We start from the raw sequence: 72,089 nt of genomic DNA, 5'->3' as shown, positions 1-72,089 counted from the left end.
CTGGGGTTTTTTTTTTGTTTGTTAAGAACATTTGCTAAAGTTCCCTTTAAGTTATTTCTGAATGTTCTCTGAATGTTTTAAAGCATCCAGTTTTTTAAATGTTTTTTTTCTTGGTTACGCGAATGTTAAGTGAACATTCTGCAATTTGATCATTTTGCAAACATAATTGGAATGTTACTTTTGAATGTTCCTTGAATGTTCTGAAACAAGTAGCAACATTTAAAATGCATCAGATGAATGTCAAACTAAAATGTTCCAAAAAAAAAAAAAAAGTTCCATGAACAATGTATAAATAATGTTTTGAGAATGTTATTAAAGACCAGACAACTTTGAACGAACATTCTGTTAGCATTACTGGATGAACATGAATTTGAGAATCTTGCCAGAACGTGTTTTATAAGCCAAAACCCAGAAATGAGTAGCATCTCTGCACTTTCCGGTTCCATCGTCCTGAAGTCAGTGGGTTTTTGAATGGATTTTTGGTTGAATGCTTCAAAATAATGTCTGTGGTGAACACAAGCTTTAAGATATTTTTTAATTTTATTCTACAACTTTAAATACTTCATTACTACATGTGAATTTTTTAAAGCCTTTATTTGTCTTGATAAAGGCATTTGCTAACAAGTGTTTAAAATGGCACTGCAGAGGTTGTTGAGACATTAAACATCATCACACCGAACAGATAAACTCATCTACTCACTTTATAATCACACTCCTGCAAACTATTCTAACTCAAACTTTCAGGAAAAATGCTTTTAAGTAATGAGGCTTAATGGAGGCGACGTTGAAGTCAAGTGACGGTGATGTAGTTTGTTTGTAGCCTACGTTTAGCTTTTTACTTCTGCTGCTTGTATTTAGGCTTCAGAATTCATAAAAGTGTATGCAGATGATCATGATGAACAAAACGTGTAAGAATCATCACTACAGCGCTCTGACACACATGTTCCACCGCTGTAAAGATTGTCAAGTTCTAATGTTTTTATAAACACTGGCATCATATCTTTTCTATGCACAGGAAACATATGTACCTCAAATTACAAGAGCAGGTTACATTGATGTTACATTAATTGACCTCTCTTAACTTACATATCTACTTATCTTGTAATACTTTTCCATCTTTGCAGAAAAAATTATCCGTCTTCATTTGTTGACATCCATTATATAAACCTGTTTCAGTCTCTGACTCCACTGAACCACATTTGGAGGACCTTCTTCCATCTAATGTACTGCTATTGTTTTATTAGCTATCAATAGCAATATCCGTAGTACATATCTCTTTTCCTCATAATATTTTTTTTTCCAATGCAAAGTTGTATTTTTGGATAAGTTTTGAGGGATGAATGTAATCTAGACATGTCATGATCAGATGAAGCTCTCAGAGAAGCCAAACATCACATTTCCACAGACTGCCCACCTGTTCCTCAACGCTTCGGTTAAAAACACCTCCCCTGATTCCCCGCCGCTGTCAGTCATTTACACAAGTGCTTCTATAACAACCACGAGGGCCGCGGAGCTCCGGATGCTTTCGGGAGACGAGAGAAAGTGTTATTTCACCGCCGACTGGATGCCAGCGTGCAAATGCAGGTAAAACCTGAAAGGGAAGAACTCCAGGAAAGATTTCTTTGGTTGGCATCAAATCATAATTACAGCGGGTAAAATAAATATTGAACACGTCACTATTTTACTCAGTAAATATATTTCTAAAGGTGCTGTTGGCATGAAATGTTCACCAGATGTCGGTAACAACCCAAATAATCCATACATACAAAGACAACAAAACAAATAAATTCAGAAATTAAGTTCTGAGTAATAAAATGGAATGAAACAGGGAACTGAATTACTGAAATGTATTTAATACTTTGTAGAAAAGCGTTTGTTGGTAATGACAGCTTCAAGAAAAGAGAAACTAGTGGCATGCGTTGCTCAGCTGTGATTTTGTCTTCAAATCTTGAAGGTTCTGTGAGCATCTTCTATGAACTCTGACCTTTAGTTTTTATCTTCTGTTGGGTTCAGGTCAAGTGATTGGCTTTATTTTCTTTCTCTGAAACCAGTTGAGAGTTTGCTTGGCTGTGTTTGGGATCATTGTCACCCTTGTTTCATCTTCATCATCCTGGTACTGTAGATGTTGGACTGAAGCTAATATTAATTTCCACTGACGAGGGGCAGGATTGCTTTCTAATTCCTGATAGATTTCTACTGGAGTCTTGGCTTTTCATGCCTTTTTGCACCTCATGTGTTCAATACTTTATCCCTGTGTCATTACATTTTATTTCTCATAACTTAATTTCTGAACTTATTTGTTTTGTTTTCTTTGTATGTATGGATTATTTGGGTTGTTACCGACATCTGGTGAACATTTCATGCCAACAGCACCTTTAGAAATATATTTACTGAGTAAAATAGTGACGTGTTCAATATTTATTTTACCCGCTGTATCAGTCAAAATGAGCCTCTGAGTCCTGACGGGGTTTCACAGCAAAAAGCCTGTCGAAGCGGCTGATGCTCAGACTTATTTGCATGCACTTACTCAGGCGCTCGGCCCACGCTCAGTTCAACACGATAAATGAGATAAACGCAGTGTCAGTCCCTTCTGAATGACTCATCAAGATGCTGCTGCCAGTCGCTTCATCTTTAACGTACAAAACTACGAGTGCTGGAGCCAGAATGGCAGAGTTGCATGTGAAGGACTGAGGAGAGCGGAGGAGCTGAGGATGATGAGGATGATGATGAAGAGCCCAGCAGGAGGTGTGTGTGTGTGGGTGTGCAGGGTTTGTCTGTCCTCAGGCATATGTGCCCTCTCTCCAAACACTACAAACACGTCCAGCCCACGCTGAGTGGGAACACGCTATTCACACGCTTGCGTACTGTGTGCTATTTTTACACCCAATGCATAGGATGAAGGAAGGAAGAGGAGGACGACTGGCTATTTAAGTCAGAATGAGAGGAAAGCAATGGCCATGCAGTGAACCCAGAGGTCTTATGAAACAACTTTATTTTGATTGTTCCCTTTGCATATTCTTTTGACTATATAAGCAACTTTGCAACTATATGCAAACTAGCTGAGTATTAGTAGATTGTTCGATTACGGTTAGGGTTAGAAGAATATGTTGACATGTAGTTGCACAGTACTTAAGTCGCCCTTTAAGTCTCTTTGGATAAAAGCGTCTGCTAAATGAATCGGTGTAAATGCCTTTAAGAAGTTCTTAGGCTATTTCTATCGCACCTGTTCTAGCTTGTTGTTCTGGATGGTGTTTGAAACTCTGGATCAGCACTTCTCATGTTATTGCCTCTTTAAGATCAACTGCTTGTTGTTTCCTCATTTGTAAGTTGCTTTGGATAAAAGCGTCTGCTAAATGAATAATGTAGATGTAATTCAAATACTTCACTTGACTTTTGCTGTATTTGTCTGATTTATTTTGCAGTGCTGTCATATACAATATACCAGAGAGAGAGAGAGAGAGAGAGATTGGTCATCTCGTTTACTCCTTTATCTTCATTTTTTTAATTAGTATGGATAATTAAACCAACACTGAATCTCCAGCCTGTCAATATTTATGACATTCAAAGGTTGTGTTATCACCTCTCTGGCTTGATGTCAATTACAAATTCATGTAAACAATTTTTCGCACCAATACAACAGAGAAGGGGAGTTTTAATATTTAATGCCAATTAGAAAGAGCAGAGCAGAGAGGTAATTAAAGCTGCTGTATATCATTTCATATTTGGACAAACTGGAATATATTTGCAGAGTTAATGATTAGAAACACTTAGCTAACTACTAGACATATACAGGTACATCTAAAAAAATTAGAATATCATGAAAAAGTTCATTTTTTCTTGTAACTTATTTAAAAAAGTGAAACTTTCATATATTTTAGATTCATTACATGTAAAGTACAACATTACAAAAGTTTTTTTTTTTTTTTTTATGATTAGAGCTTACAGCTCATGAAAGTCAAAAATCAGTATCTCAAAATATTAGAATATTTACATTTGAGTTTCATTAATGGCCATCCCTACAGTATAAATTCAGTGTATCTCTTGTTCTTTGAAACCACAATAATGGAGAAGACTGCTGACTTGGCAATGATCCAGAAGATGAACATTGACGTCCTCCACAAAGAGGGTAAGTCACAGAGGGTCATTACTGAAAGCTGTGGCTGTTCACAGAGTGCTGTATCAAAGCATATTAAATACAAAGTTGACTGGAAGGAAGAATTTGGGTAGGAAAAGGTGCACAAGCAACAGGGATGACCGCAAGCTTGAGAATACTGTCAAGCAAAGCTGATTCAAACACTTGTGAGAGCTTCACAAGGAGTGGACTGAAGCTGGAGTCAGTGCATCAAGAGTCTCCACGCTCAGACGTCTTCAGGAAAAGAGCTACCAAGCCACTTCTGAACCAGAGACAACGTCAGAAGCATCTTACCTGGGCTGTGGAGAAAAAGAACTGGACTGTTGCTCAGTGCTCCAAAGTCCTCTTTTCAGATGAAAGTAAATTTTGCATTTCATTTGGAAATCAAGGTCCCAGAGTCTGGAGGAAGAGTGGAGAGGCACAGAATCCATGTTGCTTGAAGTCCAGTGTGAAGTTTCCACAGTCAGTGATGATTTAGGCTGCCATGTCATCTGCTGGTGTTGGTCCACTGTGTTTTCTGAAGTCCACAGTCAACGCAGCCATCTACCAGGAGATTTTAGAGCACTTCATGCTTCCTTCTGCTGACAAGCTTTATGGAGATGCTGATTTCATTTTCCAGCAGGAGCGGAGTGATTATTAAATGCTTGGAGCGTGGAGGGAAATTGTTGATGCTCCGCTCCGCTCACATACTCTGATCGGACACCGCCACACAAATGTGGCTTTTTGTTAATGACTGTCGCAGGATTTTACACGGAGTAACAACTCACTACCAGTTACAAAATACACTGTAACAGTCAGTCACAGGCAATTCTGGTTGCATTTTTCATCAATATCTTAAATTATCCTTTGACTATGTTCTGGCCCGCCATCTAGTGGTGAATTTATTTTGGCCTGATGCCAAACTTACTTGCCGACCCCTAATATATGGGTTTAAAAAAAATATTGATATTCTAATTTTTTTGAGATGTACCTGTAGATAAAAACTACATCAAAGACAAAATAATATAGTATTTTTATGATGCTATATATATATATTAGTGCTGTCAAATGATTAATCATATCTAAAATAAAAGTTTTTGTTTACATAATGTATGTATGTGTACTATGTTGATTCATTATGTGTATAAATACATACATATACAGCATGTATTTTGAAAATATTTACATGTATATGCATTTACAAATTTATATTATTATATTTTATATTATATATGAATATATATTATATATTACATTTGTTTCTTAAATGTATACATGCATGTGTTTGTATTTATATATGCATAATATTTTTCTCTCTTTTTTTTGGATGCGATAAATCACAATTATATATATATATATATTCATTTAGCTGACGCTTTTATCCAAAGCGACTTACAATTGCTATATATGTCAGAGGTCGCACGCCTCTGGAGCAACTAGGGGTTAAGTGTCTTGCTCAGGGACACATTGGTGTCTCACAGTGGATTCGAACCCGGGTCTCTCACACCAAAGGCATGTGTCTTATCCACTGCGCCATCACCACCCCGATATATTATATATATATATATATATATATATAATAAAATCCCAACTTATCAGAATATATAATTATTATAGAATTATTATAGAATTAATTACAATTACTGAATGAAAATGCAATTATACTGCCGGATTCCCGTCCCTATTAAACTGCTCAGTATTATTGTTTTCAAACAGTAGGGTATGTGCTGTTTCAGCTCAGTTTTTAGACATCAACAACTTTTGAACTGGTCAGAATTATTAAAATAAATAAGGGGGGGGGGGCATTAAAAAACAAGTGTACTGCTCTTTTGCAACATCCATGTTCATAAATGTGAATCCACAATAGCAAACCACTTTTTGAGTTGAGTTCAATCTGTTTTTATTGTTTGAGGGTTGGCAGTATTTTATTTATTTATATTTTTGTTTGTGAACTCTCACAGTATAGTTATTTTTAAATATTTAAAAATGCATTTCAAACAGAACTGAGTTTTGGAGCTTTACAGGTTTTGTTTGTCAGTGATGAGGGCAGTAAGTGATGCTCTGCCGTCCTCTTGTGTTTGGATCCAAACGTTCACTCACTGAGAGTCTGTGGAAGAGTCTGAGATGCTGTTTTACCTGGAGTGATGCAAGAGGAAAGACAACTGCTTGATTTGCTGCTTTGCTTAGTTGCTTGTTTAATTTGAGTTAATTTATCAGATGATGAGCGTTTAATATCAAAACTTTATAACAATGAAGATAAAGTTCACATGCTGGAGAAATATGTGATATGTTCATTCCATCTGTTTGAGTCACTGCAGTGGAAACGGGCAAAAAAAAGAACACAGTAAGCTCTGTTACCCAAATTATTACTCCATAACCTAACGTGCATAATCAACCTTTTGTCTACAGATATAATATTACTGCAATTTTTAATACCCACATTCTTCAAGATATCTTATTTTATGCTCAGCCGAAGAAAGAAACTCATACAGGTTTGGAACAACTTGTACACTTAAAGTTAATAAATGTGCATAATGAACAAATTGATATGAGTTAATGTTATAAAGATTTGTTGTCCATTGTTAATGCATTACTGTAAGCTATTGATGAAATGAGTTCTCAGACTGTCCTCAGGTGGTGCATGATGGAAAAACGTTGAATAATTGGGTTTGATCTCATTCTCTGTCTCTTGCTTTTTTGAGCTGTATTATGTGCAGGAACAGGTTCATCATGTGTTCTTGACTGTTATTGGCAGAATCACTGACAGGAACAGAACGCAAGAAAATAAACAAGTGTTTTTGACTAAGTTTGCTGATGTTCGATGACATAAGGATTATTCGTGTTATGAGACCATTTCTACAACAACAACACAAACTCAGTCAAGCACTCGTTTTCAGGTGTATTAGATATATTGTGAGCAATATTCACAGTGTTCAGAATCAGTTAGAGTGAGTTTTCACCACCCGTTCCAATCAGATCAGAATGTCATCGGGATTGAGTTGTTTAGATGGAGGGTTTTTAGTCTGCTTGATCGGTCAGTTCCTGGATTATTAAGCGTGTATCTGCAGGATCTGTTCTGTTCTTCTGTTTCTACCCTTTGCAGTGACCTAAATAGTGTCCCAGTTTAAAATTAGCTCTGTCTCAGGTTAGGAGGCAGTGACATACAAATGAGTCTTCATCCTATTAAAAACACCAGCCTATGTTAATCGTGTGCATCTTCTGATATTGTTTTCCTGCGTTGTAACCGTATGTTTAAATGCTGGATCTTTGAAGACTTTTGCATTGCATTAACCATTTTACACTGGCTCTATTCAGAAGAAAACTGATATAAATGCAACAATTACAACTTTGATGTTAGTATAACCTAATGCATGCTTACTTTAAAACTTACTACAGTACTTTAGCACTTATTTTTACTGTTGTTTTTAACTGGTGTGGGAGCGCAAAGCAATGCTCATCAATCAGGACACAGATGTTTGAGAGGCTGACAGTGAATGAGTGGACCTAATTTATATATTGGAATATATGTTAGTTGAATATATCAAACCAACTTTATCTAAAAGGTGCAGCTTGTCCTGAGTAACTCAAATTGTGACAGATGTTTCATTTTCGAGTGGTCTTTCCCATTATGTCTTAATTGTGGCTGTTATTAGGATATCCAGCACATGAAGCCTCACCGCGGTGCGAGAGTTATTTGCAGAAGCCTGTTCAGAGAGTCACTAGGGGGCCGAACTGAATCGTCTGTATGAGAGCGACTCTGGATTTCATTTCATTTAATAATATCTCACCTACTTCTCACACATTTTGGGATTTCAGAGAACTTCACGTGCACAGACCATTTCTGCTGAACATTAGGAATGTTTTCAAAGTGAAACATGCTAACATCATTTTCTTGCTGTTCGTCAGATCCTCTGCTGAAGTGATTTGATAGGATTCACTCTGATCGTCGATGAGAATCCTGTGGCTGATAAAGAGCATCTTCTTCTCTTCAGTGGCTTAAATCACACAGAGAGAGGAGCATTGAAGACTTTCAGGTTTGAAATGTGTTTTAATGTTGCATTTAATGTTCTGAATGCCTCATCAAAATTTTCAGCAATGTATGTTTAAAGGGGTTCTTTTATATGCAATGCATACAATTGCATGTCATGCTTTTAAGATTTAGGCTACAAGGAAAAGACACAAAGCAAAGCAATGCATGAGCAGACATATGCAATAAGAAACAGCGTAGCTTATAGGAGGACAAACGATCAAGAGTAAGCAAGTTTGGTGTGTAAGTAAGTTTTGTGGTTTATATGAGATGAGTGGAGTCATGAAACATACAGAACATGAAGATTAAAATATGTATGCAAATGACCGCTTACTAAACTGTGTGGAGCCTTAATTTCATAGAATTTGCACGATATAAACATTATGGCAATAATTACAATTAGGCTACTCATGTTCAGTTTCCAAACGTTTTTAATTCAGAATGGTGAATTTTGTCGAGTTGTTGAGTTAAGTGATCACTGGATATTATTCCTGTCAATCATTTAAGGTTTCTGTTGTTAAAGAGTTGTCAGTTAGCGCATGTTTACAGCTATAATATTAATAACCTTCATCTCACCTGAATTCCTGTCTGTTTCTGTGAACAGTGAAGCCCTGCCTTCTTTGTTTGATTGGCGTCATACTGACACTGAAGCAGATCAACCTAAACATTTAACAGCTTGTATTACAGGTGCAAAATTACAAAGTGATATTTCAATATTCTTGGATTTTGCCAATAATCAGATGATATTTTGCTGTTTGTGTTTTTGTGCTGGTATCTTGGCTAGGTTCGTGTGGTGGTCAGTTCACAGCTGTGACCATTAGGGGATATATTTTTCACCTAAATTGATTTCTGGGACATTTTTACCTTTTAATCAGGGCTCTGAACTGCTTCACGGAACAAAAACAAAAACCGGAAACAAACTCAGTTTTGACAGGAACATAACCAGAAACAGAAACCAAATCAAATTTAATAATTCCAAACAGAAACACTGTACTTTTATTATTATTATTATTATTGTTGTTATTAGAGGAAAAATGTTATTAGAATAACGTTATTAACCAGAATGTTTTCTACTGAAACCAGTGGAAAGGTGATAATAAAGAAGGAACGCATGAACAGAAACGTTAAAATACTGATTCAACTCTGGGTGAAACAAAATTTTTTTATTTATTATTTATTTATTTTTAAGCCATGCTTTTAATGACAATTTCTTTCCCTAACTTTTAACTTTTAAAATATGGCACTATAGGCCTGTTATCAATCACATGAAATCCAAATACATCAAATATTTGCACTGTAGAAGCTGCGTCAGGTATGTTTACACACTGTGTAGTGCAGCTCAGAGGTGGCATGGATGCATTTACACTGCATGGAAAATTATTCAGGAAAAAAACAGCACTCTTTCTCGTGTGATATTGCTATACCACATGATATAAACTTAAGTCATTTTCCCCCACATCTTGAATGCTGGGAGCATTTTATTCATTTCGCAAACAGTTGAGTGTGCAAGCCTTTAAATTATACTCCTTTGTCAGTCTATGTGAGACACGCGTTCAGAATCAGCACACGGTCATTGTCTAGTGGGTTTTGTTTTCAAGTGCGCAACTCATGGTTAAGGCTAGAAGGCTACCGTGCCACAGTATGCATTCACCTTGAGAACTTCATCTTTGTTTCCAAATGCAATGATTTCAGTTTTCTCCTTGTTTAACTGAAGAAAGTTCTGGCACATCCAACTGTTAATTTCATCAATGCATTGGCAGAGGGAGTCAATGGGGCTGTAGTCATTTGTAGATAAGGCTAGGTAAATCTGGGTATCATCAGCATAGCTGTGATAGGCAATTTGGTTCTTCCTCATTATCTGACTTAGTGGGAGCATATACAGGCTAAACAAGAGCGGTGCAAGAATTGAGCCTTGTGGGACTCCACATGTCATGGCCGTCCACTTAGACTTATGCTCTCCTATACTCACATAATAACCTCTCCCTTCTAAGTATGATCTGAACCATTTGAGTGCCATCCCAGAAAGCCTGACCCAGTTTTCCAGTCTCTCTAGAAGTATGTTATGATCGACAGTGTCAAACGCAGCACTAAGATCTAGTAGTACCAGCACTGATATTTTGCCAGAATCAGAATTAAAGCGAATGTCATTTATTATCTTAATGAGTGCTGTCTCTGTGCTGTGATGTGCTCGGAAACCAGATTGAAAATTGTCCAAGAATCCATTTGAGTTTAAGTAGTTGTTCAGCTGTTTAAAAACTACCTTTTCAATATCTTGCCTATAAAAGGAAGATTTGATATTGGGTCTATCATTTGAATAAACAGCACATAAACATCAGTAAATCAGCTTATGTTCATATAGTTCCCACTTTAGAATGAGTTTCACAAAGATTTATAATAATGCTTTATCTGCTGTAATGAAATGTTCTAAAAAGTGCATAATACCTGCATTTTGGCAAATAAATTCAACTTTTTATCTTGTATTTACTTGTATTTGTTACCTGCTTACCTTTATGTCTCAACATTATACACACATACACACAAATTCACAACACACATCATATAGTGTAGGCTACTGTATGAACAAGTTAACACTGACAAAGATTGCAGAAGCAATGCAGCACACAGGTATCATTCATTGTTAATTCATGACTAATGTTAGCAAATACAACCATATTACGAAGTGTTTCCGAAGTAATATTGTTAGTAATGTTTGATTTATCTACAATAAGGTTAAAAAATATTTGAGGAGGAGCTTGTTTATCTAATCCTGTCATTCGGGTTCAGTGATATACAGTATATATATATATATCACTGAACCCGAATTGGCCTGTTCATCATCCTGTAGTTCTGAGGACCATTCACCTCGCAAGGAATCTGAGCTCAATCTCAGTCACTCCATCACTCTGTGATCAGGTAAACTCCTGAACAGCTGTGTATGGCCAGAATACAGGAGTGCGGAGTGACAGCAGAGATGAATGGACTACATGAGAAAAGAGTGCAGAAGATCTGCTGCACAGCTCCAATTAGAAACGCTTTATTTGGAAGCGCTCCACTGTGTCTCGTCCTACATTCTGAAACCTTTAGCAGAAACTGCACGGGTTGCCAGATCTGCGTAACAAAGCCAGGCCTTCGGCCAACCAAATCTAGCCCAATGACCAGTTCAACTAGCCCAAAAACCAAAACACAAAACATTTCACTCCCATCACTAAAATATTGTAAAATAACAGCCTGTGTTTATGATTACTGATATACAGCTATTTTTGTATGTGTGTGTAGACCTAATGCATAACAGTGAATATATAGTAATCATAATGAGTCTTTTACATACATTAAATCAACTGACCTTGAGCTTGACAGCTGGTGTACTGAATCTTTGGTGGGGGTGATTATATATTTGAACTATTTGAAAATGAACTATTTACAGTTTACAATCTAATATGTGTCCCTGCAGCACAAAAGCAGTCATCAGTAGCACAGGTATATCTGTAGCAATAGACAACAATACATTGTATGGATCAAAATTATACATTTCTCTTTTATGACAAAAATCATTAGGATATTAAGATCATGTTCCATGAAGATATTTAGTAAATCTCCTACTGTAAATATATTAAAACTTCATTTTTGATTAGTAATATGCATTGCTAAGAACTTCATTTGAACAACTTTAAAGGAGATTTTCTCAATATTTAGATTTTTTTGCTCCCTCAGATTCCAGATTTTCAAATAGTTGTATCTTGGTCAAATATTGTACCCTAGCCCTATCCTAACAAACCATACATCAATGGAATGCTTGTTTATTCAGCTTTCAGATTATATATACATCTCAATTAAAAAAAAATGACCCGTATGACTGGTTTTGTGGACCAGGGTCACAAATAAGAAGATATTCCTAAAACATTTTAATCGATGGAAAATGCTTCTGTTGATGACATTTGTTTTTAATTTACTGGCAACAAGAAGAATTACTCAATCACAAATGTTTTGGTTTTCAGCTGAAGTGAAGTGGAATATGCCGCGGAGCCCGACGTCCAGTGAGGATGAGATGGCCCAGAGTGTTTCAGACCATTCCCAGGAATCCAGTTCAGAAAGTTCCAAAGAGGAGGCCATCTATGAGACGATAAGGACAGAACGGCCGGTCAGCCGCATGACGTACGTCCAGAGCCACTCACTGGACATTACAGTGAATATCCCAGACCTGCAGCAAACAGTGAGTGTGTGTGTGTGTGTGTGTGTGTGTGAGAGAGAGAGAAAGTGACAGTTGAGAACATTCCGCCATTGTAAGTCAATGGGACTTTTTTGCCCGCTTTTTCATCCGCTATGCGAACATTGTAGGTCCAATCGCTTAGAAGATATAGCACACCTCTCCTCAATGAGCCGGTCGATTTGACACCTCATTCATGGGTCTGTGACAAACGGCGCAGGAGGAGTAGCGAACCAAACCTTTGTCCAGAAGAAGAAGCAGCAGAATAATAAGAATGCAAGATAACAATAGATGCCTTTGGCAAGCACCACTAATAATAAGAGGAAGTTTAAATAGCATTTCAGTAAGTTGGCTTTCTCAAGCCAACCTAATTATAATACCAATGATAACTAGCCAATGTACTGAATACAATATTAATAAACATACTGTGTAGCCTGTTGTTTTATTTCCCTTGTGTTTGTTTGGACTCTTGTTTGGTATTTTTGGCTTTGTTCTGGTTTCCTGTTCTTTTTGTAGTCAGTTTGTAGTTTTTTCTGTTCATCATCTCATTATTACACCCACGTGTTTCTTGTTTGGATTTCTTCTAGTTTTTCTTTAATAAATGCATTGCAATTCTCCTCGCAAGCCCTATATTAATAGACGCTGATTATTATTTATTGCTTTATTTGTGGAGCAATTACCTCAGATTTGTATCGGAGCTGTACATTAGATGTACAGTTAATGCTTTACAGTTTTTTTTCAGCGTCTTGCACACATTTTCAAAACTTTGCCTCTTTTTTTCAAAGCTTTGCACACAAATCCAAGAATTGCACACAAAATGTAAAACGCCTCACATCTCTTGCAAAATTAAGCACTGCATTCAAAATATCACAAACATTTGTCTTGCGTTGGATTTGCCATAATATTATATTCCTGGACAGTTATTCAAAACCTAAAGCTCTTCTTTCATGAGCTCCTGTGTACATTTCTGTAGAAGATTGAAAGTAATCGGCAGAGAGATGTTGAACAAATGAATGGTAAACACGAAAACAAGATTGAAAGCAAACGTTTTTTACTGTAAGCGTTTGACAGTGTTACACAGTATGAAAGAAAGAAACACATCAATGAGCAGATGCAATATGTGATTATGTATATGATTGACATACAGTAGCTTATGCTTGATGTCTGAAACAGTGTTGTACTGAACTGAAGATCATGACTCGTTTCACTGATGTCTCTTCCACAGAAGGTTGTGAGGTTTAACCCCAGTGCCACGGTGTGGGTCACCAAACAGCGTCTGCTGTGTACGCTGAGCCAGAATCTGAAGGATGTGTTAAACTACGGCCTCTTCCAGCCGGCCAGCGACGACAGCAACGGCCAGTTCTTGGATGAAGAGCGTCTCGTCGCAGAATATCCACAGCTGGCCAGTGAGGGCATCCTGTCTCTGGAGGTACAGGGAAAGATACAGCAGTAAAATACATTAGCAGAACTTTGATCAGTACACTCTTTCCCAATATTTAAAGCATCGTAGCTCAGGACATCAGGAACCTATGCTTCTTTATTCTAAGAGCTTCTAAATATTTGTTACCCTGTAATTGCTGGAATAAAAACCTGAGAAGCTTCTTTGTTCCTGTGTGCTACAGTTTCGCTACAAAACCAGACTGTACGATCAGCCCGGTGTGGATGACAAGCAGATCGCCAAACTTCACACAACGGTGAGAGCCAATATGTCCTTTCTTGTTTTTTGTTGCATGTTAGAATATCAGATATCACTTTGAATTATTCTTTTTTTTATGAATAATCATTGCTGAATAATTCAAAATGACTGAAGATGTGTGGGGTAGAGAGAGAGATGGTGAGTCTAGTGCATTCTAGTACTGTCTGTTTGCATTAAACATCTATGCATCATGTTAGGCTGCGTTTGGGCTCATTTTTGATCACAATAGTCGGATTAAAGTCAAGTATGATATGCAATAAATAAGCAAAAGCACATTTATTTATTTATTTATTTAATTTAACCTTTATTTAACCAGGCAAGTTAATTAAGAACAATTTCTTATTTTCAATAACAGCCTGGCAGGAGAATTAATATCTCCTGAGCAACATACAAGCATATTACAATACATAAAACACATTTAAAAAAAGAATAATCTCAGGTCGAGGTCAGAGCACTTAATGGTATTTTGTTTTAATGCACATACTGGAATATGTGTCTCTTGTTTCAATAACTTTCAAGTAACACACAGTAATGTATCTGACTGTAAACAGATGTGTTTTGCTGCGTGACAGTATCTGCTAGTATCTAGCAAACATTTATGTATCTAATAGCTTTAAGCATTCAGTCTAACGGCTTCTGACAGAAGGATTTCTTTATTTTCTCTCTCCAGGCCAACCTGAGGAGGTTCATAGATTACATCCGGCATCATCAGCTGGAGAAACTGTCCAAACTGCTGGAGCGCGGCCTGGACCCTAATTACCATGACATGGACACCGGAGGTACCAGCGGTCCACCTGTCAATCTGTGCTCATGAGAACATGTTTCTTTTGTGTTTTCAGTGTCTATTTTATCCACGGTCTGATTTATTTATTTTTCTGCTTTTCAGAATGTTCAGTCATTTCATCTTTCCAGCAGTTTGTTTTCTTAATCAGCTAAAACTCATTGAATATTAAACACATTTATTTAGATTTATCTTTTATGTTTATATTTATCCTAATGTTATAGACTTGTATTGTTTTCATAAACCGCTAATTATAAATACTTTCCACCATTTTTTTCACAAGCCTATACACTGTAAAAAATAAAAAACATTTTTGAGTTTTCTCAACTTTTTGTTGCTTAAACTGAAAACAAGTTGAGAAAACAAAAAAATCTGCTGAAGCTGGTTTCCTTAAACTTCTAGGTTTCTCAACTTTTAATTTTTTACAGTGTACAGTGATTTCAAAATATAGATGAGATTTGTGGTTTTGTACGCTTCTCTCCTCGGATCTCCACTCAGGGGTGTCTCTCACACAATCTGTTTTCACTTTAAAACATTGACATTTACATTTATTCATTAGCACATGCTTTTATCCAAAGCTACTCTACTCTACTTACGAATGAGGAACATTACTAGCAATTTATAACAGAACAGTATTCATAGTCACAGTGTCAGGTTTAATAGAAAGCTTGATTAGAAGGCTAAATAATATTTCAAAAACAAGCATATTTTGTTTTCCTTAGTCACATTTTTCCATGATCTGCAAATTAAGAGGTTTATAAATAAGCCTAAAATGATCTTGTTTAATTTGAATTCCTCTTTAGCTTGACTCGGCAGGTCAGACTTCATCGGAAACACCACTGGTGTTGTGTTTTGAGAATGTGACCATGAAAGGGCTTTCAAAGCTATGGCAGAGAGAAAGATTTCAGTGAATAATGGCTTAAATTTCAATCTGTTCCTCACAGTAAACTGTGGTATGGAAATGGTAGCATTTGATAAAATGACATTTCAGTGAAGAAAGCGAATAGCAGATCTTACATGTATCTTACGCGAGTGTGTGTGTGTGTGTGTGTGTGTGTGTTATAGAGACGCCACTCACATTTGCAGCCCAGCTGGAGAATACGGTGGAGTTTATTAAAACACTGAGACACGGAGGAGCTCATCTGGACTTCAGGGCTAAAGATGGCATGACTGCGCTCCACAAAGCAGCTTGCTCTAAAAACCAGGTCACGCTCAAGGTACTCAACTGGGTTTCAGTACTTTAAAATCAGAGATATAACACTGCAATGGTGCAGCAGCTGCTATGATTACTCAATCTCCTGCGATAAACAGATCATAAAGCACCACTGACTCAACCATAACATCTACAACAACTGAACAACACTATTTAAGTTATGGAGATTACATATCACATGTATGAGTAGAGTTAGTTTACTCTTTTCAAGGTTATTTTCATAAACTAAAACTAAGACGAAAACAATTGAATAAAATTTAATAAAATAAAAATATCAAAATAAACTAAAACGAAACTAAACTAACAACAGTTATTGAAGACTAACTGAAATAAAATCAAATGCTATATGGTCCAGAATGCGAGCAGTGAGCTGTCCTTCCTCTGCAGCGTGAAGGGCTTTAATGCGCAACGCTGCAAATCCAATGTTGAGGCTCCGCAGTTATTACTGAATTTCATTAGTCCTGGTTATGATATGTGTGTTTGTTCACGGGAAAGTGAGCAAGACACGACAGTTACAGTGTCATGATTATGGTTAAATAAGATAAAAGACATCTAATATAAACTAATTACATTTATTTTCAAATTAAATATCACATTTATCATTCAGTTTATTGCTTTTAAATATGATAATGTAAGCTCAACTTGTGTAGATTTATGGAGTAAAAAGGCATGGCTGCTTCATTTTGGTGTATATTTGTATACTTTTACATCTCAATCTCAGCATGCTTTAATTTTGTGTCGCTAGATGTCTTTCTTTGGAAGAGATCTGTTAAATCTGCTCAAGTTTAATTACTAAAACTGAAACTAAACTATATAAAAACTAAATAGAAATGTGTTCACAAAATAAAACTAACAAAATTATTAATGAAATTTATAAAAACAAAACTAAATTTATTGCAAATTTGAAAACGATCCCAGATAAAACAAATTTAAAAATGCAGAACTATAATAACCTTGACTCTTTTCATGCCTTCTCCATCCTGGGACACTAATGGGACGATAATGGGACTCTATTCAGTTACTTTAACTGTAGTGAATTGGAGCTGCAAAGTGGCAAATGAATGGGACAGAAGAATGATAGCGATGTCTTAGTTGTGTCATGTTGCATTGGTGTTTCTCGTGAATGATGGTGCTCTTCAGACGCTGCTGGAGCTCGGGGCTTCTCCCAACTATAAAGACAGTCGTGGTTTGACGGCGCTGTATCACACGGCTCTGGTTGGAGGAGACACGGACTGCTGCGAGCTGCTGCTAAACCAGAAGGCCTCCGTCTGCTGCCAGGACGAGAACGGCTGGCACGAGATCCACCAGGTCAGCTTCACCAAAGCTTTATTACAGATAGAAGGATCGGGACATGCTGAGCTCCCAGGAGTATCAGGAGTAATCATACTTCATTACTATACTTAAAAAATACTGGGGGGTTTTCAGCTGCTTGCACACATTTTCAAAACTTTGCCTCTTTTTTTACACACAAATCCAAGAATTGCACACAAAAGGCCTCACATCTCTTGCAAAATGAAGCACTGCATTCAAAATATCACAAACACATCTCAAAAGCAAACATTTGCCTTACATTGCAAACACCTTTGCCATAATATTATATTTCTGGATATATCATATATACACAAAAGCAAACTTTTTTTCCTGTAAGGGTTTGACAGTGTTACACAGTATGAAAGAAAGAAACACATCCAGCATGTGTAGTTGAGTAGATGTGTGTTTATTGATTGGTTGGTGTTCAGTGAAGCACATGTGAGGAGTTAGTGATGAGTTACTGTGGCGTTTTGATTGGTTGTGTCTGAAAAATGAAATCAAGAGACTTTCGGTTAGATTTGTGTGTTTCATACAGAATTGTGTTTTGCAAACAGTGTTTTATGAAATTGAAAACCAAGTCAAAGGCTGAGAATTAGTGTCTGGTTTTGTAGGTTTGGTGTGTGCTTCTGTTTGAGTGACAGCTTTCAGAAACTGTGTGACGAGGAAAGATTCTGTGTGGAAGCAGCTGAAACAAACCTGTAAATACTTCATTTACTCAATTATGTAACAAATATTTATATATTCTGGTTGAAATACAGCTGAAGGTCTGTGGATGGCATCCGTGCGCTGTGATTAGAAATAGAATGCCTTTACAAGCAGAAATGTGAAGTTTTAATGCACTGTATATTGTTTATGACTTTTTACATGGTGCTATTTTTGTAGGATGAAGATTCTAGATGTCTAATTACTGTGGAAGTTTTTTTTTTTTTTGTTTACAATGCTTTATGAATAGTTCAGCCCCAGCCCATCACTTGAATAAAATAGAAAAAGAACATTAACAACAGAAAAAGCACAATCAGTAAAGCTCCTATTAAACGTATTAGACAAAACGCTCTGCTTAAAGGTTACTCCACCCCAAAATGAAAATTTAGTCATTAATCACTTACCCCCATGTCGCTCCAAACCCGTTAAAGCTTTGTTCGTCTTCGGAACACAATTTAAGATATTTTAGATGAAACCCGGGAGGCTTGTGGCTGTCCCATTGACTGCCAAGTAACTCTCACTGTCATGTTACAGTGAGAGTTATCATCTCATATTCATCTTTTCATGTCAAACCCAAATGTTTTCAGTCTACAGCAAAAATAAAGGAATTGGCCTTACTGTTCCAATACTTTTGGAGGGAACTGTATGTACAGCTGATGGATTTTACCCAGTTATGCAACTGAACTGAATTAATACTGAACTGACTTAAGCTACTGTGACGAGTCGGCTGCCTCCCCCTTATCATCATCTCCACCCCGTCCCGTATTCGCCGACCCCTTCACCAGGCTCCCGACGGGAGTGTGTGTGTGAGAGAGGAGGGGCGCTGAACAGCCAGGGCTGGCGGCGGGTGATGAGGCGCACCTGATGTGAATAGAGCCTCATCACCCGCCGCCAGCACCACCACCCGACTCGTCACACTACTGACTTATTATTATTATTAGATTTCCTGGCTTTTCTTATATGTCTATTCAGTATATATACATATATACATACTGTCTATGTGTTTGTGTGTGTGTGTGTGTGTGTGTGTGTTTCTCACAGGCTTGTCGACACGGTCACGTCCAGCACCTGGAGCACTTGTTGTTTTTTGGAGCAGATATGAGTGCTCAGAACGCCTCCGGAAACACAGCGCTGCACATCTGTGCTCTCTACAACCAGGTGTGTTACACACAGCGTCTGTGTTTATACAGTATACGGTTAACTACTAGATTTGTGTCTGTGTTTCAGTGGGGCTTTTGTTATGTGACTGTAAGTCAGGAAAAATGATGCACAAACACAGATGCTCAATTTACGACCTTGTTTATTTCTAAATTACAGAGAGTGATAGCTGTGAAAAGGGCAATGTACAATGACTTTACTGTCATTTTTACCTATTTTATGTTTTTTTTTGTTTTATTGTGTGTGAAATTGTGATGGAACAAATGCCTCTAGATGCACTTGAAGTCAGTAGAGCCTTCCCTGCTTTAACACATGGGTCAGATTTGGTGAACTGTTACTGCAAAACAGACAAATCCCTACATTTCTCAGCACTTACACCATGTGCTCATTTAGAAATCACCAGCATTCAATACTGTTCATTCAAGTCTGCACAGTTTCAGCTCAATTAGCACACAATTACTCAAGAGGAAGGAGTCAGAATGTATCACACACCAATCAGAGCCTTCGATGGATGAAGGGCTAAAGTCAGCTGACAGTGTTTCTTTGGTGCATTTCTCAGATCAGAAATGAACTTCTCAAAACTACTTGTTCAATCTCCACATCATCACTTGTGCACATCATAAAAAGTTTATCATTCTTTTGAAAAAGTTGCAATTTGTTTTGGTGCATTCAAGCAACTGATTACTGTATGTACATTTGTCTGTGGTTTCCTACATCCTCAGTTGCTAATGTCATGTTGCTCAAAATGTATAGTTCTCTGTGCTATATTCTTACCCCTCAAAACATCTAGTCATTAGTTCATCGTATAAGTCATTACTGTAAATGCAAAATGCTTGATCTAGTTGTCATAAACTGTCAAGCATTTCTACACATTTCTATTAGAATTTTTATAAATTTGCCATGAATTGTTCAAGTGAATCTTGACTTTCACTAATGAAGAGAATATAGATCAACCAATGACAGACCAGTTCTCTGAAATAGCTCATGAAGCTTCCATTGGAAAGCATATATAGACAGAGGACAACACAAGAGCAATTTTTATTTTCATTTTTATTTTCGCCTTTGTGCACATATTTCTTTTTACTTTTCTGTTTCACAATGACGTTGTAATGTGTGTTTTTTGTAACTGTGAATCATATCCAGTCTTTTTCAATCCATATCCCACATACAGTAATGTGTACTTTTGAAAGGATATATGACATACATAAGAAGTGCAGCGTTCTGTATTTCAGTACAGTGACTGTCATCCAAACGATTGCCATAGTTTACAGCAGGTGATACTAACAGAGTGCAGTGTGATATTTACAACATGACTAAGCATTTAGCCTATCTTGTTTGTGAACAATGACACAAGGACACCAGGCATGCGAGAGGATTTAACCCCCGCTGTATAGCCCGTGATGCTGAAGAGGTTTCGTTGGCCTGTCCCGGACCAAAGACGGGATACTGCGGCAGAATAGTTATTGTTGTTGTTTGCTGTATTGTACTGTACTCTACACTACATTAAATTGAGGAATAAAACATTTGGGGAGTACCACAAGCAACACTTATTACCGTTTTTTGTAGTATTGTTTTGAATTGATCTCATCAGTGTAAGACTGCTCTGTAGTGTGTGTGTTTTTGGCTGTTTGTGTGTCATGTCTGAGAGCAAAGTTTGGTTTTTCAGCAAGATTGAGTTGTTTTGAGTGGAGATCTTCATCTTGACCTGAATATAGGACGTTTGGGGAACTGAAATTATGGATTCGTGTTTACTGTTTTGAGAATACGAGGCATAGTTTCAAGAAATGTGTTTAAGCAATCGAGAAAAACTGTAAATTCTTCTAAAAAATGTATTGGAATCAACAGTAGAAATCATTTAGAAAATTCTGATATCATAATAAAACTAAATGTTCTGATAGTAACAATCCAATGTCTGTGATAACATCATAAACTGTAAAAGAATGGTTAAAAATGACAATTTAAACAACTTTACAGTTCAAACAATACAAGTTTTGACAAAAACAAAAAGGTTTATAAAATGCTAATGCTAATATGCTCATATTTCAGCCTTTAAACCATTAAGAACAAGAATAAATCAAATTGACTAACAAACGCATGCAGGTGGTCTGAATGAAAACGCAGACTGACTTTCTGACAGTAGGTGACACAAATACTCCTGCGCTTTATTAAACACTGCTTTATTAAGAATAATACAGTTGGTTCCCAGCTGAATGACTAAAGTAATGGAGTGTCTATTTACACTTAGTGCAAACAGCCACTGCCTTAAAATAAACCGTATATATTTGATATAAAGCAATGCAGTCTCTTCTGAGACTGACGGTGTGTTTCTGACTCCTGCAGGAGAAGTGTGCTCACGTGCTGCTGGTCAGAGGAGGCGACAAGGAGCTGAAGAACTGCAATAATCAGAGTCCATTCCAGGTAATGTCCTGCGTCCCTGGCCCTCATCATGACCGATCCGCACACATGACGGAGCCTTTTCTGCAACTTCTCTCGTGCATCTCAGCACACTTTTAACTTTCACTTGTGTGCATTATTAGTTATATCACTGAATCCTATGTTACATTAACCTGAGCTGGATCACTCTGCATGTTAGTCTTGGTTTGTAATATATGGATTAGTATGCTTTATATCAGTATTGTGACCACATTATTTAATATTGGTCACTAATGCAACTGTTTGAAATGTACAGTACATTTAATAATTAAAAACATTATGTATTTCAGAAGGTTACACAATTGGCCATTCACTGATTTTTAGAAATACTGAATAGTTTTAGGAAATGAATGAACTATTCTTTCATGGCTATGGTTTTGTCAAGTGTGTGTGTGTGTGTGTGTGTGTGTGTGTGTGTGGGTGTGTGTGTGTGTGAGCGAGCGAGCGAGCGAGTGTCAGGGCTGGATTACCCATAGACAGGATTGGGAGAGTGCCCTGGGACACCAGCCAATAGGGGGCACCAAGTGATTAAGATAATGACAAGACCTTTAAAATATTTTTCATGCTTTGTATATTTATATATATATATATATATATATATATATATATATATACTATTTTGCTGGAAGAGATACTATGGAGGCCCATTTCCGCCACTGAATAAGCAATAATAAAGGTTATTGAACTTTTTTTCTCAGAATTGTGTGATATAAACTCGCAATTGAAATGCTGAAAATACGTCAGTATTGTACGTTTTAGTGCCTGTAAAAACGTAAGTAAATGTACATTTTATAGAACCACATTTTACGTAAAATACATACGAATTATCATGAGATCATGTTGAATAGAGGCATGTCAGCTGTATTTATATCCATGCATTGATTAACTTGAATGCGAACCTCTTGTGTTAATTAGACCAATTATCTGACGTGCTCCTTGAGTCAGAAGTTATGGATTCGTGTTTACTGTTTTGAGAATATGAGGCATAGTTTCAAGAAATGTGTTTAAGCAATCGAGAAAAACTGTAATCTCAAAACATCGTTATGAATTTCAAACATCAATGCCACCTCTGAGCCTCTGTAAATTGACCTACTTTTGTGTTCTTCTGTGCCACCTTTGTAGTGGAAACTAATTTAGTTAATTTTGATTTCTTTTAGTTACTTATTCTTCTTTGTTCTACCTGTTCTTATTGTATTTTTTAATTAGAAATTTTGGAAAAGCTTACAAATATAGATTTTTGAATTTGACAATGACATGGCTTACTCTTAATAAAATTAGGGGGGGGGGGGGGCATTACAAAAAATGCCCCTGTAAATCACTTTAAGGAGTCAAATATTACCTTGTACTGGTGAGGCTAATTTGTGTTATTGATCAGAAGGTGCTCCTGAATTTTTAAGGGGGAGGTGAGGGGGGGCACTTCAAATATGGTCACCTTAGGGCACTACACTGTGTTAATCCGGGCCTGGTGAGCGTGTGTGTGAGCGAGTGTGTGTGTGTGTGTGTGTGAGAGTGTGTGTGAGCGTGTGTGTGTGTGTGTGTTCCAGTAGTTTGTGGATGAACTGTGATTAAAGGCTACAGATGGTGAGGTACAAATCTCCTGTCTGAAGTGCTGGTAGGATTATGGCTCAAGCACGCATGTGCAGAGTGTCTCAAATAAGCACATTAGACGATTCAAAAGAAGAAACAGCAGAATGAAAATAATCACCGCAAGGAACTGATTCAGTGTGTTAAACCCTCTGAGATTTTACATTTCCTCCGTTCATCACATCAGTCAGATGCTCTTCCTAGTGGAGTTCAGTATAGTCTACTCTGTACATGTGTTCATTACAGTTTATGTACAGTTTATTTATACATGCCCATACAGTTTATGGGCATTTAGTGTTTTTTAGTATGAAAACATCTTGTGATGTATTGTGTTGTTTAACTTTACATGTGAACGTCGTCTCAAGCAGGCGTGACTAAGGCAGGATCAGCTGTGTGTGTTTCTGATGCTGATGGACGCTCAGAAATCACACACTTCAGCTCCACACAAAAAAACTCAGTTACACAAAACACAGTGTAACCTTTAAACGTAGCTATACCTGTCTTGGAAAACCTTTTAAAAGATGTAAATAGAGCTAGTTGTGTTTCTGTTGGCTTAGTAACAGTGCCTTAAATCAGAAAGAGATCCCGTTATGATACAGTAATCTTAATCTTTAGCGTAGATTGTGTTCTTTCAGTGATATCAGCTTTAGGAACACAGGGATCTGTACTCGTTCACTTCTGGTACTTTTGAGCGAGTTTGATCAGTTCAGTTGAGGCATCATCATGTGATGCTCTGCATTGAACCCATCCAAAGTGCACACACACAGCAGTGAACACACACACACACACACACACAGCAGTGAACACACACACACAGCAGTGAACACACACACACACACACACACACAGCAGTGAACACACACACACACACAGCAGTGAACACACACACACACACAGCAGTGAACACACACACACACACACACACACACACACCGTGAACACACACACACACACACACCGTGAACACACACCTGGAGCAGTGGGCAGCATTTATGCTGCGGCGCCCGGGGAGCAGTTGGGGGTTCAGTGTCTTGCTCAAGGGCACCTCAGTCGTGGTATTGAGGGTGGAGAGAGCGCTGGACATTCACCCCCCCCACCTACAATCCCTGCCGGCCCGAGACTCAAACCCACAACCTTTGGATTACAAGTCCAACTCTCTAACCATTAGGCCACGACTTCCCACAATATCAATATTACAATATTATGTGCCTATTTTATACAAACAGTTACATTTGTATCAACTCACAAATGCAACCAAAGTATAACACAAACATTTAACTGAACTCTGAAAATAGCTAATCTTGTATTCAAGTTGGCACATCAGAAACATAAAACACACTTTAGTTTAAAGAATATAGAAAAGATCCTCTTGAGATCATTAATCATGTTCCAGTCCTATAATGTAAACACAAATAAAATAAAATATAGGACACAATATAGTCTAAATTAAATCTACATAATCCTGTTGTTGAAAAAATGCATTTATAAAAAAATAAAAATAAAATAAATTAGAAAGAAAAAGGTTTTTTCTAACAGTCAAATTAGTCTTCTAGTATATCTAATAGATATATAAAACAGAGATTTTTTTACGCATTGCATGCTTTTATGCATTTTTACTAGTGCTGTCAAACGATTAATCGTGATTAATCACATCCAAAATAAAAGTTTTTGTTTACATGTATGTGTGTGTACTGTGTATATTTATTATGTCACAGCCATATCAACCTGCAACCCAAGACCGGTTGCCCACTGAAGCTAAGCAGGGTTGAGCTGGTCAGTACCTGGATGGGAGACCTGGAGGGGTGTATCTCCGGTGTCCTGGCCAAGTTCCCTCCACTGGCCCTTGTCTATCATGGCCTCCTAATAATCCCCATACACTTGATTGGCTCTATCTCTCTCTCCTCTCCACCTGTAGCTGGTGTGTGGTGAGCGCACTGGTGCCGCTGTGCTGTGGCTGCCGTCGCATCATCCAAGTGGATGCTGCACACTGGTGGTGGTTGAGGAGAGACCCCCCACATGATTGTAAAGCGCTTTGGGTGTACGGCAATACACAATAAAGCGCTATATAAATGCATCATTCATTCATGTATATATAAATACACACACATACATGTATATATTCTGAAAATATTTACGTTTATACATTTATATATTTATATTCTTATATTTTATATTAAATATAAATAAATTTAATATATAAACATAAAAGTTTCTTAAATATATACATGCATGTGTTTGTATTTATATATACATTATATATATATATATATATATATATATATATATATATATATATATACAGTTTAAACACATACATTATGCAAACAAAAACTTTTATTTTGGATGCGATTAATCACAATTAATCATTTGACAGCACTATTTTACACATAGATAATATCATTAGTCATTTGAGTGATGCATCAGGCTATATTGATATGTTGTTGACCTGAGTTTACTGTATTTGACTCTGAATGAAACTGACGCAGATACCTTAACTTTATGAAATCACTGAGTACAAATAATGTGAATCAGAGCGAGCGTCTCTTTGCTTTTGTTGCAGGTGGCCATAATCTCTGGAAATTTCGAGTTGGCGGAGCTGATTAAGAAGCACAGAGAAAGTGACATAGGTAAGAGCCACAAATACCGCATCTGATTTAACATCCCCATATCAGAAACCTCCAGCAGCTCCAGTGTGTGCTGGAAAATATATAGGGCACGTCTTAATGTGAAAGAAATGACTGGACTAATCCCAGGAACTACAGGATTAAGACAGATGACGAGCCGAAGATATTCTCCGCTGCTGTGTTCTGATGTTCAACACAAACACAAACTAACAACACAACATCACGAGTGCGATTTTGTTTTCATGCACACACTACTGTTTTTTATTCACATCTGTAATATCAGCCGTCGGTCAGGCTGGACTCTGTCAAAAGAGGGCAGGGCTTTTCCAAAAAAGAGGGGGAAAGCAGTACTACCCTATATACTGACTTGACCCAAAGAGCATTGTTTTTTAGTTTGTTTTCATAAAAGCAAAAAATGTTGAGCGAGCTGGATTATACCGGAGCCGGGCAACTGTTCACATGAATAAATCAATCAAAAGGAACAGAAGTAAATATCTGAGGAGGCATAATCCGTGATTGTTTCCCGGAGCAGCCCACAGCTGTCCTGCAGACTAAATGAAAAAAACCGCAAGTGGCAACAGCAGCGAGGGATTACGAACTCATCATCTTCCAGCGAGCTCAGCGGCGTCCATCAGCTCCGGCGGCCCTGCTCCTCTCCGGACTCCATTCCTCCTCTCTGATCTGGGATGGGATTTTGTAGGGACTGGAATCGTTTGGGTCATGGGTTCTGCCTGCTGCACAGCAGAGAGAGGTGTGTTGAATTACGCTGATTTACTCGTCTCTTGCAGGAGTTTCTCCAGCTCTTTGAGCGCGCTTCGTTGTCGCTTTGAAATGTTGGTTTTGTTGTAAGAGTACCATCTGCAGTTTGCTGAGATGATTACAAATCTTAATTTTTGTGCGCTCTTGATTTCACGTAGTTTCACCGCAACATGCACAACATCTCGAAAGCAAAGGGCAAATAAAAACATCCAGTGAACCGTTTTCATGATTTAGCAGAAAGATGATTTTAATTAATTTGATTTACATTTATGCATTTACATTTACATTTATGCATTTAGCAGACGCTTTTATCCAAAGCGACTTACATTGCATTCAAGTTACAGTTTTTACTTTTTTTTTTTTTTTTTGATTTTAATAAAGCCTGACCCTTGGCATCACAATTTGCTTATGCAGCATTCATAAACAGCCATCTTTGATAGTGCAAACAAAGCTGTAAACATCAAAATGCATGCAAATTCAAGACATATTGTAATGCAGCATTACACTATACTTTATTTATTTATGAAATCATTTGTGACCCTGGACCACAAAACCAGTCATAAGGGTCCATTTTTTTTTTAAATTGAGATTTAAACATCATCTGAAAGCTGAATTTTTTAATCTTTCCATTGATGTATGGTTTGTTATGATAGCACAATATCTGTCTGAGATACAACTATTTGAAAATCTGGAATCTGAGGGAGCAAAAAATCTAAATATTGAGAAAATCACCTTTAAAGTTGTCCAAATTAAGTTCTTAGCAATGCATATTACTAATCAAAAATGAAGTTTTGATATATTTACGGCAGGAAATTAACAAAATATCTTCATGGAACATGATCTTAATATCCTAATGATTTTTGGCATAAAAGAGAAATGTATAATTTTGATCCATACAATGTATTGTTGGCTATTGCTACAAATATACCTGTGTTACTCATGACTGCTTTTGTGCTGCAGGGACACATTTCACCCATGTCTTGGACAAGTGGTAGTTTTGTGTCATTTTGATTGAGAGTGTGAGACATTTAGAAACACACTGATGCTGTCTGATACTGTGAATTGCAATGTTTGCACTTAGACACTCTTCACTCCTGCTTTCTAACAACTTGCACTTCTAAATATCATTCTTCTCCCAGATCAGCATTAAAATAAGGCTTAAAAATAATCTTAATTGTTTTAAATGGAGTTTTCAAGGATGAGGATGTTGTGTGGTAAATAGTAAATAATATTTTTCTGTAAGGATTGAGATGCTGGTCTCTGTTTGAAGCCTCTGTGGAAGGACTCGGCTCTTCTCTTATGTAATGTTAAGATGTTTTACCTCATGTCACAAACTCTTTCGACTGTAGTTCAGGTGTCACTTCAGTCACTGTTAGCGTGGCCAGAGGATTTTCACCAGATTTTCATTGATGCTGGTTCTGATCCTGTGTTCTTGAGAAAACACTGATTGCTCCAAGCATTACGTAACTCACAGATTTCCCTCAAAATCCTGCGGTCTGTTCTGCCGTGTGAAAGGATTTAAACACACATGGTTCTGCCGTTATGTACGGAGGAGATCTGGCTCTCCTCATGGTGCTCCTTGTGTTAACCTTACATCTGATATTGTTTCTTTTTTCCTCTCTTTGCACTTTTTTGTCTTTCGCTCTCCTCTCGATCTCTCTGTAAGTGTTGTTTGTCTGATGCGTTTTATGATCAGTCGTGTCCATTCTTCTTTTCTCTGTTTCTCTATTGTCATTTATCAAAAAAGAAGAAAAGTCAATTGCTTATGGTAGTTTTGCAAAGAAGCAAAGACTCGTAATATCATGTTGGGTTTGGGTTCCCCGGGACTCAATACTGCACTGTGTGTGTCCAGTAAAGGACACTGGTTCTGTTTTGGGTCAAAATAAACATATGGTAATACTTTACAATAAGATTGTTTTTGTTAATATTAGACAATGAGCAACATGTTTATACAGCAGCTATTGTTAAGGGGTACAGGCTCCAATGCATTTCTTAATACAATACAATACAATTTTATTTATATAGCACAATTTAAAAGCAACCGAAGTTGACCAAAGAGCTTTACAACACTATACAAACAATGACCAATTTAAAACACAGCTACAGAAAATTCAATTATAAAACACATGCTGTAAACATGGGATGAGTTCATAAAACAATGAATCAAGGGATATTAAACACCAAAGAAAATAAATAGGTCTTAAGAGTGGACTTAAAAACAGATAAGTTTGGTGCAGTTCTGATGTGAGAGGGGAGACTATTCCATAGTTTTGGGCCAACAACAGAAAAAGCACGGTCACCTCTGGTTTTTAGTCTTGTCCTAGGGACTTGCAACAGATCAGAATGAGTAGACCTGAGTGATCTCAATGGAGTGTAAGGCTGTTACAAGTACTGTGAGGTCTGATTGTGAAGAGATTTAAAAACAAACATTAAAATTTTAAAATCGATTCTATACTTAACTGGAAGCCAATGAAGTGAGATTAAAACCGGTGTAATAGTCTCATATTTGTGCTTTCCGAGCTTCTTACACTGGACTGAGAAGCACCAACATACAAAGAATTGAAGTAGTCAAGCCGAGATGTAACAAATGCGTGCATTGCTTTTTCAAGCTTCTTTAAAGCTAGAAACAACTTCACTTTTGAAAGAAGATGGATATGATAAAAACAGGACTTGACCACAGTACATATCTGCTTATCAAATTTAAAATTATTATCAAACCAAACACCCAAATTTCTGATGCATGTGGTACTGTACTGTCACAGAGATGTAGTTCGAAATCGTGTACACATTGTTCATTGGGACCAAACACAATGAATTCAGTTTTACTCTCGTTGAGGCACAAAAATAGTTTCAAGCCAAAGTTTCAGTTCCCCCAAACAATCCAATATAGGCCTAATGACATGCTTACTACCATGCTTTAAAGGGATATAAATTTGGGTATCATCTGCATATAGAAAGAGACCCCATATTTGTTAAAGATGAACCTTAGAGAAAGCATATAAAGGGAGAACAATACAGGACCAAGAATCGATCCCTGAGGTACACCAGATCTTAAGTGTATCTCAGAGGAGGAACGATGCCCAATATTGACAACATACCTCCTATCAGGAAATTCTCTAGAATTTTAGATAAAGGCAAATTTGAAATGGGACGAAAATTAGTCAACAATGTCGAGTCCAGGTTTGGTTTTTGTAAGATGTGGTCGCACTGTGACAAGTTTGAAGTCATGAGGAACAGTTCCAGTTTGGAGACATTTACTAATAACAGACAACAAGTCAGGGCCAACAGTGTCAAGAATCTGCCCAAGAAAGCGTGATGGAATAACATCCTGGGGACACATTGTGGGTTTCAGGCTAGACACAGTCTTGATCAAGGTGTTCAGGTTAACAGACTCAAAAACAGACTCTTAATTACAGGTGTAATTAATGACTCACCCTCATATCGTTCCAAACCCGCAAGGCCTTCGTTCATCTTCAGAACACAAATTAAGATATTTTGATGAAGTCCAAAGACAGCAAGAGAACTACCACAGTCAAGGTCCAGAAAGGTCATAAGGACATCAGTAAAATAGTCCATGTAACAGCATTTGTTTTCTTTGCGCACAAAAAGTATTCTTGTAGCTTCATAAAATTATGGTTGAACCCATGATGTCTATTTTACCGATGTCTTTGCTATGTTTCTGGACCTTGATCGTGTAAGGACCCTTGCAGTCTATGAACGGTCAGAGAGCTCTCGGATTTCATAAAAAAATATCTTAATTTGTGTTCTGAAGATGAATGAAGGTCTTACGGGTTTGGAACGATGTGAGGGTCGTAATTAGTAATAAATGAATAAATGAGGTAGTAATTAATGACAGAATTTCTATTTTTGAATGAACTATCCCTTCAGTGCATTAGTTAATGTGAACTAAAAATGAATGACACATTTTTAATTACAGCATTAATCTTGGTTTATGTTCATTTATACTTTTACATTTCTTAACATTGAAAGTGCGTGCTATGTGTAAACATTATTTATTGCGTTAGTTATCATTAACAATCAACAGTTTTTCTCAATGAACAGTCGTCACTTTATAAAATACTGATTGTGCCAACAGGAAAACAGTTTGTCAATAATGCAAGAAGACAATGACAAAGAGTCCTTTTTCCAGCTAAAGTCCGTTCATGATTGAGTGATGTCATCATCTGGTTCAGCTCTCTTTCATTAGTGTCTGTGCAATCAGTCAAGTGTTCAGCTAAGCAAACCAAAGGGCCACAGCGGTGACAGAATGGAGGAAACCCTTGGGAGAAACCAGGCTCAGTCGGGGGCCAGATGAAGCCAGCAGGACTGTGTGGCTCATTTTAGTTTCTTGAGTGCTATGGGTTTGGAGGATTTTTTTTTTTTATTTATTGGTCAGATGTTGGTTAATAGAGGAGGTGGTTCACCAGGTGTACCAGTTCAGATGAAGAGAGGACTCAGTAGAGACCTTACTGTGTTTATGAAGACCTAAATTAACAGTGAGAGGACAGATGACATTACCATTAGACTACAGTTCGAAAACCATAAGATGTTGGAGAAATAAAAGAAGATGAAGGGCCATCATCAGCCAAACTTAATGGCAAAAAAAGCATTATGGCAACAGTAAAGGAAGTTCATCTCAGAAATGAAGAACGGGAAGCGGTTGGTAGGATGTTCTTGTAAAGTTGTCTAAATGGAAACGGTTGATTCCCCAGCTATATATGAGAAGAGTCCTGATCATCTTATTGCTCATACACACTGGCATAAATAGACTGGATCCTCCTAGAAATATAAAAGAAAATATTGGAAGGATAAATTCTGATCAGGACAGTAATGTTTGGTTTTGGGGTTTTTTCCATGTAGCACAATCTTTTATATTATAAGCATCTCCAGAATATGCCATCTGAACATCTGAACCCTGACACAGTCTGGCTTCAGGTCTGAGCTCCATGATCTTGAGACTGTTTACTCTTCTGATATGTTTTTCCTGTTGAGAATTGCTGATATTAATTAGATGAAGTCTTTTTATTTATTATGTGAACCTGATCAGGGAAGTTTTATTTTTTCTTTGTAGTTTTAATATTTTCTTCTTGTTCTCTAAGTAAATGCAGATTCTGAGGAAAATGTATTTGTAAAGAAGTGATTAGGTATTTGTGATTTGAATCGGTTTATTACAGATGATACTAGTTTAAAAATGACATTTTTGACTCTGTAAATAAAGATGCTGGAGCTGTTTTTAAGGAAGTTGCATAAGGAAGTACCACATACAAGAGTGTTTTACAGACCAAAAATAACCACCTCTGATGTGTGCTTCAAGTTTGATTTTAAACTCTGTTTGTATTGTGCAACAGAAACATGTTTGTTCACAGCTCCCTCTTTAAAATGAAACCTGTTACATGGTCATTCATACACATTTTTCCTTATACATCACATTCATATAAATTTACCAGTCTTGTTGGTACTAATTAAAATGTCCATGAACACACGATGCATCAATTATGCAATGTCTGATGAATTGCTTTGTATTTAAACATGAATGGCGTGAGTGATTTTCCCTTTTTGGCAAAAATTGCTGAAAGTACAAGCAGTATTGATCTTGGTCACAACAGAAAAAAATGATTTGCTAAATTTTGTATCTTTTATTTATTTGGTATGAACAGGAATTAAACTTACCAGGCATTGAACAGTCAAATTATTTTCATCCAAACTCATTCAAATCTGCTGCAAGCACACACAGTGATACCATTAATATAACAAGAAAAGAAATATTACATTACAGTGCACAACCTTCACTTTAAGCATACATGATGGTTTACTGTGATCGTTTATTCTACAGTTATCATTTGTGTTAGTGTATTTTATTATTATTTCCCCAAGCAAATCCATAATCTTCACCTTATGACACTTTGCACACATTATGGGAGTAACTTTCATTAAACAATCAGCGGCTGCCAATAAACTTGTTTAAAGGGTTCGCTCAATAACACTTGCTGTGAAGTCTGTATTTATAATGCATAGCCACACTTTATTTTGACAGTCCACTTTAGACTTTATTCTACTAACTATAATTAACCGTGCGACTCCATGTCAACTAGCAGTCATTAGTAGACTAGATATCAGCTCACACTTTTTTTTTGATGGGCATTCTACTGACTATAAGTTACTTTGCAACTGTCAACTTATTCTACTAACCCTAAACTAACAGTCTACAGATACTCTAATGAGAGCTAGTTGACATGTAGTTACAAAGTTCCTTATAGTTAATAGAATGTCTGAAGTGGACTGTTGTAACAAAGTGTTACCTAATGTGTTATAAGGGTGTTGTTATAATGCATGCATAATACAAAATGTCTTAAAAAATTTACATTTTGTATGATTTTATAAATAAACTTAATGTATTAAGGTTGCAGTGTAATACCTATTTTTTTAAAGATTATGATGATTTACAACACAATGAACACCGTGTTATATCCACTTAAATTAAAATAGATTATAGTTCCCATAGTTAAGTGTTATTAGTCTCATATCTTGAGATTGTTTATTTAAGATCTGCACAGAAATGAATCTCATGAGTGATGAAGGTTGTTCATATATAAGTGTTAATGTTTATTTCACCGTGAGCTGGTTTAAAATCACTGGTAACACTTTTACATCTCAAACATGATGTTACTGAACTCGTACTGCAGTTTTCACTCACTATATTAGCTCTAATACATCTGTTATTACACTTACAAAGATTCTTGTCATTGTATTTTTTTGCATCCCCCTCATAGTTCCCTTTAACCACATCTTTGGTCCTAACACTTTAATGGATTTATGATGGGCTGCTCTTCAGCTGAGCTGTCTTCTGTTTTGTGTGTGTGTGTGTGTGTGTGTGTGTGTGTGTGTGTGTGTGTGTGTGTCAGTGCGGTTCCCCGAGGTCCCGCTGAACTCCAGGCAGCGACGGCCTCTCCAGAAGAACAGTCTTTCTGTGTCTCGGACGCTGCTGTGCTCCAACAGTGACAACAACCTGGTGACGCATGCCATGAGTCCAGAGCAGCTCAGTCTGTCCCCGCAGAAGATGCAGAGAGACCCAAGCGGACAGAGAAAGATGACGGGCCGCGGCGGCAGAACCGTCCCGAGCAGCCATTCCCTGTCCATCAGCCTGGAGGACGAGCAGAGCACGCCGCAGAAATGGTAGGACAGAGATCACCAAACAGATACGTTCAGCTTTTATCCCTTCCCTTCACACACATATGTGTCCCTGGAGCACAAAACCAGTCATGAGGGTCAATTTGTTTGAAACTGAGATTTATACATCTTCTGAAAGCTGAATAAATAATCTTTCCATTGATGTATGGTTTGTTAGGATTGGACAATATTTGTCTGAGATACAACTATTAGAAAATCTGGAATCTGAGGGAGCAAAAAAATCTAAATATTGAGAAAATCTCCTTTAAAGTTGTTCAAATTAAGTTCTTAGCAATGCATATTACTAATCAAAAATGAAGTTTTGATATATTTACGGTAGGAAATTTACAAAATATCTTCATAGAACATGATCTTAATATCCTAATGATTTTTGTCATAAAAGAGAAATGTATAATTTTGATCCATACAATGTATTGTTGGCTATTGCTACAAATATACCTGTGTTACTCATGACTGCTTTTGTGCTCCAGAGACACATATATGACTGAAGGTACATATTTAATCCAGCTAACGTGTTTAGTTTAGTTTAGAAAATAAGGACGGGACAGAGAATAACAATTGTTATATATATATATATTGCAGCTGTGGACATATGTAGCCCTGAAGTGAACACAGAAAGCAATGAAGAAAAAACAACAACATTTTTACAGTTCAAATGTTATAGCAGATCAATTAATCAGCATAATGGACACATACACTGGTTTTATGTTTTTGTTTTCAATTGTTAGCCCATTGTTATGTGTTTTTATGTATTTTATATGTTTTTGTATAAAAGCTGGTATAAAAAATAATGAATTGAAATCAATGCATGTACAATATTTACACTGACACCCATGTTTTTCAACCCACCGTACCTACTGGGTCAACTTTCCATGACAGGTTTTATTTTATTTTCACATTTTCAAATTGTTGTCTTTGGTGTAATAACACAGATCTTCCTCTGTCAGACTTGACTTTCTCTTGACTATTTTGATATCAAACCCCATTGTGATGGAGAGAGGATGAATTGAGGATGGGTCAGAATACGTTTCTGGTATTGTTGGCAAGATCTGACATTTTTTGAGCTTTTGACATTCTTCAGGTTTTTTGTTCATGTTTAACAGTCTCCAGCAGGACTGAGCTCTTCCAGGATTTAAAGGACAGTAATACAGCGCTTGGCTGTCTCTGTGTGCCATATATTCTAATATGTTATGTAATATTAACCCATTTACATTTACATCTGATATGAATGCAGTTCTCAGAGAAGCGTTGCTTGTATGTGTAGTGAATGTGTTTCTGCTCCTGCAGTGCCAATGGCCGGCCGTGTGGCCAGAGCTCCAGGAGGAAGCTGTACAGCGCTGTTCCCGGCCGTCATTTCATCGTCGTCCGCTCATACCAACCTCAAGCTGGCGGAGAAATCAGCCTGCACAAGAATGAAAGGGTCAGAGGTCAGTGCGGTCAAATCTCACTGCATACACATGTATTTGAATAGTTCATAGATGAATATAGATGTGGCTGTGAACTTCTAATTTCTCCTTTCAGTTTATAGAAGGTATTTTCCGTCATTTTTAAATAAATCAACTCAATTATAAAAATGAACACCAGATTAATAATTTCATTATAGAGAACTGTACGCAAAATATGTGCCACAATTGAAAATGATTTATTTTTCATTTTCACTGTGACCATGCATTGTCCCTGTCAAACTGAAAAATAAAATGCAGCTGGTGATTTGACATTTAATTTTCAATGCAATCTCGAGGCAAGACTGCCAATATTAAAACAGAAAATGCAAAGGCAGTTTTTACAAAGCGTTTTAACTCTTTCCCCGCCAGCGTTTTTTTTTTTTTTTTTTAAAGTTTCCAGCCACCGCCAGCATTTTTGCTGATTTTCACTAAAATTTCATGGCCTCCTGAATATTTTGTTGTATGAATATCTGAACATGCAATACATCAAAATAAAGATCAGACCCGCTACTTTAAAAACATAATTTTTTGTTGTTTTTTTTATCAACACTTGAATGCAAGTAGGATTCATAAAAAAAAGCAACATTTTAAGCAAAAAGCTGAGAAAATCTAATTTTTATCAAATACTACATCTGGATCATATTCAGTAATACTGTCAAAGCAAAGATGCAGTAGATGTCTTCCATCAGTATCCCAAAGCTTGCACAGGACTTTAATGCTTTCTGGATTGACATTTCACTCTGTAACATTAGGCAGTATTCCTTTATATGCAGTTAGTGTTGATGAGCGCATTATTTTTCACATGCATATGCTTACAAATAAGATCACTCGTTTCTGCATCTTCTTGGTCTGTGTTTTTGATCGAGTGATTCTAGACTGATTCAGGAGATAGTGCCCCTAGCGTTTAACAGCAAGAACACGGAAACCAGGAACATTCTGTGTTTGGTGGGGAAAGAGTTAATGCTCATGTGATACTCGTTTCAGTTTCAATTTTGGCACATATTTTGCACACAGTTTTCTATAATGAAATGGTTAATCTGGTTTTAATTTTTAAAATTGAATTGATGTATTTAAAGTTGGCAGAAAACACCCTCCATATCAGTCGTCTGTGTTCCCTTCCTTCAGTTGTCTTGTGTCTTGTGCAGTTCTGAGTGTGGGTGAAGGCGGATACTGGGAGGGCATCTGTCGAGGGCAGGTGGGCTGGTTCCCTGCCAGGTGTCTGGAAGAGATTCCTGTCAAACCTGACAAAGAGAGACCAAGTAAGTCCCTCAGGAGTGTCTGTGGTGAGAGAGACCATCACAGGACTGTTTCCCATCAGGATGAACTGCTTGTGCTGCTTTATTCTTCACCTGTAAAGTTAAAAGCCTTTGCTAAATATTTAAACGAGTTGTTCATTGATCAGAGATTTTCAGTATATGCTGATCGAAGGCAGTAATGTCCGATTCCTCCAGCTGCTTCCAGATACTCTTCATTATAAGATGATTTGTTATAATGTTGTCATTTGTTCACCAGAGAGCAGAATGGAGCGCAGCGACAGGAAAAAACTCTTCAGACATTTCACTGTTGGTTCCTATGACAGCATCGACAGGTAAGAACTCAACCGGACCTGATTGAAAGCATACAGTTCTTCTCAGAAAACCTTCAAGTCAAGTTTCTGTAGTACTACACAACACTATCTAACTAACTGTGTCAAAGCGGCTTCACTGTAATAATCAGAAAAAATAACAGAATCAATCGTGCAAACTTGATCAAATATGAGACAAATCCAAACTCTGCTGTAACAATAGTGTCATTATTCAGATCATTTCAGTACACGTTTGAACTTAAGTTTTAGGTTTTTTTCCACAATGATCTCTTATGTCACAAGATCAAGGACAATTTATACCTCTATTATGACCTTTTTAATTAAAAACACATCCTCAGACAGGAGATGCAGCCTTAAATTATGAAGCACAGGAGGCTTTAAATGTCTTTGAAATCTTGACAATTATATAATGAGCTTGTTTGGAAATTTTAGAGCTTATATAATAAGAGAATAGTCTTTGAGAGGCCAATGTTAAAGTGATTTTACTGCAGTAAGTAGTTGTTAGGAGTTAAACTGCCCCAAAGGATGTTTACATATGAAGTGTGTATTGTTTTATTAAGTCCTGTCTACATCTACATAAGTCTTGGTATTATTACACCATTAAAAACCCGCTCATCTCGACTGACAAGCCTAACGTATTGAAGCATGTCAGTTGCTTGAGATTTAGCGTTAGATTCTTGGATTTGAGCTGTTAGGTCTAACTTTGCCATAATTTTAATTATGATCCAGTGTTGTACCGTATTGATTATGAAAATGAAATTAGATTTTTTTTTGTTTACTTGTTAATTCTTAATCATTTAGAATATTTTATGCTTTCTATGAGGAAATGAAATTGCATTTATGCATTTGATTTTTCTCAGTTTTGTTTGGAAAAACCTTCTGTGGGAAGATGTGATCAAAAAGGCAATTTTACATTTAAATAACTTACAACCCGAATTCCAGAAATGTTGGGATGTTTTTTAAATTTGAATAAAATGAAAGACTTTCAAATCACATGAGCCAATATTATATTCACAATAGAACATAGAGAACATAAAAAAAATGTTTAAACAGAGAAATTTTTTACTTTTATCCACTAAATGAGCTCATTTCAAATTTGATGGTCTCAAAAAAGTTGGCGCGGGGGGCAACAAAGGGCTGAAAAAGCAAGACATTTTGAAAAGATTCAGCTGGGAGAACATCTAGCAACTAATTAAGTTAATTGACATCAGGTCTGTAACATGATTAGCTATAAAAGGGATGTCTTAGAGAGGCAGAGTCTCTCAGAAGTAAAGATGGGCAGAGGCTCTCCAATCTGTGAAAGAGTGCATAAAAAGATTGTGGAATACTTTAAAAACAACGTTTCTCAACGTCAAATCGCAAAGGCTTTGCCAATCTCATCATCTACAGTGCATAACATCATCAACAGATTCAGAGAAACTGGAGAAATCTCTGTGTGTAAGAGACAAGGCCGGAGACCTTTGTTGGATGCCTGTGGTCTTTGGGCCCTCAGACGACACTGCATCACTCATCGGCATGATTCTGTCATTGACATTACTAAATGGGCCCAGGAATACTTCCAGAAACCACTGTCAGTAAACACAATCCGCCGTGTCATCTGCAGATGCCAACTAAAGCTCTATCATGCAAAAAGGAAGCCATATGTGAACATGGTCCAGAAGCGCCGTCGTGTCCTGTGGGCCAAGGCTCATTTAAAATGGACTGTTTCAAAGTGGAAAAGTGTTCTATGGTCAGACGAGTCCAAATTTGGCATTCTTGTTGGAAATCTCGGACACCGTGTCCTCCGGCCTAAAGAGGAGGGAGACCTTCCAGCGTGTTATCAGCGTTCAGTTCAAAAGCCAGCATCTCTGATGGTGTGGGGGTGCATAAGTGCATACGGTATGGGCAGCTTGCATGTTTTGGAAGGCATTATGAATGCTGAAAGGTATATAAAGGTTTTAGAGCCACACATGCTCCCCTCCAGATGACGTATATTTCAGCAGGACAATCCAAAACCACATACTGCAGCTATTACAACAGCATGGCTTCGTAGTAGAAGAGTCTGCCTGCAGTCCAGATCTTTCACCTATAGAGAACGCTTGAAGCATCATTAAACGAAAAATACGTCAAAGACGACCACAAACTCTTCAGCAGCTGAAAAGCTAAAGCAGGCAAGAATGGGACCAAAACTTCAGAAACTCATAACCTCGATGCCCAGACTTCCTCAAACTGTTTTGAAAAGAAGAGGAGATGCTGCACCCTGGTAAACATGCCCCGTCCCAACTACTTTGACACTTGGAGCAGGCATCAAATTTGAAATGAAATTGAAATTTGAAAATGTCTATGTTCTATCTATGTTCTATTGTGAATAAAATGTTGGCTCATGTGATTTGAAATTATTTTAGTTTTAATTTTATTCAAATATAAAAAAAAAATGTCCCAACATTTCCGGAATTCGGGTTGTATATTCTTAACCTTGGGCCTCATTAAAAAAAAAAAGACCAAAAAAGTCTTAAAAGCAGCCAGTACTAATTCATTGAGTTTAATGGAAACATATGCTTGTTCATTCATTCGTACTGTACATGGTTGCAACAAAATGACAAAACCTAACCTGTCTTGGAAAACTCTTGGGGGGAAAAAACATTTAAAATTGTATAATTTTGAAGAGAGGATGATGGTACTTTAAATGTATTGATGTAGCTGTCCTATAAATTACTTCAATTCATCACCAATACAGACACTGGCATTCACGATGTACAGTAACGTTACACATATTTGGAGTGTTTATTTTCCTATAAAAAAAGCAAAAAAACACGATTGTCCCTTATTTTACTTTCTGAAGTTGGCAAACATGACGCGGGTCTGTGACACATGCGTCAGGCGTCGTTGCATCGCGTCTCACGCTGAGAGCGTCGCGTTATTGAGGCGATAAGTGAACGGGAGCTCGCGGTAATGATGGACAGACGCGAGGAACGCGCGCGTTTATGATCATCGCCATTCATCACCGGAGACATCGAGTGATCGATACCGATGATCTGTCATGATGAACCGCGCGGCGGTGAGGATGAGGAGGATGAGGATGATGAAGGGCTTGAATAACGCGCGTCATTTCCTCCACAGCGACTGTGTGACCGAGCAGAAAACGGTGGTTTTACTGAAGCAGGAGAATGAAGGCTTCGGGTTTGTGCTGCGAGGAGCTAAAGGTGAGACCTCATCTTCATCATCACCTTCATCTTCATCATCACGAAACATTGGTTGTCAGTCACACACACACACACACACACACACACACACAGTGATGAAGATCTGTCATGATGAAGAACACAAGCATTCAGACTAGAAATGATTATCCTGTCAGAGCTCATCTCTTCTGCAAAAGAAGTGCACTTAATTGTATGAGCACTTGTAGTGTACTTCAAATCTTAAAAGTATATGTTTTGCATTAAAAAAGTTGATGTAATATTAATTAAATAAATTACCACTTAAGTGACTTCAGCAGACATTTTAAAAGTGCTCTTAGATGTCAAGATGTACGTTTAAATTTTAAAGAAAGTGTATTTAATTTTATTTTAAATAATTGTTTTAATAATCTTTGTCGTGTTTGAATGTTGAATAACACACTAAAGCACATGTAAACTACTTGACTATAATCTTAACTGTAGGGTGTTATTTGAAATGACATTTAAACTAAACATATTTTAAATGTACTAAATTGATAATGTGCAAAAATAAATACATTTAACTGCAATACTGTCAGGTTTCAATAGAAATGACATTCAATTATATTTTAGTTGAACTTGATCATAAATGTCAGTGAATTCAGCTGTAACTTTAATCATATTTCAAAGACAAAATAAGTCATTATGAAATTACATAAAGATGCAGTGAAAACATTACATTCAGTTCACATTTATACATATTATTTTGAGCTTTTTAAAATTATGCTAAAGTGTGCTGCTTTTTCACAAGGAGTCTTACACACACAAGTCAAGTCACCTTTATTTATATAGCGCTTTTAACAATGTAAATTGTATCAAATCAACTGCACAATATCAAAAAAGGAAAATAGTGTGTCAATAATGTAAAATGAAAAGATAAAAAAAGAGAGTTTCAGTTAAAGGCATTTTATTAGGGGAGTAACGCGGGGTAACGCGGGGTTAGTTGTAACACACGTTTTTTAAATATTTCCACACATGCTAGCGTAACCAAATTTACAGTATTTACTAGTTACCATATCAACATTATATAGAGAAAAAAAGTGCGCCAAAATTCAAAAATCTTTGAAAGATATCGCTGAACATTTATTTTACCATAGTAAAATTATATTTCTGGCTTAAGTAAATTTTTCATCTCAGTTTTTATTACTAATTTAAAATGAGACAAATCTGCTATTATTTTAATCTCCAATCTGTTATTTATCAGTTTAGATAGTTGTTTAATGCTTCGATAACTAGCAGAAGACACGAACCGGTTTTAAATGAAAGCTGCGCAGATGGGGTAAGATGTAACGCTGCGTTACAATCTGCCCTGCCGTGCTATTCTATGACATTAGCGATGTAATTCACACTATTTACTTACGAGAAACAGGTGAATAAAGACTGACAATCATTGTTTATTGTTCAGAAATTATTATTTCAAGACATGGAAAGCATTTTGACTCGTTTATATGGGCCGTCCCAGGCATGGTTGCAATGTGTTCATTGTCAAACTCAAAAATCAGATTACTTTTAATTATTAAAAAAACGCCATTATTTTATTTAAAATAAATAATCATTTTATTTTATTGACAAAATATTTTAGTTTGTCTTGTATATTTTTTTCATAAGATCAGATCACATTTTAGGCTGTCATATGGTCATGTTACAACGTTCCCCTCAGCTGTTACAATGTACCCCACCTATGGGGCTTGTTGTCACATTTCACTTCCAATTTTTGAGGGTAAATAAAGAAAAACGTATACACTGTATTTATGAAACAAAGCGACATATTTGTACTAGACAAGTGTGAAATTACTGTGGATAAAAAAATATATAATCTGAACAGGAAGTGGATTTACACAATTTGAGAAAGTCAAAAAGTGTTACTTTGTGCCCCGCTCTCCCCTATTGAATTCAGTGATGTCATCGTCCAGCTCAGTTCAGTTTAAATAGTGTCTTTGCAATCAGGTCGATGATATCGCTGGAAATGAAGTGTCCCCAACTAAGCAAGCCAGAGGAACCAAAACTCCATCAGTGACCGAATGGAGAAAAAAACCTTGGGAGAAACCAGACTCAGTCGGGGGACCAGTTCTCCTCTGGCCAGACGAACCAGCAGTTCAATTCAATACTTGTAACAAGGAGTAGAATTTACAGTTTTAGCTATATGGAGTTTACACAAGACTAGATAATGATCTGAGATATCATCGCTTTGCTGCAGAATTTCAACACCACTAACATCAATTCCATGTGACAGTATTAAACCTAGAGTATGATTTCCACAATGAGTAGGTCCTGAAACGTGTTGTCTAACCCCAATAGAGTTCAGAATGTCTATGAATGCTGATCCTAGTGCATCTTTTTCATTATCGACACGGATATTAAAATCGCTAACAATTAAGACTTTATCTGCAGCCAGTACTAACTCAGATAGAAAACCAGCAAATTCTTTTATAAAGTCTGTATGGTGCCCTGGTGGCCTGTATACAGTAGCCAGTACAAACATCACAGGGGATTTATCACTAACACGTGTTTCTCTAGATAATGTTATACGCAGCACCATAACTTCAAACGAGTTATACTTAAAGCCTGCCCTCTGAAAAATACTGAGAATATTGCTATAAATTGTAGCAACACCTCCCCCTTTACACACACACACACACACACACACACACACTTTGAGCCATCTAAGCATACTATACTATCAGGGGTGCCTGCAGTATTCTTATTAATTGCACTGAAAAATGTAATCATGCTAATAAATATACAGTCAAACTAAAATTTATTCAGACACCTTCAACATTTCTCCCATTATATCACGGTTTATTCGCTATAGTTTAGAAAATGGTGATTAAATATGAGAAGAACTCAAGAGTTAAACTGCGTCAGAACAAATTGATCTTGATAATGTCAGATAACTTTGATAGAAAGGTTTGTAATGAATTTGGTTGAATAGCTGTCAGATGTTAAATTTAAGACACAATTAGATAAAACCAGTTTAGCTCAACCAATCACCAAGCAATGCTTCATTGTGTTCAGTCTGTGGTGGAAAAACATCACTTTAGCAATTAATTAAAAACACTTCAGCAAAACATGATCAGCTCAAAGTGTCTGAATAATATTTGCTCCCATATTTTTATCAATTTTACTGGTAATCCACTGTATGAAGAATTGTTTGGGTATAATATGTCACAGTTTACTTTATTTTGTTATCCTCACTTACATAAATGAACTATAGTGTCCTGTAAGATATCAAAAATGATATCTGGTGTCTGAATAATTTTTGGTTTGACTGTAGGTGGCTTTCGTCACAGCTGTTTGTTTACATGTCTCCCTCATGACCGAACGTACAAGAGCAGTCTCAGTGACTCTTTATTGTGATGGTCTCCTAACAGACTTTACTATAAGTAACTTGGCAAGTACATGTCCATTTATTCTAACCCTAACCCGTCCAGTCTGAAGCGTTACCTGTAGTCAACAGAATGTGTGAAAGGGACCATCAAAACAGAGTGAAACCCCGGTCTCTAATCATGGAAGATCCAGTGGAGGCACGTTCATCTCCTGTTCTGTAAAGCCGTGGGATCTTCAGCACAGCCTCTCTCTGCTCACTGCGGCTGATTTATGGGAACTGTTGTCACTGTTGGTTTGTGTAGTCGCTTTCAGAGAGCTGGTGCATCTCTGCCGAAGGGAAGGAGCACATGAAAAATACATGCAGAGGCTTTTATATTAAATACACTCCTTTGTAGCTTTCCTTTCCCTTTGTGTATGTGTTAATGTAGTTTGCTTTTGTCTTGAGAGTTAATTTTGGGTCAGATTGTACTTTGTGAGTCGTTGAGAGCGTGCAACAGAAATAAATCAGACGTCACATGAAGTTGGCATCATTATAACACGAAGGCTCTGTTGTGTTTTGGGCTCCACAGCAGACACCCCCATCGAGGAGTTCATCCCGACCCCTGCGTTCCCCGCGCTGCAGTACCTGGAGTCTGTGGATGAGGGCGGCGTCGCCTGGCAGATGGGGCTCCGCACCGGGGAATTTGTCATCGAGGTGAGAGCCCTGCATAGTGTACACTACGGTGCCCGGGAGGGGACATGTTCCGTTCACTTAGTTTTGTCGTGGGAACGTCTTATTAACTCGTGGGAATGTGATATGTCATGGCCATAACAAAATTAGGTGAACCGAACATGCCCCCCTCAGGGCTCGCAAAATCGCTAGCCCGATGTCCCGGGGCTATTCTGTTTTCCAGTCGGGCTACCAACATGTATCACTGCCCTGCCCGACGGGCCTTAAATACAGGGATCCCACGCAGTGTTCCCTCTAAGCTGAGCGCGCTCTTCTTCCACCGCGGCCACGCAGAAGAAATAATGTGCCTCGCACACACAAAAATGAGTTGGGAAGCCATGTGATTGAATGCTGCAGTAAAAGGGTAAGAATAGCAATGCTCGGGCAAACCGCTCTAGAGCTGATGTCACGACAGAGTTAGAGCCGGTTTCATAGAAAGAGAACGATATGAATGAGTCGCTGTAGAAACTGAATACTTCAGTGGTTGCGGTGCGCTCAACACGAGAGACAACACAAACACAATGACGTCTGAAATAAAACATCCTCATGTATTAAAGAAGAGTGGCTTGATTAAGTGCTGGAAATACCGGAGGATGGGTAACAGAACTCTGAAACATGTTCAGTCTCACACAAGAGTATTGTACAAACTGTACTTCATAACCATGTTTAGACAGATATAGAAGAATTCATGTGTTCACGGTTTTATATTTAACTTACAGATCTCAGCTTAAGTTTAGCGTCAGTTTCTATTCTATTCTATTCTATTCTATTCTATCAGTTTAAATAGTTTGTTGTGATAATATATTATATTAGCCCTATATTATAGACTCAAAAACAAGGTCAGTTATTTATCAGGTGTTTGACTGAGTCTCTTGCTCATCTAGGCTGTATTTATTTCAAAAATACATAAAAATAGTGATATAGTGAAATATTATTGCAATTTCTAATATTGGTTTCCTATTTTAATACCTATACTTTAAACTGTAATTTATTCCTGTGATCTGCAGCTGTATTTTCAGCATCATTCCTCTTCAGTGTCACATGATCTTCAGAAATCATAATAATATACTGATTGACTTATTATCAGTGTTGAAACTGTTCTGCTGCTTCATATTTATTTGGAACCTGTGTTTCTTTTTTCTTTGATTCTTTGATTAATAAAAAGTTTAAAAGAACAGCATTTATTCAAAATAGAAATATTTTCTAACAATAGAAGTCTTTACTATCAATTGTATCCATTTAACACATCCTTGCTGAATAAAGTTTAAGTATCTTTAAAAAAGAAAGTGTCTGACCCCAACATTTTTAATAGTTTATATTGTAACATAAAATCTCTATTTTGACTAAACACTGTTCTTTTTAACTTCTTGTATTTTAAAAATATATCAGGTCCCAAAAATACAGTATAAAAAATAAAATAAAATAAAGCAGTACAACTGTTTCCAACATTGATTAAAAACAGTATATTAGAATGATTTCTAAAGGATCATGTGACTCTGAAAATACTGCTTTGCTTCATAGGAATTAATTAAATGTTTTCTATTTTAATATACTTTAAAATGTATTTTAAATTGCAATAATATTTCACAATATTATTTTGTGAAATAATATTCAGTATTTTTTATCAAATAGATACAGCCTTGATGAGCACTTTTGAACTGCAGTGTATTGTTCAGTAAACATGTTTTCTCTTTAACCTAAAATGCACATCATTTAGTCACATCAAGGGTCCAATCCAATATAAATAGCACATTAAAGTTAGAAGTTACTCACGTTTCTGTGTGCGTGCTGTACAGGTCTGGTGTAAAGAAGGATTTTGCTCAGGTGCCAGAAATGTCCCCCAATAGATTTTCACATTTTTCAAATGGCCTTAAATAGATTTTTAAGATTCTGCAGATACCTTGTAAATAGTAAAATAAAACTCTTTCCTTGATATTCATTGATATGTGTGTATTGAAAATGTTTTGATTGACATTTATGGTCTTTATTTTATTTAGGCTAGTTAAATTAATTTTCGGGCTACCAAAATCTGAAGAGTACCTGCCCGAAGGGATACTGGGGATTTAGAAAGTTTGCGAGCCCTGCCCCTCTCGATTGATCAAAATCAGAAGTTATTAAGCACTCGATGATGGTTTAAAGTGGGTTTTAAGCAAACACATTAATAATTAACATACATAAATGTTCAAATGTGGATTTGATGCTTCTTCTGTTTGTATTTTAAGATGTTTTCTTGTAAGCATTACAGATAGTTTGTGTTTCTGGCATAGAACCAAACTTTATTTATCTTAATTTAATGTTGTATATTGAGCAGCGGACGATGTTAAATCCATATACGAGACACATATCTGAGGAAAAATGCATTGTTGGTTGGCGCCTGCTAGCGTGCAGCGTGAATTAGCAGAAGGCGATCAATGGTTTCGCGCTCGGTGGGAATGCAACATTCGTCGGCGATTCGCCTCACTTTTTCGCATCGTGCTTAGTGTGAAACGGCCTTCAGAAGAATGATTCATTTGTGTGTGATTTTAAATACGGATGTCATAATTGCTGAAATATTCTCAGATCAGTTAGAGCGCTGCAGGCGTCACTGGAATAACTCGTTCAGTAAATAATTCACAAGGAACATGCATTGAGAAAGTCAACACTGGCGGTGTCGGCCTCCTTTTGGACCTGCAGCTGCAGTAGTAAACTTCCTCCATTCACCTCTTCAGATCCTTCAAACACGTAACGACCAGTAACATCCTGAGCAGTGTGATTTCTGTTACAGGTCAACCATCAAAATGTGGTGAAGATGGGACACCGGCAGGTCGTTAACATGATTAAACATGGAGGAAACCGACTCGTCCTTAAAGTGGTGACTGTGAGCAGGAATCCCGAACAAGACGACAAAACCCGTAAAAAAGGTACTAAACTCTTACTGCACATGTGTAGTCAGGAGAAATGAAGGAAGGAAACGGCCTGTTTTGAGATGTGGCAGTGGGGTGTATATTTACTGACAGACGTGTTTTGTATCGCCGTAGCTCCTCCTCCACCCAAGAGAGCCCCGACAACTGCACTCTCAATGCGATCCAAGTCCATGACATCTGAACTAGAAGAATTAGGTGAGTTAAATCACTGCTATTTCACAATAAGTTCTCTGTTTTGAGTAGTGTTTGTGAAGTCAAGCATCACTATTATTATTGCTTTGATTAGGGTTAGTGATCTGATCAATCCCTAAAGGCTGCTTTATATTTCTGCGTCGGCCCATTTTCAGCCCAAGAGTTTAATTCACGAAATCCAGTCCTTTTGGTTTTTTAGAATGCCTGGGATAAAAGAAGTGACAGATCAGTTCTTTCTATCCTTATATAACAGGTAAAAACATCATAAGGATTGGGTAGTCATGTGTCGTAATGTGACAATCAACATTATGCCACTGTTGATTGCACTTACTTGTATTGAACAGGGAATATTGCTTTCAAAAGAAGCATTCGTTCGTGATTCATCCTGCACTAGTCTCTGTGTTTGTTGCTGTGTGCAATCAGAAGGGATGATGCAATATGAGTTGTCTATTTATTGTCTATAAAATGATCATTATTTATTGTTTACTACAATGCAATTACGCTGTATCCCTGTGATCAAACTATTGTAGAAAAAGGAGGCCTGTGTTAAAGATGGAATGCAATTTTTACTCCTGTCCCTTGGACATTTCTGCCTTTTACAGATAAATTTGAAGGGACCGTGACGTCACAGAAGCTTGGGCATGAAAAAGGATCACTGGACAAAGTTGCCAAGATCAAGCCCCGCCCCTCAAGTCGCTTTTTGGCCTCACCCATGGATTTTAATGTAAATTGCTTTTGTCTTGTAATTTAAAATTAAACACAAACACCACTTTTAGATTATAATCATGATGCATAATTATACATAAAACTGTCTTGTGTACATTGAGCTCCTATCAACAAATCTGTTTTATAGCCATCCACGTCTGAAAGGCCAGGAGTTGCTGTAGTTCCCCCTAGTGTTCCTGGAAGATCCCATGGAAGTTATGTTCGTGTGCAAAAAAGCTCTATGAGAAGACAAAAGTCCATTGGTAAATATTTACTTGCTACTCAACTGAAGATGTGAAGATGTGACTGTAAAAAAAAAATAAGCAAAAGCTAAGCAGCTTATTCAGGTGTTGGTCTAAACATGTTTCTTTCTTAAGGAATCTTAGGAGAAGAAAAGAAGTTCCTGATAGCGCCACTGCTCAAATTCACCAGAAGTCTGTCTATGCCTGACACTTCTGAGAATATTCCCCCACCTCCAGGCGTTTCTCCTCCATCCCCACCTTATAACCTTGGTACTACTATGGCACAAGGATATGAGCCCAACCAGCCTATTTACACACAGAACTCAACAGGCAGATGCCACACTATAGACAGAGACGTGGTCGGGTACCATCGCCTGAACTTTGAACAACATGACTGTCAAACTCCTTTGGCTGCCCAGCAAAACATGTGTTCCCATAACAGGGCCCACGTGCCAGAGAACCCATATTCAGACATAGTTGGCAAAACCTTGTATATCCCACCAAAACCAGCTCGTAAGAAGGGTATATTGGTAAAGCAGCCAAATGTTGAGGATAGCCCTGAGAAAACCTGTTCAATCCCAATACCAACCATTATTGTCAAAGAGCCTTCAACTAGCAGTAGTGGCAAAAGCAGCCGAGGGAGTAGCATGGAAATTGAGACTACCGCCTCCGAGCTGCCAGGCCAACTACGACCAGACGGCAGTCACAGCGTGAACAACCCTTTTGCAGCTGCTATTGCAGGAGCAGTACGTGACCGTGAGAAGCGCCTTGAAGCACGTAAGAACTCCCCAGCCTTCCTGTCAATGGATCTCGGAGACGAGGATCCATTTATCCCTACCCCTCGTTTACGCCAGTCTATGTCCATAGATGAAGGCATGTTTGCCAGCGATAAGAGTTTACAAAAGCTTATGGCTCCACTGGATTCTTTAATAGAGGTCCAGCAAATTGGAAGTGGAGGCAACATGGCTGACTTTACTATCCCAGAACCAACAACTGAGCCCCTCACAACACGCACGAGGAGCTTCCCCAATACAGACAGTCCCATTAGTCTCAATAACGGAGATTTGCAAAACCAAACAACAGGAAAGGCTCGTGATATTTGTCCACACTTGGCTCTGGGTCTAGCTGCATGTAATAGACCTCTGAAGGAGCAAGTGCAACCCCCTCTTCCTCCACCTAGAGGAGAACCTCACAAAGCAAACCTCAACCAGCCACTCTTCATAGACACAAAGCTACGGTCCAATATTGAAGCTAATTTTGTTGCCACAGTTGCAGTGGGTCAAGGAAAAGATTGTGGAGGTTTGTTTAGACACACAAGAGAGTCCAATCATGAAACAGAAAAGGCAAAGGAAAGTAATTCATCCGAGCAGACGAAAAACACCAATAACACATCGCAGCAGAAGTTAGCGGGGCTCCTCATGGTCCACACACAAGATAAGGCCAAGCCACAAGGAAACAGTCAGCCTAATAGATTAGAACAAGAAGAGTCCCTAGGAATGGACAGTGCACCCATTGATTCCAATGACAAACGTACAGCCCCCAACTACCAGCCACCTCATACGAGGAACGTCATCACCTCTGTCACCTCTGTCACCTCTGTGGAGGAGCCCGTTAAGTTTTCCTGTCCTATTGCTCCTCCCCCAATGACCTCAGTGGATATTGATGAGGAGTTTGAACCCTTGCCTCCACCTCTGGAGTTTGCCAACAGCATTGATCTTCCTGAGGACCAGGTAGCAGAGATTCTTAAGCAGAAAAAGAATAATGCAACAATTGGACCTGCTTATCATTCACGTGCTTCTACAATTGACGGTGTGGAGTCCAAGTGTCTTTCGGGGCTTGTAAACTGCATGATTCCTCACACCTACCCTCCACCACCTCCAGAAATGTTTGAACCCGTCACGGACTCAGGCATCGAGGAAGTCGACAGTCGGAACAGTGGGGACCCTCACTTTGAGGCCAACAGTACAATTTCCACAGTGTCCAGTATCTCTACTCTTTCATCAGAGGGAATTGACGACACATGTATAGCCTATCCAGATGGGCAGACTCTTTCGATGGACAGACCACCTGTGCCACCAAAGCCAAAAATGAAGCCTATAGTCAATAAAAGCAGTGCACTTTACAGGGACTCTTTGATGCACGAGAGCATTGAGTCCTTCGGACAGCCACCACCAGCCCCTCCTCCATCCCTGGGTTGTGGAGCACAATCTGAGCTTCGCAAAAAGCTTGCTCAGCGAGGAACTAAACTGTGGGACCCCCATGAGCTCCCGAACCCCCTGAATGCAGATTCTAAAGCCAATGTGATCGATGAGCTTAGCTCCAAACTTCAGCATATGAACAAGGACAGATTTCCAACACAGAGAGGGACACCACCTGCAGGATCCAGAAGTATTGGATCAAGGTGAGCAGCACAATAACAGCCTAGTCTGTCCCCTGTGCAACATTTCTGAACAAAATAAGCAAATGAGATCAGAAAAATGTGGTCAGAATTAAGAGGGTGTCTCTTCTCTAGCTATATACAAGCTGTCTAAAGAAACAGATCACTGGTGGACTAGAACTAGAAAGCTGTGTTTATTGATGTGTAAGATTGGACACTCATGGGGTAGATCAAGGACAACAAATGAAATAAGATTAAACCTCAACCAAATGTTCCAGCTATGACGTAATATTATATTGCAGGGGTAGCAAACCTTCAGGACACACCTGCCTGTAATTTTAAAGAACCCTGAACACTTTTGTCCTGTTTCCACTGAGTGGTATGGGTCAGTACAGTACAGTATGGTACGATTCGGGAAGCAACACCTGACAGTTTTAATGAACAATAACAGCCATTATAAAAGTATAAGTACAAAGTATAAGAGGCTTACATAAGAGGAAATAAAGACAAAAGCAAACAATTCAGTCAAACGTATGCTACAAAGTCAGCGCTGTACTACGGTAAAGTTCTAAATAATTATATAACGTTAAACAACTTTGTGCTCAGCCAAAACGATATGACCAGGAACAAATAATAGATTCATGAGACCACAAACGCCTGTTAAATATACACAAAATGAATTGTATCTCATGTTTAATCACTACAGAGACATCAGAGTCAGCAGCAAATGTCGGAAGGACCAGCCGAGCGTAAGGCTGCTCTAGGCGGATACATGAGCATTGAGCACAGATTTGAGTTTTAAATAACTACATTCTCGCCTGAAAAACTCTTAAAACTACATTTCATGACACAACAACAGTAATATTTTGAAAATTATGCAGGTCTTTGTGCAATGATGTTTCACAAGTCCACAAAAACAAACTAGAACTCATATTGAGATATGGCTATTTTCTGTGTGAAAATATAAAATTATAAAATACACTGTTATTTTTTTTGTGTTTGCGTACTCTGATGTAAACAAGCCCAACATTCATGGACAGCAGAGCGGAACGAGTGAAGGACGCATCCCCTTGTAGCACGCACAAGTGACGATTCTAATCAACCAATCAATGTTCTGCAGTGAGTTTAGCTCCACCCTTTTGCTACACTTTACTGTGCTAGGTACACCAACAGAAGGGTACCAAAAAAGTGGTACGGTTCGCTATTTTGGTACCATTCACAACTTCTGACAATGGAAACGGACATAATTGCGTACCGTACTGTACTGAACTGTACCGCTCGGTGGAAACGAGCCATAGGATCCCGGTTCAAGTGTTTGATTAGGGCTGGAGCTGAATTCTGATGGAAGGCGTCTCACCAGGAGCAGGACTGGACAAATCTTCTTTAATGGCATTAAGATACACCAAGATAAATTGTTGAGAATGTTTGTTAAGAGTCGTGACCTCTGTAAGAATATATGAATTGTTGAATTTACAATACTAAGAATATCCCAGCATGCAGTTCTTCTGTCATTTTATCTCCTAATCTCTCTTTGTCCAGAAACTGTGTGTCCAGAAAAATATGTTTTGGTTGCAAACTGGAATTCCTGCGTAGACAAATGTCCTTGTATTTGTAATGATATAAAGGTGTCTCAACACTGAACTTAATTGAGTGATCTGTTCATTCCCTTTGACTTGACAGTGCAGTGGTGTCCTTTGAGTCACATGTATTGACATAGGCCCTGTTTACACTTGGTATTAAAGGGTTAGTTCACCCAAAAATGAAAATTAGTCCATGATTTACTCACCCTCAAGGCATCCTAGGTGTATATGACTTTCTTCTTTCAGATGAATCCAATCGGAGTTATATAAAAAATTGTCCTGGCTCTTCCAAGCTCTGTATTGGCATGGGCGTGTGTTTTTGTTCAACAGTGCAAAATTAGACAAATTAAGAGCGCATATCCTTAATAAAATGTGCATCACACAGCTCCGGGGCGTGAATAAAGGCCTCCGGTAGCTGACTGTCATAGGCAGAAGCCATTCCGGCGGATGATGTAGAACGTATGCGTAGCGTAAGCGCCGGAGATTCATGACGGAGAGAGAACACAACAAAACGTCGGTCACGAATTAGAAGCACAAAATGAGGATTTGTAAAGAAAAATGTCAGAGTATTTCGGTAAAAGCCAAGAGGAGACCTTTGGTAAAGTAAGGAAACTTTGCTTCCTTTGCTCCTGTAAACAAACATTGTTTTTTGCGAGACTCACGCGCGCATGCGCTGCGTCCTACGTCATCCGCAGGAGAGTATGTATTTAGCGTTGTCCACTTGTGATCCGATCGACCAAAACGCATCTTAATACCAAGTGTAAACAGGGCCATAGTGAATGTTGTTGTTGGATGATGCCAGAGAGCTTTCCTCTATTCCTCAATGAGTCCCACAACCTGTTCTGCATCTGACTTCTCTTTCTTTATGTGTGTGTGCGTTCTCAGAGAGTGGACGGCCCAAGCATCAGGTACCAAACGCAGCAACACTGTTCCCTCAACACCACCGAGCCACTTGCCCCCTCAGGCTTCCAGTCCAGCCTCGCCTCCTCCGGGATCTGGGCATAGCTCTTCTCTGCCAGGCTCTGCCGCCTCCCCCACATTAACAGATGTGTTTAGCCTGCCATCTCCACCCATTGTGAATGCAGAGCAATGCTACAGCCTCAGCTCAGTCAGCAGTCGATCGCCGTCCCCTCTCACGCTGTTTCAGGCTTCAGACAAGCCCTTCGCTGACAAACCTGTCCATCTCTGGACCAAGCACGATGTAGCCGACTGGCTTGAAAGCCTCAACTTGCAGGAACACAAGAAGGCCTTCTTGGACAATGAAATTGAGGGCACCCACCTTCCCAACCTCCAAAAGGATGACCTTGTAGACTTGGGTGTCACCCGTGTTGGTCACCGGATGAACATTGAAAGGGGTCTCAAACTTCTAATGGAGAGATAAAGGGTGCATACACTCAGTACAATGTTTGCCATGGATACTGGCTTGATCAATCTCTCGTTTTCTCTAACTTCTTTCAGTCTAGCTGTGTTGCATCTGTTGGAAATCGCGGGATGATGTTCCCTGTATTGTTGTCAGAGGCACAGTAAGTACCATGGATGCACTCAGGAACACTTCTAAGAGGACTTGTTCTTGCCATCAAAAGCTTTGTTTAAATGTCAGGAGTTTGTCTCAAGTGGACAACTAACCAGCAGAGCTTGGAGGTCCTTTTTTATTTTACCTTTGATACAGCTATTTCTGGGAGAATTTCATTTCAGATGTTTTCTGTAAGCGTTCTGTATGTGTTTATGGATACCCAGAAAAGCACTGTTGTTTGGTCTTTATAAAATGAGGTTAGCTGAAAATATTAAATTCACTCAGGCTTTGACAGAACATGTATTCACATCCTTAATAAATGTTGGGTACATCCACACATTCCAGATAAGTGCAAGGGATGGTGGCTCAAGTGAAGCCGCTCTTTATCCTTGATGCTTCTTCATTTCCATGAGATTGAATGAGGACGGGGTCACCTACAGCTTTGCCTTCCAAAATTAAATACACATATGCTTTCCCTAACATTCCCCTATTCAAAAAGGATATTTTTGTGTTCTTGCTGCAGATATGCCAAGATATAGAGAATTAAAAAACATGGAAGAACGTTCTTAATGAAAGCTTGTGGCGTAGCTCATAATTCAGGTGTAATTATTGTGCTTATCAGCTGCCATGGATCACATAACATCTATAAAAGCTTCACATTAAGGTAGCGACAGAGCTTTTTTTATATTGTGACTTGGTTGTGGATTGTGATATTGATTGTATGAAGGTGGATCTCAATATGAGGTTGCTGAGGACTATAGGAAAGCGGTGGATTTCAAACAGATTGAATGATTGAGGTCTGATACCCAGTTGTGACATTTCGAATTAAAAAAAAAATTAGTCAAAAACTATTTTGAAAAATGAAATGTATGCATAGATGAATAGCTCACAATTAGATCAATAACACATTTAAAAGAGTAGCTTGAAATGAAAATTCATCCTATTTTAATGCGAGTTGCAGTTTTGGAAAGATTCCCCGAGTCAAGTGGGTTTTCTTTCTTTTGTCGGGCAGTAATCAGTTGTTGTTATAAAACTTGGAACCATGTTTCTTAGCCAACATACACTATATAAGTTGAGTAAATGATTACTTGTGAGTTTTGTATGTGCCACTCAGTACAGTACTGATGGTGGTAATGTCTCTGAAACGAGATGTTATATAGTTGCCATTCCCTGCTGCTGAGATTCTGAGTGGTGACCGAGTATGACTGTATAGAGAACAATATTTTTAAAATGCAGGCCAGAAATTCAAAATCGCAAGCCTTTCCTGAACAATGGTTTGCCAATATACTGCTGCTACTGTGAAAATAGATATTTTACTAAATAGATCTTTGGATAGCATACAATAGAATAAGAGAGTATTTTCGATTTATATTATCTTGCCTTTTCTAAATGCAGTTTTAATGGTATTGCTCCCACTCGTGTGGTTTGCCAAAAAAGAGAAATGTTTGAATAAAATGGGTATGTGTGTTAGATTCTTAATTAGCAAATCCAAAAAAGCAATATATTTATACTATGGATGATACATTATATATTTAGATAATGCACCCCATCATTAAACAAGCGCAGTGTTCACTGATAAAACACACTGCTGGCTTATCTATAGAATTGTCAATCCTTTGTTTAGCTATGATTTTCTTTTTTCCTTTGACTTCAACCTATTTTGCTTTACTTTGCTTAAAGACTTGTTCACATTGTTAATGTTGTTGTAAGTTCTTCTAAAATGGAACTAGTAACTCGTTACAATGACCAAGAAAACAGTAGGGTTTGCGGGTTTGAGCGCAGTTACACCTTGTATAGCAAACAAATCTGAAAAATAAATATAGCTGGAGCTGAGCTCTGTTCCTGTGCGTCCATGCGTCTTACAAACATGCACTCAATGAAAACTACTACAAGAGAAATACAGCTGGCATATGGCTGCATAACGGACTGTGAAAAACACTAACAATTCTAGTTTAATTTTTTTTATTCTTAAATGAAATTTCTTATAAAACCTCCTTGTAAAGAGAGCCAGTACAGATAGGAACAGATCATTTGTTTGAAAAAGTTACTTAACTAAAATTGTAGAACAGAATATGTCATTAGCTGCTGCTAAGCCATTAAACAGCATTAACTCCACTGCACCTGTGTGGATTGTCATTTAACACCAGATATGATTCGATATAATTCAGCATCACAAACAGAAATGGCATGCACTCACAGAAAGATTGACATCAATCTGTCAGCACATCCAGAGCCTTTCTAGAACTCAGACGAATCGACAGAAGCACAAGAGACGATGCAAATCAGACAGACATACAGTTCACGACACATACGACATTAACATCTGATTTTAATACACAACCCTTCAAATACCAAAGTGATTTTATAAATGGTTTTAAACACTGCGATGGAATGTCTGCTCATCTTGTACACAGGCGTGATGCAGAATTCTAGCAGTGGTGTATTACGGCATTATATTTTGGCCTTCATTGATTAAGATCATTCATATTTTCAAACTAATCAACTCAGTTGCTCTCTATTCAAACACTGCAAAAAGACACTGAAATGAATTAGTGTTCACACGGACGCAGAGTCAAAGCAGCCGCCCGTGTGCAATGACATTATTCCTCTAAAACATGCCAGAAGATCTCAGATCTTTGGTCTCTTATTTCACACACTGATGTATATATGTGCGTGTGTGAGTGAATAAACTCTCTCAGAAGTGTGATGAAATCTCTAATGGCAGTTGGACCCAGTAAAGCGCACGCACCTACTGACGTGAAACGGGAATGAGAGTTGAGCTGAGGGAGCGAAAGAAGAGAAAGCAGGGCTGATAATGACTGGAAGCATGACGTCCGCCGTGGAAAGAGCGCATGGAGCGAGTCTATTGTCGAACTTCTACGTAATTGGCTGGGAAGAGTCCGTACGAGCCCCGACACACGCCCCTCCACCAGCCCTCGTCGATCATCTCGATGTTGGTTATAATGTCGTCCGGATCGAAGGAGATCTCATCTTCACCCGCTGGTGAGAAACAGAGGCACGTTATATGACTCCCTTCTTGTAGGAAACACATTTTAAGCAATGAAACAAACAAAACTACATGTGAAAGTTTGAAATTTTGAAGCAGAAAGAGCAATACTACAGAAGCCCGTTTCAGCCACTGAATAAAAAATAAAGTAACTTTTTGGGGGGGGGGGTTAATCTTGCAATTCTGACTTTTTTAAAAATGTGTATCTTTTTTTTGTTTGCACAATTTAAACTTCTCAAGCTTCAATAGCAAAAAAACTTCTAACAAATTGAACATTTTAAAAACAGATTCAGACATATCTAAATACAATCTAAATGGTCTATACCCATTTACTTGGTTTTTATTATTATTATTATAGTATATCAGGAATGATCTATTTCTGGTGTCATGCCACTCACATACAGCGTAAACACTGTAAAATGTTTAAGTGCAATCCTATGATCTTCTAAGGCACAGTTTGTAAAGTCAAACTCCTCCGATGGTTCACTCACCAGCCTGATAGTCGTACAGAGCCACGGCAGTCACACCAAGATCCTCTCCAAACTCATTCGGCTGAGCTCCTGAAACACACACAAACATCAGCGAAGCTCTGCGAGAACACACCTGCCAGAGCTACACCAGGTAACGCTTGCTGATCCAGCGGCTGAAGCATTGAACTGCAACAGCTGAACACCGCTTTTGGAAGGAAGGTGGTTCTGGTGATTATGTGCTCTGGCTCTGCTATGGATGGAAGCTATTATAGCTGCCTTTAATTACGGATGTGAAGTCTTTATAGGCTTACTGGAGTCAGTCAGGGTTGGACAAACACAGTTTGTAAGATGGATTTATATTTTTGTATTGAACGTGCTCATTATTTAGATTTTGTGAAGGTAATGTGTCAGGAAGCGCACCTGAGGTCTGGTACTGCTCGTCCGGCTCAGGGTTCTGGTACAGGTCTTCCTGGACCGGTTCTTCATATGTGGGTTCTGCTGAGACCGGCTCCACCTCGTACACATTTGCACCGTTCTCCACCGCCTCAGTGACGGGCTCCACCTGACCAACACCACACAGACCATCATCATCATCATCATCACGATCTCACAGCAGTCTCCGCTCAAACACAACATTATTCTGCTTGTGCTGGTATTCACTCACACATTCTGAGCCATTCATGCACCGCGGACACAAAAGCAGCAAAAGACCTTGCGTGGGGTCATTATACATCATGACAAGCTCAAGTTTATTAAAGGACACATTAGTGCAGGGGTGTTCAAAATATAAAACAAACTACATATATACATTATATATATATATACATACATATATATATATATATATATATATATATATATATATATATATATATATATATATATATAGTATATTAATTTGCATGTATATTTAAAAACCCTATTAAAAACTTTAAAAAAGCAAATAAAAATGGATTCAGTAGCACCATATGAAACTAGTCCGAGCACTTTGAGGAAGTTTTGAGTAGGGATGTTAATGAGCATTAAAGAAATCGAGGAAGCTTATCTATTGTTAATCATCAACACACACAAAACAAATTAAGATCAATCTATTTAAGATGAATTGGAGTTCAAATTTTACAAAGTGATTCAGCAAAGAAACTTCTATTAGATTAGAAGAAAAGATCAGTGAAGAGCAGATTTTTAAATCAATGGTCCACAAGAGGGCGCCAGGAATTAATACAAGCTTCTCAAACCAGTCCAGTCCTTCTGAGATTTAGTCTGGACTGCTCTGCATTAAACACTAGATTTAGACCGGCCAGTCTCATCATATCACTTCATCATCCTTTCTGCCTCCACAGTAAATACTACTAAAATTACATTTTAATGAAACGCACCTGCTGCTTTCTGCGCGCCTCCTCCTGCTCCTGCTTCTCCTTGGCCTGTCGTCTAGTGCGCTCCTCTTCTGCTCTCTTCCGGTCCTCCTCCTCCTTCTGCTTCGCAATGTTCTCAAAGCGAGCCTTAATACTTCCAGCGCCGCTGCCAGCTAAACACAGCACAGCACGTCTTCATTCGAGACCTCTACAAACAGTGATTTATTATAGCGTGCGCGTTTATCCTGACCTGCTTCCACAGGACGGGTCTTCTGATACGCCGCGCTCGGCTTCTCCACCTCCTCAAACGTGCCGGCGCTCTGAAGACAAGAGCAGGGATCACACTACTGTCATTCTCAATCAGAGAGTGAACACACATTCTTCACAACGGTCTTTCTGCTGATTGCATATAAAAATAAAACACTAGAATATGAGCAAGAACGTCTCCTCCTCAGAGCTGGGTAATAACTGATCACATGTAATCTGGATTACATAAACAGATACTTGTAATTAGGTTACATTAAAAATCAGACTACAGTTACTTTATGGATCATATTATTTACACAATAACAATAATTTGATTCTGCCTAACTGCTCTTTTCCAGCTTTTAAACTTTCCTTTCTGAAATAGCCTACTGCTTTTATTACTCAAAGTTTTCCAGTTAGTGAGGAGGCCACTGGATTTACAAACAAAAGCGTTTCAACAAGGCATCAACTACTGATGAACACTATCTTTATTTGAATTATCACTCAGTCGGTTATTTTACCATGCATTACTTTGAAAGCCGTTTGTCTTTCAAAAACGCACAAATAAAAATAAAGCTGTCATCTGATCCTCTTTCACCTATATTTTCATTTGAAGTACCCCTGAGATTTTAAAATAGACATTTTAATAATAAAGTATCACATTTGCATGTTCATGGCTCTTTGATGTTGGTTATGACCTAAATGTTAAATTAAAAAATGACCATAAGTAATCTAAACGTAGTCTGATTATATGCCTAAAACGTGTAATGATTACGTTACTGACTACAATTTCTGTCATGAATTTTGAATCAGTAACGGATTACAATTTGTAAGTAATCAGCCCAGCTCTGATCATCGGTGTTAATCGTAATGATTTGATCAATGTACCTTGTCCATTCGGTCTTTCTGCACACCATACTTCCCTCCAAATCCTTTGGCATAATCTAGAATAACGGAGGAAAATGAACTGTTAAAATTAGGATTTCTTGCATATGCATGTCAAGTGCATGTTAAAGGAATATGTTGCACAAAAAAGGATCATTCAGTCATTATTTTCTCACAGTAATGTCGTTTAAGACATTTCTGAACTAATTTACCGCTATTTTTGAAACGTTTGAAATCCTGAAATCCTACAGATGCTTCTCTCTAGTTTCATATCATTAGACATAATTAAGATATGAATACAACCCTTAGACAGAGTGTGGTGTCTCTTACCTTTCTGTGACTCGTGCAGCTGCAGTTTCTCCTGATGGTCCCATCCCACCGCAGACTTATCCTGACGGTCCGTCTGAACGCCAAACTTCCCTCCGAAGCCCTTGACATAGTCTTACACAAACCAGAAAAACCACAGGACAGAGTCACCGTCTGTGACAGTAATTATGAATCGAAAACCAAATCTGACATCCATGAAGAGAATTAGAATTATTATTAGTAGTATTACCCCAATCTTCTGTTCTAAAGAAGAAAAACACTAGTTTAACAGTACAGATTTATAGACGATATCAAACATTGAGGCATGAAATGTGTGAGACAAACCTTTCTGAGACTCGTGTTTCTCAGTCTTTCCCTGGTACTCGAAGCCCACAGCGCTCTTGTCCACTTTATCCGTCTCCACTCCAAATTTGCCACCAAAGCCTTTGGCGTAATCTGCAGATTTAAGAGGTAGAAAAATGTAATAATACAAATAAGCCCTAATATTAACTAGCTAGTATTACTAGCCTGATAATAATAATAATAATAATAACAGCCAAAGGTGATATTCTCTGACAATCATCGATACACGATACTATCATCTACTGGCACAACCCTATTATATGTACAATAAGCAGATTAATTGCAGTATAAAGGGGAAAAAGTTGAGATAAGGTTAGAAAGCATGAAGTTCATGAATGGAAGTCTATCAGTCCAAAGACAGACACAATCCACAGCAATGCATTATGATGACAACGTCTCAGATAAAACTAGGCTAAATAGTATATACATTACTGCAGAGTGATTACTTACAAAGTGCAAATTAAAATACTAATATATATATATATATATATATATATATATATATATATATATATATATATATATATATATATATAACACAGAATCTTGAATGTGTGACGCGCTAGAACATACAGAATTGTCTTTTCCTTTTTCTAATGGCAGTGGACTGCTAAAAGTGCATACCGCCACCTACTGCATGACACTGGAATGACAGCTAACGAATCACCTGTGGATCGGGCTTAGGAGAGCCGATAACAATCAGATAAAAAAATAAAAGTTGATCGGTCCTGATCCCAATCCTCGAGATCAGCTTGGGACATTCCTAAACACAACCATATGCCCAGTAGGGGTGTGCAATATATATAGTCTGCGATAATATCGTTTTAACAATGTGCAATTTGACATTATCGAGTGTTTTGCAAAAACCAAACAAGACGCCTACGGAGTGCACGCAAACATTATGTGATGGAGTCTAGTGGGTTAAACAGTGCATGTGCGCATTTAGAGTGTTCTTTCACTGCATGATTCAGTCTAATAAAATGCATTAAGATCGATCACAATTCAAGATATGGGGGCAGAAAATTTATATTTTTATATTATTTCATATAGTTAAAATCACGCAAAAGAATGCAGTTTTTTTTTCTTCAAAAATAAACAATTACAAATGTGATATTGATTTTATACAACAGTTCAATGAACAATAAGTTAATATTAAGAGACTTGTGTTTTAGACACCATAGTGCCTGTTTTTGTCCTATTTCGTCGACACAAAATAATTCCAAACAGCTACAGCACTGTTTTGTGTCTCTGAGCGACATGACTGTGCATCGTTCCTGAATAAATCAATCGTTTAAATGATTCGATTCAATCGCAATGACTCACTTATTAACAGTGACTTGCTGCCACCTGCTGGCGGTTTTAATTTCACATCTAAAGTATCTTTTCATTTTTAAAATAATTTCAAATATCAGTATTCAATGTTTTATGTTTAAAATATCAAAACATGCATTTGTAACTGCAGATTAAAGCAGTCCGTGTCCCTCTGAGCTGCATTAAACTGTGTAAATACATCTAAATGCCACTTCAGATACAACTTCTGCAAAGATTAATTTTGTTAATAATGGCTTCATTTGTTTGGTAACAGCCTAAATGTCTTATTATTCTAATTGACTGATTAAATGTAACAATTTGACTCAAAAGATGCACATTTGAGAAAAAAAAAAAAAAAATGTCTATAAAAAGGTAAAAATCTATTTAAATTGAACGGACCACACAGAATATGAAGAATATCAAAAACTGCAGCTGTCTACGGTAGTCAGATATCAGCAAAATAACTCACTCAGTAAAATATCGTCTGATTATCATTATCGAAAAAAATCCACAAAATAGAGATTTTTTTTTTTCCAATAATCGCACACCCCTAATGCCCAGAGATGTCTGTGAGGCCAGGGAAGCAGGAACGCACCTTTCTGTGACTCGTGCTTCTCCGTTTTCCCCTGATAATCAAAGCCAACAGCACTCTGGTCCACGCGATCCGCCTGCACGCCGTAGCGGCCCCCGAACCCGGTGGCGTAGTCTGAAACACAACACGAGCGGCTCTTACTGCATCACACAATGAACACTGAAATCTTAGAGAGTCTAAAAGACAGAAAGAGAGAGGCACCTTTCTGCGAGGCGTGTTTTTCAGTTTTTCCAGCATACTCAAAGCCCATGGCAGACTGCAGAAAAGCACCACATCACTGAGTGTGAACATGACCACAGAAACACTCAACCGTCCACTGAAGATCTGAAGATTTACCTGGTCAACACGGTCAGCTTCCACGCCGAATTTACCTCCGAAGCCCTTGGAGGTGTCTGTCTGGGAGCAATGTTTGGACAGCTTGCTCTGATACTCGTGTCCCACGGCAGACTGCAAATAAAACACACGATTCAATTCGGATGAATAAATTCATAAAATGAAAGAGATGTGGTCTCCACTGTAATATCTACATCATATACATCTATGGATTTTCATGCAAAAAAATAAATCGAAGATCAAATTGATGTGTGACCATGGACCACACAACCAGTCATAAGTCATGCATCATCTAAAGCTGAATAAATAATCTTTCCATTGATGTATGGTTTGTTAGGATAGGACAATATTTGTCTGAGATACAACTATTAGAAAATCTGGAATCTGAGGGAGCAAAACAATCTAAATATTGAGAAAATCTCCTTTAAAGTTGTTCAAATGAAGTTCTTAGCAATGCATATTACTAATCAAAAATGAAGTTTTGATATATTTACAGTAGGAAACTTACTAAATGTCTTCATGGAACATGATCTTTACTTGATTTTTGCCATAAAAAGAAAAACTATTTTGATCCATACAATGTATTGTTGTCTATTGCTACAAATATACCTGTGTTACTGATGACTGCTTTTGTGCTCCAGGGACACATATTGTGGTATAATCATAATCTCTAATAGTATACAGGCCTCTAAAGAAAATGGATCAACCAACTTTCATTTGTTTAACGGCATGAGGTAAGAATTGTTTTTGAAGAAACAACAAAAAAAGCTAATCTTATGCAACCAACTGCTCAAATTTGACAAAAGTTAAAAGCTTTTAGAAACATGGTTCTTTATTTTCCTGAACTCTTTTCTCATTCTGGGTGAACTGAACCAAATGTTTTAAATGATCTCAAGTCAATCAACAGATATAGACAAATGTAACATTAACAGTTTTGCACAACTTCTCCTTTAAACTTTGGCTGATTTTACACCACATTTCAGTTCGAGTCCAGTTGACATGAACATTGATGGGCTTCATTAGTACCACGACTTCTACCAGACAGAAGAAATGTACCAATAACTTTGTCCAGAATAATAAAAAAACAAAAAAAAAAAACAAGAGACAGTTTTTACTCCAACAACACAATTACAATTTTGGTACAGACTTGGCAGCGATGTACCAGGATTTTTAACATCATCAGCAGACAGAAACTAAAACAGATCCTCTTCGTTGTAAATATGAAGGATTCTCTTATTATGAGTTTAGCACATACCATAACCTGTCAGACACTCAGGGAGTATCTGGGAAAAAAAGAAAGAAATGTACATCTCCCAGCAGATGGTAAAGCAGGCACTTTGAACAAACACGTCACTGTAAAAGTGAGCGACGGCTTCAGAGAAGTGAATCATAAGAGCGAAGCCTCTTGCCTTATCCATGCGATCCTGCTGCAATCCAAACTTTCCTCCATAACCGTGAGACGCTTTGGGCATGTGCTCCAGCTCCTTCTGCTTCAGATCACTGTGTTCAGACGACACCCTCTCACGCAGCTTATGAATACTGAGAAACACAAGGAGGAAATTAGATTCGGTAAATCATCATTACCATGTTCACCAAGAAAGCTGGGGCCAGTTATATAAACCTAGCCTCTATTCTAAGACGCTGTCTTAAGAGCTAGTCTGACCAACTAGGGTTTATAAGTCTTATTTTTCCATTCAAATTAGACCAAGCTACCTTTTATGTAACTGACTGAAAAAAAAAATAAATAAATTGTGATCAAAATAATCATAATATGTTTGCAGTTTAAAATACGTGTTTTCTATTTTAATATACTTTAAAATATAATTCATCAAGTCTTCAGTGTCACACGATCCTTCAGAAATCCTTCTAATAAGATGATTTATTGTTGGAAACAGTTGTGCTGCTTAATTGTTTTTTGGAACCGGTGATATTTTTTCAGGATTCTTTGATTAATAAAATGTTAAAAAGAACAGCATTTATTCAAAATAGTATTTTCTTTTTCTTTATTTATTTGAAATAAATTCAAATTGTATCTTGCAAGCATGTGTTAAATTGATAAAAAAGTAAGACTTATATTGTCTGGGATGGTACTCAAATGGTTCAGGTCATACTTAGATGGAAGAGGTTATTATGTGAATATAGGAGAGCATAAGTCTAAGTGGACGGCCATGACATGTGGAGTCCCACAAGGCTCAATTCTTGCACCGCTCTTGTTTAGCCTGTATATGCTCCCACTAAGTCAGATAATGAGAAAGAACCAAATTGCCTATCACAGCTATGCTGATGATACCCAGATTTATCTAGCCTTATCTCCAAATGACTACAGCCCCATTGACTCCCTCTGCCAATGCATTGATGAAATTAACAGTTGGATGTGCCAGAACTTTCTTCAGTTAAACAAGGAGAAAACTGAAATCATTGCATTTGGAAACAAAGATGAAGTTCTCAAGGTGAATGCATACCTTGACTCTAGGGGTCAAACAACTAAAAATCAAGTCAGAAATCTTGGGGTGATTCTGGAGACAGACCTTAGTTTCAGAAGTCATGTCAAAGCAGTAACTAAATCAGCATACTATCATCTCAAAAACATTGCAAGAATTAGATGCTTTGTTTCCAGTCAAGACTTGGAGAAACTTGTTCATGCCTTTATCACCAGCAGGGTGGATTACTGTAATGGTCTCCTCACCGGCCTTCCCAAGAAGACCATTAGACAACTGCAGCTCATCCAGAACGCTGCTGCCAGGATTCTGACTAGAACCAGAACATCTGAGCATATCACACCAGTCCTCAGGTCCTTACACTGGCTTCCAGTTACATTTAGGATTGATTTTAAAGTACTTTTACTTGTTTATAAGTCACTCAATGGCCCAGGACCTAAATACACTGCAGATATGCTCACTGAATATAAACCGAACAGACCACTCAGATCATTAGGATCGAGTCAGTTAGAAATACCAAGGGTTCACACAAAACAAGGGGAGTCTGCGTTTAGCTATTATGCGGCCCGCAGTTGGAACCAGCTTCCAGAAGAGATCAGATGTGCTAAAACATTAACCACATTTAAATCAAGACTCAAAACTCATCTGTTTAACTGTGCATTTACTGAATGAGCGCTGTGCTATATGTCCCAAATGACTGCACTGTATTTCATGTAATCATTATCTATTCTTAACTGTTTCAAATTAATTTTAAATCAATTTCTATATCATTTTAAAATTCCTTGTTTTTATTATTATTTTTTATTTCCCTGTTTTTATTGCTGTGATTATTTTTAAATGACTATTTCACTTTTATGTAAAGCACTTTGAATAACCACTGCGCATGAAATGTGCTATATAAATAAACTTGCCTTGCTATAAAAGATTTCTGTTTTGAAAAAAAGGCTTTTTTTCTTCTTTAAATAGTTGATGAGATGGAAGCGGACTAACTTGATGTGTTCCTGATGGCCAGAGCCGGCCACGGTCTTGGCACCCCAACGCTGCTCCTTCTCTGATACATCATTCTGGCATTTGGTGGAAAAAGAGGCATCAGTGGAGAAAAACCACAGGAACAAGGATAAGAAAACACAAATGATGACATTTGAATGAATTTGCATAAAGAGGTAGGTGCAAATATTCACTGGACACACTGTGATTAACAGTTTGCATCTTTAAAAAATACATTATAATGTTTCACTGCATGCATTTTCATCTACATCCAGTGATAAAACTGTTAATGCATGAATGAGCTTGAGAAGTGATGCACAGAAGATCAGAGAGTGTTTGTAACCTCAAAGTCCGGGTCAGTTTCCCAATCATCTCCTCCATCATCCTCCACTGACACAGAGACGGACTGACCTGCAGCTGCCTTCCACATCTGACAACACAACACTCGTTACATCATCTCAGACACACAACACTCGTTACATCATCTCAGACACACATCTCTGTTAGTTTGCTGCCATGTCGTCCCAGAGTCACACAATCACTATCTAGTGTCAGTTCTATAGTGAACTCGCTCTGGAAGACACCTATCTAGGACACCAAACAAACACATCGGTGGGACCTAGTTAACATCAATCATCAAATATCTTTACTACTCAATTACTGTTAATTAATGCAGTGTGTGTGTGTGTGTGTGTGTGTGTGAGAGAGACAGTGTGTGTGTGTGTGTGTGTGTGTGTGTGTGTGTGTGTGTGAGAGACAGTGAGTGTGTGTGTGTGTGTGTGTGTGTGAGAGAGAGAGACAGTGTGTGTGTGTGTACACGCCGACGAACAAGATGAAGTGTTTTGAACAGACAGGTTAAATCTGACACTAATGTAAACAAACGAGCAGAAATAAAGCGGAATAAATGCGTTTTGATGAGAAATAAGGACTCGTCTTCTTCGTGAGTTCTCGCCTCTGAACCGCCCGTTAAAACGTGTTAAATCACGCCTTTACACTTACGGTGTACTTCGATGCTCTCCTTAACGCACGTGTTCTTTCAGTGAATAACGCTAATAGAGAATATATGAATAGTTATGAAGAGAAGAGTCGTTCCTGGCCGCAGTCTTCCGCTTCCCACTTCCTGCTCCAGACCCGACGGCACCACCTGAGCCGGGAGCGGGGGGAGCGCTGCATGTTTTCCAGCGGCAGGGACACCGTGGGTTTACTGTCATTGACATTATTGTTATTATTTATTATCATTTTATTTGAGATCAGAAAATGATGATCTGATTCAAGGTCGGGCTAAGATAGTCCCAGCATACCTGAGAAATCTGGTGTCCTGCCAGCATTGTGACGCAGTTCCCCCTTCCACATAATAGTACGCCCGGCCTCCTGAGCCGCTTTCATCTCTCTCTCCGTCATTACTGTTACAATTAGTTACATTTCATTCATAAGTTCTCTTAAACAAACCCGAACCCTAAACAAAGCCGTTGCTATGCCCCTCTTAACTGTGTAAACCTAATTAGTTTCAATATGCGAGTCACTATTTTCTGGTTTTAATTTTCAAAGCGAATATAAAATAGTTTCTGTGGCTGTGCGAGACTAACTTTATTACAAATTAACATATATTGTTTATATATCACCTTGTGAAAAAGAAAAAAGCTTCAGTAAAATAGTATAAATTAATCATTTTATTTACTTGTTTTCTAGTATACAAATCTAAATATTCTTCAATCATGATGCATTTACTTGACAAGTAAAATAAATAAAAAATATTTAAAATTTTTAAAAATTAAATAAAATAAAAACCTTAATTAATCTTAATTCAAAGGCTAAACAATATTGTTTTTCTTGCCCCACTGGCAGATATTTTTACATTTTTTAAATAAAAATCTAATACGTTTTTTTTTTTTTTTATCCAGAAAACAAGACATGATATCTTAAGTAAGATGTTTTGCAGTGTATGGGAATTTTGAGTTTCCGGACACTTTATTGCATGTTAATTGCAATACATTGAAAAATGTTTACATTTAGTCATTTGGCAGACGCTTTTATCCAAAGCGACTTACAATTGGAGAATACAAAAAGCGATTCATCTTGAAGAGGCAGTCAGACAGAGGAAGTGCTCGTAACACCAAGTCTCAGTCATTGTTCAAATAAGTACAAGCTAGTAAGGGAGGGAATAAATAAAGAGAAAAACAGAAAGTTTTTTTTAAGTTTAGAATGAAGTCAAATAGTTTTGAAAGAGATGAGTTTTCAGTTGTTGCTTGAAGATTGCCAGGGATCCGGCGTTCCGGATAGGGGTGGGAAGATTATTCCACCAGCCAGGAATGGTGAACGAGAATGTTCTGGAGAGTGATTTTGAGCCTCTCTGTGATGGTACCACAAGGCGTCGCTCACTAGCAGATCTCAGACTTCTGGAGGGGATGTAGATTCGTAATAGTGAGTGGAAGTAGGAGGGTGCTGAGCCTGTGGTAGTTCTGTATGCAAGCATCAGTGTCTTGAACTGGATGTGAGCTACAACTGGTAGCCAGTGCAAGGAGATGAAGAGAGGTGTAACATGCGCTCTTTTGGGCTCGTTGAAGACCAGTCATGCCACTGCATTCTGAATCATTTGTAGAGGTTTGATGGAAGTCCAGCCAGAAGAGCATTGCAATAGACACTTTTTCTGTTAGTAAACATTGTGACGTTTTTCTGTGGGAGCGGAGCTTAGCTGGAGGCAGAAAGATTCCACTGACCTTCCATCATTCCACTGTCTGTTTAGCTTGTTTTTTAATAATAACTGGAGAAAATCCGATTTTTCCTGCATATGTAAGGTATAGATGCACTGTCCAGGATCGCGATTGTTATTTGTAAAGGATAACTTTAACGGATGAAACCAGATTGGCCGAGTGTAACTACCACAGTGTAACTAAACCCTAACCCTAACCCTAACAGCATTATTATTATTCTAAGCCACAATTAATCACAACATTGTATATACAATTACATATGATTAAGCATATAAATCGTCAGTTTGTTGTTTTACACACATGCACACAGACATTATTTCATACACGACATAGTGAGATGCATAAAAAATCTTTAGACAAGCCCATAACAACACAAGAGAATACTTTATTGAACCGTTCCTGATAAGAAGTGTGCGCTGCAAATGCAAGCATCGTTTCTGTCCAGTCTGCTCGTTTTATCTCATTTCACCACAGCTGTCGTCGGTTTTTTGTCTGGCAGTGGCAGCAGGTATGCATTAAAATTTCAAATTGGAGCCCCTACAACATCGATTCTGGCACCCAACATCGAAACAAGATGATATTTTAAGCTCCTTATGTAGCCGAATCTGCGCTGGTTTGAATTGGCCGCCAGTTGATCTTGTTGTGGAAATATGCAGATTTGGCAGTGTGGACTTCAGCAGACAATGATGAAAGCAAAGATCGATAGCTACTCAGATCTTACGGATCTTTTGATCTGCGCCATTTTCTCTCGGCTGCTCTGAGTTTGGTCCAATGCTCACAAAGAACATCGGATAACCAGGGGTTAGAAGGGGCAGCCCGTGCTGGCCTGAAGGAGAGAGGACAAATGTTGTCTAGACAAGAGGTTAAAGTTGAGCATAAAGTGTCAGTAGCTGAATTCATATCCAGAGATAAGAAATGGTTAGGTGAGGGAAGAGTGGAGGATACTACAGAGGAAACATGGGAGGGAGAAAGGGAGCGTAGGTTTCGTCTAACAGTAACCAGTAAAGGGGTTGGTGGCACACGGTAGGAAAATGACATTTAAATGTAATGAAGAAATGGTCGGATATATGTAGTGGTTCTACCAAAATGTTGTCTGCAGTACAATTGCGTGTGTAAATGCAATCAAGTTGGTTGACTGATTTGTGCATGCTTGTAGTGGTAAGGCGTTTGAGATCAAATGAAGCAAGGAGCGAATGGAAGACGACACATGACTACCCAATCCTTATGATGTTTTTACCTGTTATATAAGGATAGAAAGAACTGATCTGTCACTTCTTTTATCCCAGGCATTCTAAAAAACCAAAAGGACTGGATTTCGTGAATTAAACTCTTGGGCTGAAAATGGGCCGACGCAGAAATATAAAGCAGCCTTTAGGGATTGATCAGATCACTAACCCTAATCAAAGCAATAATAATAGTGATGCTTGACTTCACAAACACTACTCAAAACAGAGAACTTATTGTGAAATAGCAGTGATTTAACTCACCTAATTCTTCTAGTTCAGATGTCATGGACTTGGATCGCATTGAGAGTGCAGTTGTCGGGGCTCTCTTGGGTGGAGGAGGAGCTACGGCGATACAAAACACGTCTGTCAGTAAATATACACCCCACTGCCACATCTGAAAACAGGCCGTTTCCTTCCTTCATTTGTCCTGACTACACATGTGCAGTAAGAGTTTAGTACCTTTTTTACGGGTTTTGTCGTCTTGTTCGGGATTCCTGCTCACAGTCACCACTTTAAGGACGAGTCGGTTTCCTCCATGTTTAATCATGTTAACGACCTGCCGGTGTCCCATCTTCACCACATTTTGATGGTTGACCTGTAACAGAAATCACACTGCTCAGGATGTTACTGGTCGTTACGTGTTTGAAGGATCTGAAGAGGTGAATGGAAGAAGTTTACTACTGCAGCTGCAGGTCCAAAAGGAGGCCGACACCGCCAGTGTTGACTTTCTCAATGCATGTTCCTTGTGAATTATTTACTGAACGAGTTATTCCAGTGACGCCTGCAGCGCTCTAACTGATCTGAGAATATTTCAGCAATTATGACATCCGTATTTAAAATCACACACAAATGAATCATTCTTCTGAAGGCCGTTTCACACTAAGCACGATGCGAAAAAGTGAGGCGAATCGCCGACGAATGTTGCATTCCCACCGAGCGCGAAACCATTGATCGCCTTCTGCTAATTCACGCTGCACGCTAGCAGGCGCCAACCAACAATGCATTTTTCCTCAGATATGTGTCTCGTATATGGATTTAACATCGTCCGCTGCTCAATATACAACATTAAATTAAGATAAATAAAGTTTGGTTCTATGCCAGAAACACAAACTATCTGTAATGCTTACAAGAAAACATCTTAAAATACAAACAGAAGAAGCATCAAATCCACATTTGAAAATTTATGTATGTTAATTATTAATGTGTTTGCTTAAAACCCACTTTAAACCATCATCGAGTGCTTAATAACTTCTGATTTTGATCAATAGCTGATTTTGATTCTATAATAGACAGACAAGCACTCGTTTAATAACGCTACACTGCTTATTGTCATAAACATCCTGTATTGTTATAAAAATACCATGAGCTGCATACAAAACACATACAGAAAATATATCGTCATAATCATGTCTATTTGCTTTCATAGTTCATGTGTAGAAATATATTTAACTCGATTTTTTTAATACGGAAGATCTAGAGAGTTCACTCGCACACGTGGAAGAAAACGGACACTCCAGATCACATAATTTAATTAATAGAAATTATATTAAGAACATGTGAGAATAAATCTGTTCTCAGATACCAAAGATCTCGGCATCCACTCTCATCTCTCTCGGAGTACTCTTCTTCGGTGTTTGTTTACACTGGTTTTGGAAACAGCGCCACCACTCTTTGCCTTTGTGCAACAGCAGCTGCTCCATGCACATGATCTTAGCTCAAATCTGATTGGACGGCCTGTTTCATCGTGGAGCGACGGGGAAAAAATCGTCACACAGGACGAAAAAAAATCTTCACTTTTTCGCGCCGCGAATGATCACGCCTAGGGGTGGAACGATTTGTGGAAAAAAAATCGAATGGTACGGTTCTCCACACACGGTTCGGCACGCGCTAGGACCGCCGTTCAACTTAAATCTGACAACGCATCTGCAATATGGTTTGTTATAAATAACACGTAAAAAAACAGGGTTCGGCTAATGTATGCTTCTGTTGATGGAAGTGCATTCTGGCTTCCCAGTACATTACAACTACAGCGATGGAGAAAAAAAAAATGGACAAACCATTCACTCTTGTTCAGCGCGAGTGCCGTATGCTGGAATATGAGCATTTATCCCGGGTGCTGGTAGCACGTGCACAGGTGAGATCTGAACAGCATACCCTGATATCTGTGTTTAAACTAAACTCATGTAAGCTTTTCCAGTTTAAACATTTAAGAGCCAGAGGACGCGAACTCAGAGCCAAGACCCAGACTCAGGGCCGCGCAGTGAGAAGATTTGTGCGCGCGCTCATCAGAAGCAGA

General features: G+C 38.0%; 3 protein-coding genes across 4 annotated transcripts; 1 reads left to right on the top strand and 2 right to left on the bottom strand.

The window, feature by feature from the left end:
• Positions 1-12,150: 12,150 nt before the first annotated feature.
• On the top strand, positions 12,151-55,395 carry LOC306888243 (SH3 and multiple ankyrin repeat domains protein 2-like; the record flags this gene model as incomplete). The annotated part of the gene is made up of 22 exons (XM_079446444.1): positions 12,151-12,348; positions 13,568-13,771; positions 13,965-14,036; positions 14,709-14,817; positions 15,885-16,036; positions 17,173-17,340; positions 19,087-19,203; positions 21,544-21,621; positions 25,781-25,847; positions 27,564-27,594; positions 33,600-33,776; positions 35,079-35,218; positions 36,382-36,495; positions 36,749-36,824; positions 39,921-40,003; positions 43,915-44,039; positions 46,819-46,954; positions 47,072-47,152; positions 47,752-47,873; positions 48,006-48,117; positions 48,232-50,497; positions 52,939-55,395. 22 exons carry the CDS (start codon positions 12,151-12,153, stop codon positions 53,432-53,434), a joined length of 5,124 nt encoding a protein of 1,707 aa, XP_079302570.1. The 3' UTR covers positions 53,435-55,395.
• LOC306888148 (src substrate cortactin-like) lies at positions 53,867-67,182 on the bottom strand. The gene is made up of 15 exons (XM_079446304.1): positions 66,856-67,182; positions 66,200-66,286; positions 65,860-65,933; positions 63,841-63,970; positions 62,435-62,545; positions 62,300-62,354; positions 62,102-62,212; positions 60,178-60,288; positions 59,857-59,967; positions 59,530-59,585; positions 58,646-58,715; positions 58,420-58,568; positions 57,464-57,605; positions 57,065-57,133; positions 53,867-56,566 (listed from the first exon to the last, which is right to left on the bottom strand). The coding sequence occupies exons 2-15, from the start codon at positions 66,284-66,286 to the stop codon at positions 56,430-56,432; spliced, it is 1,413 nt and encodes a 470-aa protein (XP_079302430.1). The 5' UTR covers positions 66,856-67,182; the 3' UTR covers positions 53,867-56,429.
• A 599-nt stretch (positions 67,183-67,781) lies between these two features.
• Positions 67,782-71,595, bottom strand: LOC306888146 (SH3 and multiple ankyrin repeat domains protein 2-like). Of its 2 annotated transcripts, XM_079446302.1 has the most exons (5): positions 71,376-71,495; positions 70,472-70,593; positions 70,253-70,388; positions 70,055-70,135; positions 67,783-69,393 (listed from the first exon to the last, which is right to left on the bottom strand). In XM_079446302.1, the coding sequence occupies exons 3-5, from the start codon at positions 70,362-70,364 to the stop codon at positions 69,278-69,280; spliced, it is 309 nt and encodes a 102-aa protein (XP_079302428.1). In that variant the 5' UTR covers positions 70,365-70,388; positions 70,472-70,593; positions 71,376-71,495; the 3' UTR covers positions 67,783-69,277. The 2 variants fall into 2 exon arrangements, with proteins under 2 accessions (XP_079302427.1, XP_079302428.1); XM_079446301.1 differs by lacking the exon at positions 70,472-70,593 and having other exon boundaries at positions 67,782-69,393; positions 71,376-71,595.
• Between the last annotated feature and the right edge of the window lie 494 nt (positions 71,596-72,089).

Source organism: Barbus barbus, assembly GCF_936440315.1.
Source record: "Barbus barbus genome assembly, chromosome: 22".
NCBI classification, from domain to species: Eukaryota; Metazoa; Chordata; class Actinopteri; order Cypriniformes; family Cyprinidae; genus Barbus; species Barbus barbus.
Note: the sequence above shows the minus strand (reverse complement) of the source record. Positions and strands in the feature narration are given on the sequence as shown.

What these genes read in the sequence shown, in the direction of transcription:
- LOC306888146 (XM_079446301.1), bottom strand. An exon ending in CGACAAAACCCGTAAAAAAG is followed by an intron (nt 70,136 to 70,252) that starts GTACTAAACTCT and finishes GTATCGCCGTAG; the next exon opens with CTCCTCCTCCACCCAAGAGA. An exon ending in ATCTGAACTAGAAGAATTAG is followed by an intron (nt 69,394 to 70,054) that starts GTGAGTTAAATC and finishes TCTCTCCTTCAG; the next exon opens with GCCAGCACGGGCTGCCCCTT.
- LOC306888148 (XM_079446304.1), bottom strand. Translation starts at nt 66,286, where the DNA reads ATGTGGAAGGCAGCTGCAGGTCAGTCCGTCTCTGTGTCAGTGGAGGAT. An exon ending in AAACTGACCCGGACTTTGAG is followed by an intron (nt 65,934 to 66,199) that starts GTTACAAACACT and finishes ACCAAATGCCAG; the next exon opens with AATGATGTATCAGAGAAGGA. An exon ending in GCTGCACGAGTCACAGAAAG is followed by an intron (nt 59,586 to 59,856) that starts GTAAGAGACACC and finishes CCGTTATTCTAG; the next exon opens with ATTATGCCAAAGGATTTGGA.